Source organism: Scomber japonicus, chromosome 21, assembly GCF_027409825.1.
Source record: "Scomber japonicus isolate fScoJap1 chromosome 21, fScoJap1.pri, whole genome shotgun sequence".
Classification (NCBI taxonomy): domain Eukaryota; kingdom Metazoa; phylum Chordata; class Actinopteri; order Scombriformes; family Scombridae; genus Scomber; species Scomber japonicus.
In genome coordinates, this window is record NC_070598.1 from 18,545,321 (window position 1) to 18,617,409 (window position 72,089).

The 72,089-nt window shown below is 40.3% G+C and overlaps 1 protein-coding gene across 1 annotated transcript; it reads right to left on the reverse strand.

Annotated features, from left to right (window-relative positions):
• Window positions 1-23,804: 23,804 nt before the first annotated feature.
• On the reverse strand, window positions 23,805-24,959 carry prmt6 (protein arginine methyltransferase 6). Its single transcript, XM_053342475.1, has one exon. The coding sequence runs from the start codon at window positions 24,944-24,946 to the stop codon at window positions 23,894-23,896; it is 1,053 nt and encodes a 350-aa protein (XP_053198450.1). The 5' UTR covers window positions 24,947-24,959; the 3' UTR covers window positions 23,805-23,893.
• Window positions 24,960-72,089: the final 47,130 nt, after the last annotated feature.

Below are 72,089 nucleotides of genomic sequence, written 5' to 3' on the forward strand. Positions count from 1 at the left end.
CTGTACATGTGTTCAGACCAGGACACTGAACAAGCATATGAAATTTGGAAAAGCTCAGACCATGTGGAGTCAAGTTATGAGGGTTTGAAATTTCATGGCGAAGCATCGAAATTCGCCGCGTCACCACGGCAACCAGGAATGACGTGGGAAAAATCTTTTGATAACTTTTCATCTCCAATGTCTCAAGATGACTCTGTGTGAATTTGAAGTAGATGGGATGAAAACTCTAGGACTAGTTCGCTCAAATATGATGCCACAATCGGCATTAAAATCAATACTTTGATTCAAAATGGCCGACTTCCTGTTGGAGTGACGTCATCGGCCCCACTGACTTTTTTGTGCGTCTTGACATGATGAACATGTGTACCAAGTTTCGTTTCTCTATGTCAATCTGGGGCGAGGGGATCGATGTTCTTGATTTTGCAGGTGGCGCTAGAGAGCCATTTTGGCACGCCCATTTATGCAAACCATAAAATATCAAATTTTTCGCCAGGTCTGGCTTGCGTGCAAACTTTGGTGACTTTTCATGCACGTTCAGGGGGGCAAAAAGCCCGTTGTTGTGGGAGAAAAAGGTAGAAGAATAATCCGGACAGATACAATAGGGCTTCGCGCTGGTCAGCGCTCGGGCCCTAATAATCTTGACAGATACAATAGGGCTTCGCGCTGGTCAGCGCTCGGGCCCTAATAATAATCATGGCAAAAACAATAGGGCTTCGCGCTGGTCAGCGCTCGGGCCCTAATTAAAACTGCAAGCAGTGATGAACGGGCCCTCGCGCCCCATGCACCGCCTTGTACGCGCATGTCGGTGCGTGCTGCAGTCACACGGCAGACACAGCGGGCACGTAGGCGTCTTGGCACCCGTGCTCGTAATGAACGTTGTGTGATGGGGCTAAGTCACATTGCATGTGTCCACTAGGTGGCGCTAGAGATCACCCACCAATTACATGTCATGTTGCAGTGTGTGATGTGGAGAACACATCCTGTAAATTTCAAGTAAATAGGATAATGTTTGTCATGTGAGGCTGACTTCCTGTGTCCAGTAGGTGGCGCTGTGTATTTGACGCAGTATTGATGCATAGATGTGTTCAGGGCGGGACCCTCTACATGCGTGATCAATTTGGTGTAGGTGGGACAATGTCTGTAGGAGTTATAAGGACTTCCTGCTTCATGGCGAAGCATCGAAATTGTTTGCACAGCCACGCCCAACAGGAAGAAGTCATAAAAAAGCTTTTGATAACTTGTCATCTCCAATGTCTCAAGCTGACTCTGTGTGAATTTGAAGTGGATGGGATGAAATCTCTAGGAGTAGTTCGTTCAAATATGAGGCGTGGAAATGACCAAAACACTCACCAAAATTGAGCATTTTTCCCAAGATGGCCGACTTCCTGTTGGACTTAGGGTATAGGTCCAAATGGCGTTTTTGTGCGTCTGGAAATGATACATAAACCTACCGAATTGCATTCTTCTACGTCAATCGGGAAGTCTGAGGTTCAATTTTGAAATATTCAAGGGGGCGCTATTGAGCCATTTAGTCACACCCATCCCATTGAAGTATATAGGATGTTAAATGACCCCACTCCAGACGTGTGTGTTGAGTTTCGTTACCGTGGAGGCATCCTTTGCCCCTTAAAAGTGTAATCGTATTTCATGGCGTTGAATGCGTTGTCATGGCAACAGTATTTGATGATGGGTCACGAGTTGCAGAATGTAGCATCACCAAGGTCTCATGTCTCAGCTGAGTCAATTTCAGGTGTAAATACTTAAGATTATGGGAGTAATTAGTGAAAGAATGAAGCAAGTGACTTCCTGTTGCCAGTAGGGGGCGCTATGACTGTAACAAAATATGAGACTGTACATTTTTTCAGACTGGGACACTGAACAAGCATATTAAATTTGGAAAAGCTCAGACCATGTGGAGTCAAGTTATGAGGGTTTGAATTTTCATGGCGAAGGATCGAAATTCGCCACGTCACCACGGCAACCAGGAATGACGAGGGAAAAACCTTTTGATTACTTTTCATCTCCAATGTCTCAAGATGATCCTGTGTGAATTTGAAGTGGATGGGATGAAGATTATGGGAGTAATTAGTGAAAGAATGAAGCAAGTGACTTCCTGTTGCCAGTAGGGGGCGCTATGACTGTCACTAAATATGAGACTGTACATGTGTTCAGAGCAGGACCCTGAACAAGCATCTGAAAATTGATAAAGCTCAGACAATGTGGAGTCAAGTTATGAGGGTTTGAAATTTCATGGCGAAGCATCGAAATTCGCCGCGTCACCACGGCAACCAGGAATGACGGGGGAAAAACCTTTTGATAACTTGTCATCTCCAATGTCTCAAGATGACTCTGTGTGAATTTGAAGTGGATGGGAAGAAAACTCTAGGAGTAGTGCATTCAAATATGATGCCACAATTTGCATTAAAATCAATATTTTGATTCAAAATGGCCGACTTCCTGTTGGTGTTAGGGTATGTGTCCAAGAGACTTTTTTGTGCGTCTTGACATGTTGAACATGTGTACCAAGTTTCGTTTCTCTATGTCAATCTGTCACGAGGGGCTCGCTTTTATTGATTTTGCAGGTGGCGCTAGAGAGCCATTTTGCCTCGCCCATTTATGCAAACCATAAAATATCAAATTTTTCGCCGGGTCTGACTTGCATGCAAACTTTGGTGAGTTTCGGGGCACGTTTAGTGGGGGAAAAAGGCAGTTACTTTGTCAGAAGAAAAATAAAGAGAATTAAAACTGCAAGCAGTGATGAACGGGCCCTCGCGCCCCCACGCATGTCGGGCTGTGTCTCGGTCGGAGAATGTAGCATCACCAAGGTCTTATGTCTCAGCTTTGTCAATTTCAGGTGTAAATACTTATGATTATGGGAGTAATTAGTGAAAGAATGAAGCAAGTCACTTCCTGTTGCTAGTAGGTGGCGCTATGACTGTCAGTAAATATCAGACTGTACATGTGTTCAGACTAGGACGCTGAACAAGCATATTAAATTTGGAAAAGCTCAGACCATGTGGAGTCAAGTTATGAGGGTTTGAAATTTCATGGCGAAGCATCGAAATTCGCCGTTTCACCACGGCAACCAGGAATGGCGGGGCAAAAAGCTTTTGATAACTTGTCATCTCCAATGTCTCAAGATGATTCTGTGTGAATTTGAAGAGGATGGGATGAAATCCCTAGGACTAGTTCGTTCAAATATGATGCGTGGAAATGACCAAAAAATGCACCAAAATTGAGCATTTTTCCCAAGATGACCGACTTCCTGTTGGACTTAGGGTATTGGTCCAAATAGCGTTTTTGTGCGTCTGGAAATGATACATAAACCTACCGAATTTCATTCTTCTATGTCAATCAGGAAGGCTGAGGTTCAATTTTGAAATATTCAAGGGGGCGCTATTGAGCCATTTAGTCACGCCCATCCCATTGAAGTATATAGGATGTTAAATGACCCCACTCCAGACGTGTGTGTTGAGTTTCGTTACCGTGGAGGCATCCTTTGCCTCTGAAAACTGTAATCGTATTTTCATGACGTTGAATGCGTTGTCATGGCAACAGTATTTGATGATGGGTCATGAGTTGCAGAATGTAGCATCACCAAGGTCTTATGTCTCAGCTGTGTCAATTTCAGGTGGAAATACTTATGATTATGGGAGTAATTAGTGAAAGAATGAAGCAAGTCACTTCCTGTTGCCAGTAGGTGGCGCTATGACTGTCACTAAATATGAGACTGTACATGTGTTCAGACCAGGACGCTGAACAAGCATATTAAATTTGGTAAAGCTCAGACCATGTTGAGTCAAGTTATGAGGGTTTGAAATTTCATGGCGAAGCATGGAAATTCGCCGCGTCACCACGGCAACCAGGAATGACGGGTGAAAAAGCTTTTGATAACTTTTCATCTCCAATGTCTGAAGATGACTCTGTGTGAATTTGAAATGGATGGGATGAAATCTCTAGGACTAGTTCGTTCAAATATGATGCCACGATCGACATGAAAATCAATACTTTGATTCAAAATGGCCGACTTCCTGTTGGAGTGACGTCATGGGCACCTGGACGTTTTTTGTGCGTCTTGACATGATGAACATGTGTACCAAGTTTCGTTTCTCTATGTCAATCTGTGGCGAGGGGATGGATGTTTTTCATTTCTCAAGGGGGCGCTACAGAGCCATTTTGCCACGCCCATTTACAAATACCATAAAATATCAAATTTTTCGCCAAGGCTGGCTTGCTTTGGTGAATTTGGAAAAACTCAGACCATGTGGAGTCAAGTTATGAAGGTTTGAAATTTCATGGCGAGGCATCGAAATTCGCCGCGTCACCACGGCAACCAGGAATGACGGGCGAAAAAGCTTTTGATAACTTTTCATCTCCAATGTCTCAAGATGATTCTGTGTGAATTTGAAGTGGATGGGATGGAATCTCTAGGACTAGTTCGTTAAAATATGTGGCCTTGAAATCATCAAAAAATTGACCAAAATTGAGCATTTTTCCAAGATGGCCGACTTCCTGTTGGACTTAGGGTATGGGTCCAAATGGAGTTTTTGTGCGCCTGGAGATGATACATAAACGTACCGAGTTTCATTCTTCTATGTCAATCGGGAAGGCAGAGGTTCAATTTTTAAATATTCAAGGGGGCGCTATTGAGCCGTTTAGCCACTCCCATCCCATTGAAGTATATAGGATGTTAAATGAATGCACTCCAGACATGTGTGTTGAGTTTTGTTACCGTGGAGGCATCCTTTGCCCCTAAAAAATGTAATCGTATTATCATGGCGTTGAATGGGTTGTCATGGCAACGGTATTTGATGATGGGTCATGAGTTGCAGAATGTAGCATCACCAAGTCTTATGTCTCAGCTGAGTCAATTTCAGGTGTAAATACTTAAGATTATGGGAGTAATCAGTGACAGACTGAAACAAGTGACTTCCTGTCGCCACTAGGTGGCGCTATGACTGTCACTAAATATGAGACTGTACATGTGTTCAGACCAGGACGCTGAATAAGCATATGAAATTTGGAAAAGCTCAGACCATGTGGAGTCAAGTTATGAGGGTTTGAAATTTCATGGCGAAGCATCGAAATTCGCCGCATCACCACGGCAACCAGGAATGACGGGGGGAAAAGCTTTTGATAACTTTTCATCTCCAATGTCTCAAGATGACTCTGTGTGAATTTGAAGGGGATGGGATGAAATCTCTAGGACTAGTTCGCTCAAATATGATGCCAAATTCGGCATTAAAATCAATAATTTGATTCAAAATGGCCGACTTCCTGTTGGAGTGACGTCATGGGCCCCACTGACTTTTTTGTGCGTCTTGACGTGATGAACATGTATACCAAGTTTCGTTTCTCTATGTCAATCTGTCGCGACGGGATCGATGTTCTTAATTTTGCAGGTGGCGCTAGAGAGCCATTTTAGCACGCCCGTTTATGCAAACCATAAAATATCAAATTTTTCGCCAGGTCTGGTTTGCATGCAAACTTTGGTGACTTTTAAGGCACGTTCAGGGGGGCAAAAAGGCCGTTACTTTGTCAGAAGAAAAATAAAGGGGAATAATCATGGCAAAAACAATAGGGCTTCGCGCTGGTCAGCGCTCGGGCCCTAATTAAAACTGCAAGCAGTGATGAACGGGCCCTCGCGCCCCCACCCATGTCGGGCTGTGGCTCAGTCGGAGGATGTAGCATCACCAAGGTCTTATGTCTCAGCTGAGTTAATTTCAGGTGTAAATACTTAAGATTATGGGAGTAATTACTCCAAGAATGACGCAAGTGACTTCCTGTTGCCAGTAGGTGGCGCTATGACTGTCACTAAATATGAGACTATACATGTGTTCAGACCAGGACGCTGAACAAGCATATTAAATTTGGAAAAGCTCAGAGCATGTGGAGTCAAGTTATGAGGGTTTGAAATTTCATGGCGAGACATCGAAATGCGCCACATCACCACGGCAACCAGGAATGATGGACGAAAAAGCTTTTGATAACTTGTCATCTCCAATGTCTCAAGATGTTTCTGAGCGAATTTGAAGTGGATGGGATGAAATCTCTAGGACTAGTTCATTCAACTATGAGACCTGGAAATGACCAAAAACTTCACCAAAATTGAGCATTTTTCCCAAGAAGGCCGACTTCCTGTTGGACTTAGGGTATAGGTCCAAATGGCATTTTTGTGCGTCTTGAGATGATACATAAACCTACCGAATTTCATTCTTCTATGTCAATCGGGAAGGCTGAGGTTCAATTTTGAAATATTCAAGGGGGCGCTATTGAGCCGTTTAGTCACGCCCATCCCATTGAAATATATATGATGTTAAATGACCCCACTCCAGACGTGTGTGTTGAGTTTCGTTACCGTGAAGGCATCCTTTGCCTCTGAAAACTGTAATCGTATTTTCATGGCGTTGAATGCGTTGTCATGGCAACAGTATTTGATGATGGGTCATGAGTTGCAGAATGTAGCATCACCAAGGTCTTATGTCTCAGCTAAGTCAATTTCAGGTGGAAATACTTAAGATTATGGGAATAATTAATGAACAAATGACGCAAGTGACTTCCTGTTGCCAGTAGGTGGCGCTATGGCTGTCACTAAATATGAGACTGTACATGTGTTCAGTCCAGGACCCTGAACAAGCATCTGAAATTTGGAAAAGCTGAGACCATGTGGAGTCAAGTTATGAGGGTTTGAAATTTCATGGCGAAGCATCGAAATTCGCCGCGTCACCACGGCAACCAGGAATGACGGGGGAAAAAGCTTTTGATAAATTTTCATCTCCAATGTCTCAAGATTACTCTGTGTGAATTTGAAGTGGATGGGATGAAATCTCTAGGACTAGTTCGCTCAAATATGATGCCAGATTCAGCATTAAAATCAATATTTTGATTCAAAATGGCCGACTTCCTGTTGGTGTTAGGGTATGTGTCCAAGAGACTTTTTGGTGCGTCTTGACATGTTGAACATGTGTACCAAGTTTCGTTTCTCTATGTCAATCTGTCACGAGGGGCTCGCTTTTATTGATTTTGTAGGGGGCGCTAGAGAGCCATTTTGCCACGCCCATTTCTGCAAACCATAAAATATCAAAATTTTCGCCGGGTCTGGCTTGCGTGCAAACTTTGGTGACTTTTAAGGCACGTTCAGGGGGGCAAAAAGGCCGTCATCGGGAGAGAAAAAAAATAATAATAATAATTAAAACTGCAAGCAGTGATGAACGGGCCCTCGCGCCCCCATGCACCGCCTTGTACGCGCATGTCGGTGCATGCTGCAGTCACACGGCAGACACAGCGGGCACGTAGACGTCTTGGCACCGGGGCTTGTAATGAACACTGTGTGATGGGGCTAAGTCACATTGCATGTGTCCACTAGGTGGGGCTAGAGATCACCCACTAATTACATGTCATGTTGCAGTGTGTGATGTGGAGAACACATCCTGTAAATTTCATGTAAATAGGATAATGTTTGTCATGTGAGGCTGACTTCCTGTGTCCAGTAGGTGGCGCTGTGTATTTGACACAGTATTGATGCATAGATGTGTTCAGGGCGGGACCCTCTACATGCATGATGAATTTGGTGTAGATCAGACAATGCCTGTAGGAGTTATAAGGACTTCCTGCCTAATGGCGAAGCATCGAAATTGTTTGCACAGCCACGCCCAACAGGAAGAAGTCATAAAAAAGCTTTTGATAACTTGTCATCTCCAATGTCTCAAGCTGACTCTGTGTGAATTTGAAGTGGATGGGATGAAATCTCTAGGAGTAGTTCGTTCAAATATGAGGCGTGGAAATGACCAAAACACTCACCAAAATTGAGCATTTTTCCCAAGATGGCCGACTTCCTGTTGGACTTAGGGTATGGGTCCAAATGGCGTTTTTGTGCGTCTGGAGATGATACATAAACCTACCGAATTTCATTCTTCTATGTCAATCGGGAAGTCTGAGGTTCAATTTTGAAATATTCAAGGGGGCGCTATTGAGCCATTTAGTCACGGCCATCCCATTGAAGTATATAGGATGTTAAATGACCCCACTCCAGACGTGTGTGTTGAGTTTCGTTACCATGGAGGCATCCTTTGCCCCTGAAAAGTGTAATCGTATTTCATGGCGTTGAATGCGTTGTCATGGCAACAGTATTTGATGATGGGTCACGAGTTGCAGAATGTAGCATCACCAAGGTCTTATGTCTCAGCTGAGTCAATTTCAGGTGTAAATACTTAAGATTATGGGAGTAATTAGTGAAAGAATGAAGCAAGTGACTTCCTGTTGCCAGTAGGGGGCGCTATGACTGTCACTAAATATGAGACTGTACATATGTTCAGACGGGGACACTGTACAAGCATATTAAATTTGGAAAAGCTCAGACCATGTGGAGTCAAGTTATGAGGGTTTGAATTTTCATGGCGAAGGATCGAAATTCGCCACGTCACCACGGCAACCAGGAATGACGAGGGAAAAAGCTTTTGATAACTTTTCATCTCCAATGTCTCAAGATGACTCTGTGTGAATTTGAAGTGGATGGGATGAAGATTATGGGAGTAATTAGTGAAAGAATGAAGCAAGTGACTTCCTGTCGCCAGTAGGTGGCGCTATGACTGTCACTAAATATGAGACTGTACATGTGTTCAGACGGGGACACTGTACAAGCATCTGAAATTTGGAAAAGCTCAGACAATGTGGAGTCAAGTTATGAGGGTTTGAAATTTCATGGCGAAGCATCGAAATTCGCCGCGTCACCACGGCAACCAGGAATGACGTGGGAAAAAGCTTTTGATAACTTTTCATCTCCAATGTCTCAAGATGACTCTGTGTGAATTTGAAGTGGATGGGATGAAATCTCTAGGAGTAGTGCGTTCAAATATGATGCCACAATTTGCATTAAAATCAATATTTGATTCAAAATGGCTGACTTCCTGTTGGTGTTAGGGTATGTGTCCAAGAGACTTTTTGGTGCGTCTTGACATGATGAACATGTGTACCAAGTTTCGTTTCTCTATGTCAATCTGTCACGAGGGGCTCGCTTTTATTGATTTTGTAGGGGGCGCTAGAGAGCCATTTTGACACGCCCATTTGTGCAGACCATAAAATATCGAAATTTTCGCCGGGTCTGGCTTGCGTGCAAACTTTGGTGACTTTTAAGGCACGTTCAGGGGGGCAAAAAGGCCGTCGTTGTGAGAGAAGAAAAATAATAATAATAATCTGGACGATTACAATAGGGCTTCGCGCTGGTCAGCGCTCGGGCCCTAATGATCATGGCAAAAACAATAGGGCTTCGCGCTGGTCAGCGCTCGGGCCCTAATTAAAACTGCAAGCAGTGATGAACGGGCCCTCGCGCCCCCATGCACCGCCTTGTACGCGCATGTCGGTGCATGCTGCAGTCACACGGCAGACACAGCGGGCACGTAGACGTCTTGGCACCGGGGCTTGTAATGAACACTGTGTGATGGGGCTAAGTCATATTGCATGTGTCCACTAGGTGGGGCTAGAGATCACCCACTAATTACATGTCATGTTGCAGTGTGTGATGTGGAGAACACATCCTGTAAATGTCATGTAAATAGGATAATGTTTGTCATGTGAGGCTGACTTCCTGTGTCCAGTAGGTGGCGCTGTGTATTTGACACAGTATTGATGCGTAGATGTGTTCAGGGCGGGACCCTCTACATGCATGATGAATTTGGTGTAGATCAGACAATGCCTGTAGGAGTTATAAGGACTTCCTGCCTAATGGCGAAGCATCGAAATTGTTTGCACAGCCACGCCCAACAGGAAGAAGTCATAAAAAAGCTTTTGATAACTTGTCATCTCCAATGTCTCAAGCTGACTCTGTGTGAATTTGAAGTGGATGGGATGAAATCTCTAGGAGTAGTTCGTTCAAATATGAGGCATGGAAATGACCAAAACACTCACCAAAATTGAGCATTTTTCCCAAGATGGCCGACTTCCTGTTGGACTTAGGGTATGGGTCCAAATGGCGTTTTTGTGCGTCTGGAGATGATACATAAACCTACCGAATTTCATTCTTCTATGTCAATCGGGAAGTCTGAGGTTCAATTTTGAAATATTCAAGGGGGCGCTATTGAGCCATTTAGTCACGCCCATCCCATTGAAGTATATAGGATGTTAAATGACCCCACTCCAGACGTGTGTGTTGAGTTTCGTTACCATGGAGGCATCCTTTGCCCCTGAAAAGTGTAATCGTATTTCATGGCGTTGAATGCGTTGTCATGGCAACAGTATTTGATGATGGGTCACGAGTTGCAGAATGTAGCATCACCAAGGTCTTATGTCTCAGCTGAGTCAATTTCAGGTGTAAATACTTAAGATTATGGGAGTAATTAGTGAAAGAATGAAGCAAGTGACTTCCTGTTGCCAGTAGGGGGCGCTATGACTGTCACTAAATATGAGACTGTACATATGTTCAGACGGGGACACTGTACAAGCATATTAAATTTGGAAAAGCTCAGACCATGTGGAGTCAAGTTATGAGGGTTTGAATTTTCATGGCGAAGGATCGAAATTCGCCACGTCACCACGGCAACCAGGAATGACGAGGGAAAAAGCTTTTGATAACTTTTCATCTCCAATGTCTCAAGATGACTCTGTGTGAATTTGAAGTGGATGGGATGAAAACTGTAGGACTAGTTCGCTCAAATATGATGCCAATATCGGCAGTAAAATCAATACTTTGATTCAAAATGGCCGACTTCCTGTTGGAGTGACGTCATGGTACCCGCAGACTTTTTTGTGCGTCTTGACATGATGAACATGTGTACCAAGTTTCGTTTCTCTATGTCAATCTGGGGCGAGGGGATCGATGTTCTTGATTTTGCAGGTGGCGCTAGAGAGCCATTTTGGCACGCCCATTTATGCAAACCATAAAATATCAAATTTTTCGCCGGGTCTGACTAGCATGCAAACTTTGGTGAGTTTCAGGGCACGTTCAGGGGGGCAAAAAGCCCGTTGTTTTGGGAGAAAAATAAAAAGCGGAATAATAATAATCCGGGCAATTACAATAGGGCTTCGCGCTGGTCAGCGCTCGGGCCCTAATAATCCGGGCAATTACAATAGGGCTTCGCGCTGGTCAGTGCTCGGGCCCTAATAATCATGGCAAAAACAATAGGGCTTCGCGCTGGTCAGCGCTCGGGCCCTAATAATAATCATGGCAAAAACAATAGGGCTTCGCGCTGGTCAGCGCTCGGGCCCTAATTAAAACTGCAAGCAGTGATGAACGGGCCCTCGCGTCCCCACGCATGTCGGGCTGCGGCTCGGTCGCAGAATGTAGCATCACCAAGGTCTTATGTCTCAGCTGAGTTAATTTCAGGTGTAAATACTTAAGATTATGGGAGTAATTAGTCAACGAATGAAGCAAGTGACTTCCTGTTGCCAGTAGGTGGCGCTATGACTGTCAGTAAATATGAGACTGTACATGTGTTCAGACCAGGACGCTGAACGAGCATATTAAATTTGGAAAAGCTCAGAGCATGTGGAGTGAAGTTATAAGGGTTTGAAATTTCATGGCGAGACATCGAAATTCGCCACTTCACCACTGCAACCAGGAATGACGGACGAAAAAGCTTTTGATAACTTTTCATCTCCAATGTCTCAAGATGACTCTGTGTGAATATGAAGTGGATGGGATGAAATCTCTAGGACTAGTTGGTTCAAATATGATGCGTGGAAATGACCAAAAAATGCACCAAAATATAGCATTTTTCCCAAGATGGCCGACTTCCTGTTGGACTTAGGGTATGGGTCCAAATGGCGTTTTTGTGCGTCTGGAGATGATACATAAACCTACCGAATTTCATTCTTCTATGTCAATCGGGAAGGCTGAGGTTCAATTTTGAAATATTCAAGGGGGCGCTATTGAGCCATTTTGTCACGCCCATCCCATTGAAGTATATAGGATGTTAAATTAACCCACTCCAGACGTGTGTGTTGAGTTTCGTTACCGTGGAGGCATCTTTTGTTTCAGACAACTGTAATCGTATTTTCATGGCGTTGAATGCGTTGTCATGGCAACAGTATTTGATGATGGGTCACGAGTTGCAGAATGTGGCATCACCAAGGTCTTATGTCTCAGCTGAGTCAATTTCAGGTGTAAATACTTAAGATTATGGGAGTAATTAGTGAAAGAATGAAGCAAGTGACTTCCTGTTGCCAGTAGGGGGCGCTATGACTGTCACAAAATATGAGACTGCACATGTGTTCAGACTGGGACACTGAACGAGCAAAGTAAATTTGGAAAAGCTCAGACCATGTGGAGTCAAGTTATGAGGGTTTGAAATTTAATGGCGAAGGATCGAAATTCGCCGCGTCACCACGGCAACCAGGAATGACGGGGGAAAAAGCTTTTGATAACTTTTCATCTCCAATGTCTCAAGATGACTCTGTGTGAATTTGAAGTGGATGGGATGAAAACTCTAGGACTAGTTCGCACAAATATGATGGCACAATCTGCATTAAAATCAATAATTTGATTCAAAATGGCCGACTTCCTGTTGGTGTTAGGTTATGGGTCCAAGAGACTTTTTGGTGCGTCTTGACATGATGAACATGTGTACCGAATTTCGTTTCTCTATGTCAATCTGTAGCGAGGGGCTCGATTTTCTTGATTTTGCAGGGGGCGCTAGAGAGCCATTTTGCCACGCCCATTTATGCAAACCATAAAATATCAAATTTTTCGCCGGGTCTGGCTTGCGTGGAAACTTTGGTGACTTTTCAGGCACGTTCAGGGGGGCAAAAAGGCCGTTACTTTGTCAGAAGAAAAATAAAGGGGAATTAAAACTGCAAGCAGTGATGAACGGGCCCTCGCGCCCCCATGCACCGCCTTGTACGCGCATGCCGGTGCATGCTGCAGTCACATGCAGACACAGCGGGTACGTAGACGTCTTGGCACCCGGGCTTGTAATGAATGTTGTGTGATGGGGCTAAGTCACATTGCATGTGTCCACTAGGTGGCGCTAGAGATCACCCACCAATTACATGTCATGTTGCAGTGTGTGATGTGGAGAACACATCCTGTAAATTTCATGTAAATCGGATAATGTTTGTCATGTGAGGCTGACTTCCTGTGTCCAGTAGGTGGCGCTGTGTATTTGACACAGTATTGATGCATAGATGTGTTTAGGGCGGGACCCTCTACATGTGTGATCAATTTGGTGTAGACGGGACAATGTCTGTAGGAGTTATAAGGACTTCCTGCTTCATGGCGAAGCATCGAAATTGTCTGCACAGCCACGCCCAACAGGAAGAAGTCATAAAAAAGCTTTTGATAACTTGTCATCTCCAATGTCTCAAGATGACTCTGTGTGAATTTGAAGTGGATGGGATTAAATCTCTAGGAGTAGTTCGTTCAAATATGAGGCGTGGAAATGACCAAAACATTCACCAAAATTGAGCATTTTTCCCAAGATGGCCGACTTCCTGTTGGACTTAGGGTATGGGTCCAAATGGCGTTTTTGTGCGTCTGGAGATGATACATAAACCTACTGAATTTCATTCTTCTATGTCAATCGGGAAGGCTGAGGTTCAATTTTGAAATATTCAAGGGGGCGCTATTGAGCCATTTAGTCACGCCCATCCCATTTAAGTATATAGGATGTTAAATGACCGCACTCCAGACGTGTGTGTTGAGTTTCGTTACCGTGGAGGCATCCTTTGCCTCTGAAAACTGTAATCGTATTTTCATGGCGTTGAATGCGTTGTCATGGCAACAGTATTTGATGATGGGTCATGAGTTGCAGAATGTAGTATCACCAAGGTCTTATGTCTCAGCTGAGTAAATTTCAGGTGGAAATACTTAAGATTATGGGAGTAATTAATGAACAAATGAAGCAAGTCACTTCCTGTCGCCACTAGGTGGCGCTATGTCTGTCACTAAATATGAGACTGTACATGTGTTCAGACCAGGACGCTGAACAAGCATATTAAATTTGTAAAAGCTCAGACCATGTGGAGTCAAGTTATGAGAGTTTGAAATTTCATGGCGAAGCATCGAAATTCGCCGCGTCACCACGGCAACCAGGAACGACGTGGGAAAAAGCTTTTGATAACTTTTCATCTCCAATGTCTCAAGATGACTCTGTGTGAATTTGAAGTGGATGGGATGAAATCTCTAGGAGTAGTGCGTTCAAATATGATGCCACAATTTGCATTAAAATCAATATTTGATTCAAAATGGCCGACTTCCTGTTGGTGTTAGGGTATGTGTCCAAGAGACTTTTTGGTGCGTCTTGACATGATGAACATGTGTACCAAGTTTCGTTTCTCTATGTCAATCTGTCACGAGGGGCTCGCTTTTATTGATTTTGTAGGGGGCGCTAGAGAGCCATTTTGACACGCCCATTTGTGCAGACCATAAAATATCGAAATTTTCGCTGGGTCTGGCTTGCGTGCAAACTTTGGTGACTTTTACGGCACGTTCAGGGGGGCAAAAAGGCCGTCGTTGTGAGAGAAGAAAAATAATAATAACTAGAACTGTTCGTCCCGAACAGTTATGAACGGGGGCCAAGCCTCCCTGCGTGACTCGCCCCCCCCGCGACTCGTCCCCCGCGAAGCCCACGCAATATGGCCTAAAAGGATGACAAGGCTCTGGGCGTGCATCAGGACACAGGCCAATGTCTGAGCCTCAGTATTCACTGTAATGGGAAGTGCGAAAGGCCGAATGTGTGGCGATTTGGATTTGTCGTAATAAGTCCCGCCCACTTTCACCGATTGTTACGTAATTTTGCAGCTGGCCTCTGGAGTGATGTCTCATCATGCTCACCAAATTATGTGTGAATGCGATCATCTTTTAGGAGACTTGATATTTGTGGGTTTATAACGCCCCCTGTTGATTGATTTGCACCATATTTGGCACAGAGCCTCTGGATGACTTCCTGAACAAGTGACTTAAGTTTGAAGTTAAAAGCATTTACTTTGACGAAAATATGAAACAATGTGTTTTTTTAAGCTAGCAAAAAAGATTGTTTGGCTATAAATAGAGCATTTTTTGGAGTGCCAAAATTCTTTTGATAACTTTTCACCAGACTCATCTGGAGATTATATGTGCAAAGTTTCATGCAGATAGCTCTTAAACTGTAGGAGGAGTTCAAAAAAGTAGGTTTTGCATATGCGGTGACTTAGCAAAGGAAATCTGCAGCATAAGTGGGCGGGGCCTATGTCAGACAATCCAGCTCTATTCAGGGAATACATGGATATGATGTATATGAATGTGTCATTTAAAATGTGGAAGTTACAGGCAAAAACGCGTTTGTAGCCGTTATAGCGCCACCTAGTGGTGTAGATGTGCTATTTTTGTTGTGGAAGATCTGTGTCCTATTCTATATCTACCCTATAAATTTCACAACCCTCATCATGAAAGTTCAGCTAAAATAAATGCTTGTTGTTTATGTACTTATAAGCCACGCCCACATTTACCAGTCATGACCACCTTCAATATATGGCCTCAGCAATGGGTGTGCATCATACCTACCGAATTTGGTAGAAATCCGTAAAGCCGTTCAAGAGATATAAATTTCCTAGATTTGTAGCGCCCCCTAGTGGTCAACATTCACAAAACTTGGCTCATACCCTCACAGTCACATGCCAACCAAGGATCTGAGATTTGGTGTTAATAGCATTTAGTTGGACCGAGATATCCAACAGTTAGCATTTTCATAGCTAGCTACAGAAATTAATTTGTTAATAATTTGCGCGTACCTTGGCCGAGCAAAATTCTTTTGATAACTTAAGATCAGGTTGAGCTGGGCAGTGTACGTGCCAAGTTTCACGCAGATCGGACAAAACCCCGAGGAGGAGTTCGAAAAAGTAGGTTTTGCAGTTTTTGCGATTTAGCGCAAAAATTTTCTAGGCGGAAGTGGGCGTGGCCAATGGCAAAGTGATTCAGCTCTATTCAGGGAATATGGGGATAAAAGGTTTTTGAATGTGCGACATACGGTGTGAGAGTTATAGGCCAAAACGCGTTGTCCTTACTTATAGCGCCCCCTGCAGGCGGACATATGTAGTTTTTTGCGTCTGAGGTACGTGCAGGGGTCTGGACCAACCCTCCAAATTGCGCCGCCCTCCCTTGCACGGTGTAGCCTGCAGCACCAGTTTTATCAACGGAAAAATAAAAATAATAATAATAATAAAAATCAACACAAAAACAATAGGGTTCCTAGCACCGCTGGTACTAGGAAACGCGTCTGCTTGCATACGCGTTTCCTCGTCCCCTCGGGCTTGGCCCCCTAATAATCTGGACGATTACAATAGGGCTTCGCGCTGGTCAGCGCTCGGGCCCTAATAATCATGGCAAAAACAATAGGGCTTCGCGCTGGTCAAGCATATTAAATTTGGAAAAGCTCAGAGCATGTGGAGTCAAGTTATGAGGGTTTGAAATTTCATGGCGAGACATCGAAATGCGCCACATCACCACGGCAACCAGGAATGATGGACGAAAAAGCTTTTGATAACTTGTCATCTCCAATGTCTCAAGATGTTTCTGAGCGAATTTGAAGTGGATGGGATGAAATCTCTAGGACTAGTTCATTCAACTATGAGACCTGGAAATGACCAAAAACTTCACCAAAATTGAGCATTTTTCCCAAGAAGGCCGACTTCCTGTTGGACTTAGGGTATAGGTCCAAATGGCATTTTTGTGCGTCTTGAGATGATACATAAACCTACCGAATTTCATTCTTCTATGTCAATCGGGAAGGCTGAGGTTCAATTTTGAAATATTCAAGGGGGCGCTATTGAGCCGTTTAGTCACGCCCATCCCATTGAAATATATATGATGTTAAATGACCCCACTCCAGACGTGTGTGTTGAGTTTCGTTACCGTGAAGGCATCCTTTGCCTCTGAAAACTGTAATCGTATTTTCATGGCGTTGAATGCGTTGTCATGGCAACAGTATTTGATGATGGGTCATGAGTTGCAGAATGTAGCATCACCAAGGTCTTATGTCTCAGCTAAGTCAATTTCAGGTGGAAATACTTAAGATTATGGGAATAATTAATGAACAAATGACGCAAGTGACTTCCTGTTGCCAGTAGGTGGCGCTATGGCTGTCACTAAATATGAGACTGTACATGTGTTCAGTCCAGGACCCTGAACAAGCATCTGAAATTTGGAAAAGCTGAGACCATGTGGAGTCAAGTTATGAGGGTTTGAAATTTCATGGCGAAGCATCGAAATTCGCCGCGTCACCACGGCAACCAGGAATGACGGGGGAAAAAGCTTTTGATAAATTTTCATCTCCAATGTCTCAAGATTACTCTGTGTGAATTTGAAGTGGATGGGATGAAATCTCTAGGACTAGTTCGCTCAAATATGATGCCAGATTCAGCATTAAAATCAATATTTTGATTCAAAATGGCCGACTTCCTGTTGGTGTTAGGGTATGTGTCCAAGAGACTTTTTGGTGCGTCTTGACATGTTGAACATGTGTACCAAGTTTCGTTTCTCTATGTCAATCTGTCACGAGGGGCTCGCTTTTATTGATTTTGTAGGGGGCGCTAGAGAGCCATTTTGCCACGCCCATTTCTGCAAACCATAAAATATCAAAATTTTCGCCGGGTCTGGCTTGCGTGCAAACTTTGGTGACTTTTAAGGCACGTTCAGGGGGGCAAAAAGGCCGTCATCGGGAGAGAAAAAAAATAATAATAATAATCATGGCAAAAACAATAGGGCTTCGCGCTGGTCAGCGCTCGGGCCCTAATTAAAACTGCAAGCAGTGATGAACGGGCCCTCGCGCCCCCACGCACCGCGCCGTACGCGCATGCCGGTGCGTGCTGCAGTCACACGGCAGACACAGCGGGCACGTAGACGTCTTGGCACCCGGGCTCGTAATGAACGTAGTGTGATGGGGCTAAGTCACATTGCATGTGTCCACTAGGTGGCGCTAGAGATCACCCACCAATTACATGTCATGTTGCAGTGTGTGATGTGGAGAAGACATCCTGTAAATTTCATATAAATCGGATAATGTTTGTCATATGAGGCTGACTTCCTGTGTCCAGTAGGTGGCGCTGTGTATTTGACACAGTATTGATGCATAGATGTGTTCAGGGCGGGACCCTCTACATGCGTGATGAATTTGGTGTAGACAGGACAATGTCTGTAGGAGTTATAAGGACTTCCTGCCTCATGGCGAAGCATCGAAATTGTACGCACAGCCACGCCCAACAGGAAGAAGTCATAAAAAAGCTTTTGATAACTTTTCATCTCCAATGTCTCAAGATGACTCTGTGTGAATTTGAAGTGGATGGGATGAAAACTCTAGGACTAGTTAGTTCAAATATGATGCCTGGAAATGACCAAAAAATTCACCAAAATTGAGCATTTTCCCAAGATGGCCGACTTCCTGTTGGACTTAGGGTATGGGTCCAAATGGCATTTTTGTGCGTCTGGAGATGATACATAAACCTACCGAATTTCATTCTTCTATGTCAATCGGGAAGGCTGAGGTTCAATTTTGAAATATTCAAGGGGGCGCTATTGAGCCGTTTAGTCACGCCCATCCCATTGAAGTATATAGGATGGTAAATGACCCCACTCCAGACGTGTGTGTTGAGTTTCGTTACAGTGGAGGCATCTTTTGCCCCTGAAAACTGTAATCGTATTTTCATGGCGTTGAATGCGTTGTCATGGCAACAGTATTTGATGATGGGTCACGAGTTGCAGATTGTGGCATCAACAAGGTCTTATGTCTCAGCTGAGTCAATTTCAGGTGGAAATACTTAAGATTATGGGAGTAATTAATGAACAAATGACGCAAGTGACTTCCTGTTGCCAGTAGGTGGCGCTATGACTGTCACTAAATATGAGACTGTACATGTGTTCAGACCAGGACGCTGAACAAGCATATTAAATTTGGAAAAGCTCAGACCATGTGGAGTCAAGTTATGAGGGTTTGAAATTTGATGGCGAAGCATCGAAATTCGCCACGTCACCACGGCAACCAGGAATCATGGGCGAAAAAGCTTTTGATAACTTTTCATCCCCAATATCTCAAGATGACTCTGTGTGAATTTGAAGTGGATGGGATGAAAACTCTAGGACTAGTTGGTTAAAGTACGAGGAGTGGAAAACGCCAAAATCGCACATATTTTTCAAAATGGCCGACTTCCTGTTGGAGTGACGTCATGGGCCCCACTGACTTTTTTGTGCGTCTGGACATGATACATATATATACCAAATTTCGTTCATGTACGTCAATCTCTCACATTTTTATATTCAATAGGGGGCGCTATTGAGCCATTTTGCCACGCCCATTTCTGCAAACCATAAAATATCAAAATTTTCGCCGGGCCTGGCTTGCGTGCAAACTTTGGTGACTTTTCGAGCACGTTTAGGGGGGCAAAAAGGCCGTCGTTGTGCAAGAAAAAGAAAAATAATCTTGACAGATACAATAGGGCTTCGCGCTGGTCAGCGCTCGGGCCCTAATAATAATCATGGCAAAAACAATAGGGCTTCGCGCTGGTCAGCGCTCGGGCCCTAATTAAAACTGCAAGCAGTGATGAACGGGCCCTCGCGCCCCCATGCACCGCCCCGTACGTGTATGTCAGTGCATGCTGGTACGTGCATGTTGGTGCATGCTGCAGTCACACGGCAGACACAGCGGGCACGTAGAAGTCTTGGCACCGGGGCTTGTAATGAACACTGTGTGATGGGGCTAAGTCACATTGCATGTGTCCACTAGGTGGCGCTAGAGATCACCCACCAATTATATGTCATGTTGCAGTGTATGATGTAGAGAACACATCCTGTAAATTTCATGTAAATCGGATAATGTTTGTCATATGAGGCTGACTTCCTGTGTCCAGTAGGTGGCGCTGTGTATTTGACACAGTATTGATGCATAGATGTGTTCAGGGCGGGACCCTCTACATGCATGATGAATTTGGAGTGGACAGGACAATGTCTGTAGGAGTTATAAGGACTTCCTGCCTAATGGCGAAGCATCGAAATTGTCTGCACAGCCACGCCCAACAGGAAGAAGTCATAAAAAAGCTTTTGATAACTGGTGTTATGTCTTAGCTGAGTCAATTTCAGGTGTAAATACTTAAGATTATGAGAGTAATGAGTGAAAGAATGAAGCAAGTGACTTCCTGTTGCCAGTAGGTGGCGCTATGACTGTCACTAAATATGAGACTGTACATGTGTTCAGAGCAGGACACTGAACAAGCATCTGAAATTTGGAAAAGCTCAGACCATGTGGAGTCAAGTTATGAGGGTTTGGAATTTCATGGCGAGACATCGAAATTCGCCATGTCACCATGGCAACCAGGAATGACGGAAGAAAAAGATTTTGATAACTTTTCATCTCCAATGTCTCAAGATGATTGTGTGTGAATTTGAAGAGGATGGGATGAAATCCCTAGGACTAGTTTGTTCAAATATGATGCCTGGAAATGACCAAAAAATGCACCAAAATTGAGCATTTTTCCCAAGATGGCTGACTTCCTGTTGGACTTAGGGTATGGGTCCAAATGGCGTTTTTGTGCGTCTGGAGATGATACATAAACCTAGCGAGTTTCATTCTTCTATGTCAATCAGGAAGGCTGAGGTTCAATTTTGAAATATTCAAGGGGGCGCTATTGAGCGATTTAGCCACGCCCATCCCTTTGAAGTATATAGGATGTTTAATGAACCCACTCCAGACGTGTGTGTTGAGTTTCGTTACCGTGGAGGCATCCTTTGCCCCTGAAAACTGTAATCGTATTTTCATGGCGTTGAATGTGTTGTCATGGCAACGGTATTTGATGATGGGTCATGAGTTGCAGACTGTAGCATCACCAAGGTCTTATGTCTCAGCTGAGTTAATTTCAGGTAGAAATACTTAAGATTATGGGAGTAATTAATGAACAAATGACGCAAGTGACTTCCTGTTGCCAGTAGGTGGCGCTATGACTGTCAGGAAATATGAGACTGTACATGTGTTCAGACCAGGACGCTGAACAAGCATATTAAATTTGGGAAAGCTCAGACCATGTGGAGTCAAGTTATGAGGGTTTGAAATTTCATGGCGAAGGATCGAAAATCGCCGCGTCACCACGGCAACCAGGAATGAGGGACGAAAAAGCTTTTGATAACTTTTCATCTCCAATGTCTCAAGATGACTCTGTGTGAATTTGAAGTGGATGGGATGAAAACTGTAGGAGTAGTTCGCTCAAATATGATGCCAAAATCGGCATTAAAATCAATACTTTGATTCAAAATGGCCGACTTCCTGTTGGAGTGACGTCATGGTACCCACAGACTTTTTTGTGCGTCTTGACATGATGAACATGTGTACCAAGTTTCGTTTCTCTATGTCAATCTGGGGCGAGGGGATCGATGTTCTTGATTTTGCAGGTGGCGCTAGAGAGCCATTTTGGCACGCCCATTTATGCAAACCATAAAATATCAAATTTTTCGCCGGGTCTGACTTGTGCGCAAACTTTGGTGAGTTTCGGGGCACGTTCAGGGGGGCAAAAAGCCCGTTGTTTTGGGAGAAAAATAAAAAGCGGAATAATAATAATCCGGGCAATTACAATAGGGCTTCGCGCTGGTCAGCGCTCGGGCCCTAATAATCATGGCAAAAACAATAGGGCTTCGCGCTGGTCAGCGCTCGGGCCCTAATTAAAACTGCAAGCAGTGATGAACGGGCCCTCGCGCCCCCATGCACCGCCCCGTACTCGCATGTCGGTGCGTGCTGCAGTCACACGGCAGACACAGCGGGCACGTAGACGTCTTGGCACCTGGGCTTGTAATGAATGTTGTGTGATGGGGCTAAGTCACATTGCATGTGTCCACTAGGTGGCGCTAGAGATCACCCACCAATTACATGTCATGTTGCAGTGTGTGCTGTGGAGAACACATCCTGTAAATTTCATGTAAATCGGATAATGTTTGTCATATGAGGCTGACTTCCTGTGTCCAGTAGGTGGCGCTGTGTATTTGACGCAGTATTGATGCATAGATGTGTTCAGGGCAGGACCCTCTACATGTGTGATCAATTTGGTGTAGATCAGACAATGCCTGTAGGAGTTATAAGGACTTCCTGCTTTATGGCGAAGCATCGAAATTGTTTGCACAGCCACGCCCAACAGGAAGAAGTCATAAAAAAGCTTTTGATAACTTTTCATCTCCAATGTCTCAAGATGATTCTGTGTCAATTTGAAGTGGATGGGATGGAATCCCTAGGACTAGTGCGTTCAAATATGAGGCCTGGAAATGACCAAAAAACTCAGCAAAATATAGCATTTTTCCCAAGATGGCCGACTTCCTGTTGGACTTAGGGTATGGGTCCAAATGGCGTTTTTGTGCGTCTGGAGATGATACATAAACCTACCGAGTTTCATTCTTCTACGTCAATCGGGAAGGCTGAGGTTCAATTTTGAAATATTCAAGGGGGCGCTATTGAGCCATTTAGTCACGCCCATTCCATTGAAGTATATAGGATGTTAAATGAACCCACTCCAGACGTGTGTGTTGAGTTTCGTTACCGTGGAGGCATCCTTTGCCCCTGAAAACTGTAATCGTATTTTCATGGCGTTGAATGCGTTGCCATGGCAACGGTATTTGATGATGGGTCACGAGTTGCAGAATGTAGCATCACCAAGGTCTTATGTTTCAGCTGAGTCAATTTCAGGTGGAAATACTTAAGATTATGGGAATAATTCATGAACAAATGATGCAAGTGACTTCCTGTTGCCAGTAGGTGGCGCTATGACTGTCACTAAATATGAGACTGTACATGTGTTCAGACTGGGACACTGAACAAGCATATTAAATTTGGGAAAGCTCAGACCATGTGGAGTCAAGTTATGAGGGTTTGAATTTTCATGGCGAAGGATCGAAATTCGCCACGTCACCACGGCAACCAGGAATGACGAGGGAAAAAGCTTTTGATAACTTTTCATCTCCAATGTCTCAAGATGATCCTGTGTGAATTTGAAGTGGATGGGATGAAGATTATGGGAGTAATTAGTGAAAGAATGAAGCAAGTGACTTCCTGTTGCCAGTAGGGGGCGCTATGACTGTCACTAAATATGAGACTGTACATGTGTTCAGATCAGGACGCTGAACAAGCATATTAAATTTGGGAAAGCTCAGACCATGTGGAGTCAAGTTATGAGGGTTTGAAATTTCATGGCGAAGGATCGAAATTCGCCGCGTCACCACGGCAACCAGGAATGACGGGGGAAAAACCTTTTGATAACTTTTCATCTCCAATGTCTCAAGATGACTCTGTGTGAATTTGAAGTGGATGGGATGAAATCTCTAGGACTAGTTCGCTCAAATATGATGCCACAATCTGCATTAAAATCAATATTTTGATTCAAAATGGCCGACTTCCTGTTGGTGTTAGGGTATGTGTCCAAGAGACTTTTTGGTGCATCTTGACATGATGAACATGTGTACCAAGTTTCGTTTCTCTATGTCAATCTGTCACGAGGGGCTCGCTTTCATTGATTTTGTAGGGGGCGCTAGAGAGCCATTTTGGCACGCCCATTTGTGCAAACCATAAAATATCGAAATTTTCGCCGGGTCTGGCTTGCATGCAAACTTTGGTGAGTTTAGGGGCACGTTCAGGGGGGCAAAAAGGCCGTCGTCGTGCAAGAAGAAGAAGAAGAATAATAATCATGGCAAAAACAATAGGGCTTCGCGCTGGTCAGCGCTCGGGCCCTAATAAGGCTAAGCATGACAGTGGCTTCAAATTGGATTTTTATTGTTTTAAAATATGATAATAATATTCACACGGCAAAAATAGCAGCGACTGCCCCTCTTTGTACCCATACACTTGTACAGTGAGAAACTTTAGGTCTAATTGGCAGATAATATTAGATGAAGTTTAAGGATGTGGGCATTTCAGTGTGCTGCCCGATCAACTGACTCTCACACAGTGGTGCGTTCACAGTCACCACACTATGTCTGGGCTTCAGAGCTCCAGTCAGGGATAGAAAAAGTCTTGGACAGTTTTTTCTGCTCTCCTATAGTGTAGTCCACATGGATGCATATATGTCTGGCGCTGTCCTCAGATGGATACATGCTGACCTCTCCAGTAACCAGCGTGTCTTGTACCACATCTACCGGAACGTCTAGATACAGCACGGCCTGCTTCCAATGCGTCTCCGGTTTAAACGGAGATGTGGAAAGCACGAGCGCCGGTTTGTCCGGGCAGGGGAAAGTGACCGTGAAGTAAACACAGAAAGCGTTCACAGCTGCTGAGCCGAAACACTCGCACGTGAAGTGGCCCTTCACAGACCTCAACTCCTCTACGGTGACTGTGTTCAGATCCAGCTCTGCGAAGCGTGCCGGATGCGAAAGCACGTCCTCCACGGTCACAGAGTTCACAGTGATGTCCGAGTTCATGATGCATTTAGTGGCAAAGTCAGACATGCAGGACATATCGACACCGTACTGATCTTTAACGGTGTACCAGAAATGTAAGCGATCCTCCACCACCGGGTCGCAGATGGGTGCTATGTAAAGTTCGGCTTTATTAGGTAGGATGACCCCACCCGGCTGTAGCCACTTGTCCCGCGCATAAAGCACCGAGTTGAGCATGGATTCGTGCAGGAGCGCGTAACCCATCCACTCACTCACTATCACATCCACTTTCTCCGGTAGATCCACCGTCTCCACCGTACCTCGTATCACCTGGATCTTCTCCTCCATGTTGTTCTGCTTCACTATCTTCTCCGCCTGCTCGGCTATGGAGCAAGCTTCCACCGCGTACACTTTCCTGGCACCGGCTTGCGCGCAGAAGATGCTCAACACGCCGGTTCCTGCCCCGACATCCAGCACAACTTTACCCCGAATACACTCACTGTTCCTCTGTATAGCCATGCGGTACGTGTTGGTTCGCACGTGGTCCGCTATCATTTCCTCGTGAATAGTCACATCGGAGTAGCTGTCAAAGTACAAGCTGTCCTGTCGGCTTTTATCTAATTTTCTCTTCTTTACAACATGAGACATCTTCTCGCTTTGTGCTGCAGCAACCTCCGGAGTGTCCTGTCACGCTACTTCCTCATTGCAATATATGGGATTTGTAGTTTTCAGCAGCTGGTGATAAGATGTATCCAAATGTTTAATAGACTACAAATCCCATAAACACACAACGGTGACGCTAAAGTCAGATTGTTGCATTCATGGTCAGGGAGAAAGCGGTTCAAATAAGGTCCAATTTGTCTTTTATTGAAACAATTAAAGGATACAAGAAGTTTACATCAACTTCACAAACACGCCAAGGGGGACTAGATTGTATAAATGATTGAAAGAATGGATAAATAAATATTTTGTACAGCTTACAATGGTTGCAGGTGTTTCTTTTGTACATTCACATATTGAAGATATTGTTTGATACGGACAGTCAGCTCTGAAAAGTGTCTTTTTGCTTAAAAATGTGAATTTCCGAATGTAAGATAAAGTAAAGCTACAAGTGAGATTCTCCTCCTATGTAAAGTAGTGAGTAATGACAGAGAAAAGTCTCCCTCTCTATACCAGGTAGTTTCTTATGGAGTGCCCAAGCTCTAATAAAAGCATGTATTAGTTTAATATAAGCATAATATAGGCATTATTGCATCTAAGCAGTTTTTTATTACACTGTACCTCAGTTTGTGTTCTTGAGGTTACTGTTTATGATGAATGAAATGATTATTATAAGATTAGATTAGATATAGAAACTATATTTGTTGAAAATGGTTTTGCCTCTCTGACATAGGAAGACAAAGATGAAGAGAATGACTTGATTCCCTATAGCTATCAGGCTCAGGTGATACTCCAATAAATCCAAATGTATTCATTTAAAATGACATTTACCTTCACCTCTAGTTTTACTGTTGATATGTAGATTTCATTATTGATAGATTATACTATCTTTTCCTAATTCTTTTTATGTTTACTTTCTACAATGATACACTACACACTGATTTATGGGATTGTGTTTGGAAAGTAAGTAGAGTATTTTAGATGGCATGATGTAATATATAAACATGTAAAGTGTCTTTTTATTTCTCATTACCGTCACTGTATAATATTTGGTTGTGCAGTAACAGTATGAGCATATTGCTTTTGATCATTTTCAGCATAGATCAGAGGAAAAGCTACAGACACCATATTGGTATATTCATTCATTTGTGTATGCTTTTAAACATACAGGCTGCTTTAGAAACAGATCAATAAATGTAAAATAACACATGACTTCATGTTGTGCTTATTACTAGCAGCTGCAATCTCCTCAATTTCTTCATTACTGCCACCTCGCACAGCATATGCTAAAAAATACATAATCTCTCACTGCCATTTGGGGTTGTCAATGTCAAAAAAAAAGATTAATGCACCACATGAAGCATGATCAGATTCATTATAGTGTATCATCTCATGTTTATATTGCCATTTTTTATATTTCAGGGATTATCCATCATCAACTAAAGCTGTAAAATACCCATAGTATCTCTTTCTCTATAATTAATACAGATTTCAATCATTTATGGTACGCATATAGTGTCCATCTCATGACAAGCTGCACAACATAGCATGGCCATTAACAGTTGAGCTTTCCCCAAAAGTTATGGGAGGCAGAACATAGCTGCTTGTGGCTGAGCTCCACTCTCTTCTAGACAGTCCTATGGGACCTTCTCCACTCTGTTTCTGAGGTCTTTGGCAAAAGATACTGGACAAATGAGCAGGAGCTGTATCGTGTTTCATAAAGAGGAAAAAAAAAACAAAAAACAGGAAAAGAGAAGCAGTGGTTTGAAAAGACAAACACAGCAAGATGCTAGATAGTTTGTTGTTTTCAAACTACCTTTTGAAGCAAGAAGACAGAACAGTGTGATGTTGGAAATATGAAATAATTGCATTGCACAAATAAGAAGAAAATATTGTTGTGTGTGTGTGCGTTTGTGTTTGGGTGGGTGGGCGGATAGGTGGGTGTGTGTGCATGCATGCACATTTACAAGCTTTTTCTAAATTTGTATCCGATGCTGCCTTTCATGCACAATACTCTTGGGAAACTGCACAGAGTTCATAATTCAGTCTTTTCAAAATACATAGAGAGTAAAGCAGAATAAATAATTCTGCATGAACTGATATGTTTTCAGCTTGAGTAATGGAAAGAGCAACCATCAAGGGAAAATGAGCCATACCTTTGTAGTAAATACTCACTTTATATTCAAAGCTCCAGTTTTCCCTTTTGGACATATTCTATTTATGTTGAACTAGAGGCACAATAAACTCAAACATTATCTAATGATGCAGTGTGATCCTTAAAAGAGCCAAATATCAAAGCTGGACACCCACAGCTGACAAAACTGGACTAAGTGCAGCGCAGGAATGACAATGTATAATAGGATAGATTATTCGGCTGTGAAACACTGAGTGGAATTCAAATTGTGATTGTATGCATTTGGCAGGAGGGTTTCGCAGGCGTTGTACCTGGTACAGAACAGACTGACAAGCAGCTGTTGGCTATGTTGTCCTCTCCTCCTCCTCCTCCTCTCAAGCTTCAGGTAGAACTGCTGCCAGGCCTAGACATAGCCAAGCCTCAGCTCCCAATGTGACGGCTGGCCAGCTTTATCTTTATCCTTAAAGTAAGTAAATAACAAGGAGGTTGTATTCATGTATTCATGCACAGAGACGTCTGCTTTTCAGTAAGTTGACGAAGGTTTGAGTTATAACATGGAAGTGTCAAAAGTGAGTTGGAATAACCAGGTTAAGATGTCTTTCCCATATTAAACATTTTACAATGGCACAAAAAAGGCTGCAAAGCACTAACCCATCAGTGCATCTATATGAGGTAAACTTGCTGTCTTCAACTAATAATATACTTCCCCTTTATTATTCTTTTATCCCACTTTGCCCTATTAGCCTTTTTATATTTTATTGTCAAACTCAACATAGAGCTTAGTTAATTGCTTCAATTCCAAGTACTCACACAGTTTCTAAAAGTCCCATCATGGGTACTGACACCAGGGCTGTGTCCTGCTTTAATTATATTCCCCACAGTCACAATTGTAAAAAGAAATACATATATACATACTGACCTGGAGGAGTGGGGTAATCTCAGAGAAAACAATTTGTGAGATTAAAGTCATGAATTTACGTGAAAAAAAACCCAACTTGGATATTCTGACTTTATAAAGTTGCACAAATTAATGAGAAACACAATGTCTCTTCAAAGTCAGGATGCTTAGGATGATATAATGATTCTGGGCTAAGATAACAAGTATCTCCTTATTGCTAAACCTAACTGAAAAGTACAATTTGATCAGTTCTTCCACGGCAGGCGTAATGCACAATGAGTGACGTCTCTCAACTGTTGCAAAGTGAGAATAAAATACCTTTTTTTAAAGTTGTTTTCTCGCATATTTGTGAGTTTATTACCTCCCCTCTCCTCCAGGTCAGTATTTATTTTGTTTTTTACATCTATGGCCCTAATGTGCCGTCGTAGAGTGACAATGAGCAATGCACATATATAACTGGAGTTATATCCTGCTAACTTTTATTTCACCATGTCTCATTACTGAATATGAGACTACTCCCCTGCAATGGTTGTATTCATGTTTGCAGTGGTGACCACAGTGAAGTTGAAGGTTTGCAGGGGAGATGGCTATGCTAGATGTGTGGGACTGAAAAAAGGTCTGTTTTTAACTTTCTTCATGTTGTCTTCTTCATTGACTTGCAGGACAAAACACAGACAGCCAATCACAATTCTTTTAGTTTTTGAGGAGTTTCTGAAACTGACAATCCACCAACTGGCACCACTGGAGGCAACAATTAATTCAGCTATAAACACTTTGCTGTTTGAGACATACTCTAGCCTTAACTCTAACAGTCTAACCCTCAAACTGTCAAAAACAAACGCACCTGCACACAACAAAGAAACTGTGATAAACAAATGGGAGAGCGGGTGAGAAAGTGAATAAATATCTAAAGAGGGATGGAGAAATAAAGAGGAAGCAGTGTGTGCTCTTTGTACTGGAAGCCCATCAGCAGCTGTTCTTCTTCTTGGCCAGCGGCTGTCAACATGCACAGCCTCATGGGAACTGCCTGCGTCCTGTCAGTATTACTGGACCTGTCAGCTGCTGCAACAAACACACACACACACACACACACACACACACACACAATAAAAACAACCTCACATAGACATGCATAAGAACCTGCACAAACGTCATCCAGAGGCCACTTCAACACACTTCAGCCCATAGTCGCCTGAAACATATGCACACACGGATAATGTACAGATTGTATTCGTGCACATGCTCGTGCACACAGAGCCATCAGTTTTGGTGTCATGATCGCCTATTTCAGAGGAAGGCAGACTGCTGAGCAACAAATACTAAGGTGCAATGGCTTCATATTGATTGTTCTCAGGATCAATACCAAGCTACTTTGATATCTCACTCCCAGAGAAAGGACCCACATCTGTGAAAGCTGGTGTGTCATAACACACTTTCCACCCGTTACTCACCTTCTTATTCGCCTATTTTATATAGCAAACATAATTCATCTTACCCAAAAGACTGTTTCACGCATGGATCCATTTGGATGCCTTTTCCAAGTGTGTGTTATCTAGTTTCATGCTTTGACATCTCCCTATATGGACACAGTGTGTGCTAGTACTTATCAGTGGAAAAGTTATAACAACGGCCAGAGTGAAATTTCCTGCCCCAGGCATTTTCATTCTCCTTGTTTGTAGAGTCCACAATCAACCAACCACACACACACACATACACACACACACACACACACACACACACACACACACAGTGCTCCCAACCCTACCTCTTCTCAATTGCCCCAACCAATCACTTTACAGGATCTTGGCCTGTCAATCCAGAGCCCCGGTAATCAATTCATTAATTACATCCCTTTCCCTGCAGACTCACTTCCCTCACGCCAGCCCAGTATCAGTTACATTACACTGCAATTAGATTAAATTACTAAATACAACCTGCATATGACAGCCGTTATGGCGGCATCAGCGGGGGTATTATGCTGACTCCATAAGAATCCCACTGCGCAATTTGTAAAATGGAAATATTGTCTATTTGTTAATGGAGGTTATTTGATAAGTACCTAAATGAGGAGATACTGTATTAGTCCCACCAGGGTTCCATAAATGAAAAATCCCAAAGTCTGAGGTAATTATGCTGCTTGACAATTATGCTTTGCAATATTGTACAACATAAAATGAGGTCCACAATGGCCCTCTTATTATATAAAATGTGTTAATTTATTCTTCAATCAAATATAAAAGTCTGTTAGATGCATTGCATCCTAATAGCAATATGATGATGTCTTAGTTAAACAAAAGTCTACCAGAATGTCTTCAGAATGTATATTTATTTATACAAAACGTTTTAAGTTGATTTATCATCATCTGTGTCTCTGAATCATTGAAAAAAGTGAAAATGCCCAAACTTCCACCTCAATAGACAATGATCTTAAATATTCTCTATTATTAGCTATCAATATATACTATACCAATACCAAAACCTAGCATGATCTGATTTTTCTCTGATATTGGTGTTGACATCATAATTAATGATGTTTCAGGGTTAGGCATTAGGCATTAAACACAAAGTATAGTTCAGGCATTGAGTCATTAATTTTGCTTAGTATTTTGTATTAAGTTTTTAGCTATCAATCAAAGTATTGAACAAAATGTTGACCTGATAATGGCGCTAAATGAAAAGTCAGGGGATCATAAAAGTCATTAGGGTTCATCTGCTACCCTGAATGTCTGTAGAATGGCAACCATTAAAATTGTTGAGGTCTGGATGAATGGTGGACCAACAGAGCAACACTGCCTTCCATAGAGTCACACCACTAGCATGGCTACAAATATACACTATGTAGGAAACAATTCTGCATATTTCTATGACTTTTTCATTTGAGATAAATCATATCACAGAGGAGCCAGACAGTCAATCATAGATTAGTGAATACTTGGTAGGACTAATATATGCAGTTTGTAACTGGGAGTCTGGGAGCTGCTGCCCAGCAACCAGTTGCTCTCTGTACAAGCCAGGATTATCTGATAATCCTCCTCTTGTACGTGAGACTTCAGCTTTTCTTCTACTTCTTCCACAATAACATCAGGATGAGAACTATAGATCACCGGCGAACCACACCAATTGCAGACCACTAACAGATCAATTGTGCTACCATTCTTCTTCTATGAGTAGCAAGTAATGCACTTGTGTTGCATAGGAAGCACGCATCGTGAGGTAAAGGGCAGAAGAATAGTTGAAAATTCAGTTAACTTCATGCAAATGCATGAGAGGATCAATCCTTTTGGTCAAAGACGATGACATTTTGTACAATTCTGCTAGCAGCTTTCACACACAGTTGAAAAAGCCCTTTCTCTCAACCTGTGACAAAAGTGAATGTAGAAGTTAATATGAAAAATGTGCTTATTTGTATTCTTGCTAAGCATAGATGAAAAGAGTGATGTCACTGTCATCATCAAGACTGGAAACTGATAGCTAAGATGGTTCTATAGAAATATAAAGTCCATCTACCAGTGCCTCTAAAGCTCATTCATTAGCATGTTGAATCAGGTTTGTTTTATCATCACGGTCTGGTTTTATGGGGAATTATGTGCTTGACTATTTCTTATCTTGGTGCAGTGACTTTTTGGAACCTATGTCAGTTGCCTGGCAACCTCAAAGTTACAACAAGACTTTAGGGGTTGCTGGTAGATGGGTTTTTCTAACCTTTGGACAGAGTGAAGCTAGTTGTTTCTCTCTGTTTCCAGTCTTTATGCTAATTTAAGCTAATTGGCTGCTGGCTGTAGCTTCATATTTATTGTACAAACATGAGAGAGTATTGCAGCATCTTCTCCTCTAACTCTCTGCTAGAAAATAAAACAAGTTCATTTCCAAAATTACTGAACTATTCCTTCAAGTTGGACAATTTGTACTGAATAAAGTTGATTTGTTCTTGTTTTCTAACATGAGTGGACACATCCTGCAATGATCACTTTAAGGGGAGGTCAGAGCTCTAAAAGTAGTTTCACACTCTACTGTGTCCACCATCAAACTCTTGTTCATTCATTTTTACTTTTCATCTGTTATCTCACATACCAGTGATTCAATGTTAACAAAATCTTCTTTGTTTCCAGTTTTCTTTGCAGAGGCGGTATATATTCGTAAATACATGAAATAATACTATGTGCTGTATATTATGTGTTTACATGATGTAAATATAAAAGCAAAGTAGACAAACCACTACAGTCATTATGTTTGAAAAAATACAAAATGATTATTGTAATAATTTGTGAAATTAATCATGACCTTTGTTTATAATGTGCTAATTTCTCTCCGCAAAAGAAAAAAAAGGAATCCAGTGGTTTTCAAAATGTGAAGCATAATATCTCATGGTAGTGCTGTACGTGTCAGGGGAATTTCCATGACAACAACAATACAATCATGTAATAATGAGTAATGTTTGTGTTGGAAAAATTTGCATTCTCTTCATTCCTGCTTTGATGCAGTGTTACCGCCTGTGTTTTCCTGTCAGTTCTAATTCTGCTCATGTACTTTGGGCCAAGTTTTAGTCATTCACTGGGAAAGAATTAATTTGGAGGTGTTGTCACCTGCCATGATTTGGCCCGTTACTTGTTTACTGCCTCCAAGGCACCATGTATGTTGCTTTTTGTAGCCTTGGTATGATATCACAAACAACCGAGCGGGTGCTCAGTCTGGGGTTACAAGGTAAATTTAAACTGAGAAAGAGTAGATAAACAGGTGCGCAGCAATTTGAAAACACTGACACACATAGCTTAAGGCAGAAGCCATGAAATTATGAGATATGTAACATCATAATACATCGTTCAGTTTTCTTTTTTATGCAAAACACCTCAGTGTAAACATTTAGTTGTGTTGCACTGCCATTATGCAAGGTCACGATAAGTCAGACAGCTGTGTTTGCGACTTCATTTGTGTTTATTTTCCCTTCAATAAATAGACTGAGAGAAATGCCTGTACTTCTGAGGTGATAAGATCCTCCCTGCTTGTTCTTCCCGCTGACCTTGGGTGCTGCAAAGTAAAAATCGATGCTCTTTCAGAGGGACAGAAGGCAGTATTCACTTTCTGTTAAGGTACTGTGCATCTTTCACAGAAGGCAAGACAGGGGAAGAGAAAACCTCTGGTGTTAGTTAGTACATGTCAGTGGGAGGTTTATCTGAACAGATAGGCACAGACACATTCACACTGGTCAAGATATTAAGGGATAGGGTTAGAGTGTAGCTCACCATAACTGGCACAATGTTTAAATTCAGATATTAGCCAGTCAGCTTCATTTAACTCTATTCATACCTGTATTCCACGGCCTTTACAGCTGCTACTTACAAAAGACCTTCAACAGCCTGTCTTTAAGCAGCTATAATGAATATTTTTATAATGACAATGGATCGATGAAGTGGTTGCTCACAGTGAACTCAACAGCTGTGAGTGTGGTGCCAAAGTTTCGGGTTCATCCTGTAGGTAATGTGGGCTGCCACTGTTTAACTCCAACTGGTTTGAGCTGAGCCTTGCATATTTCTGCTCCTCAAATCTGGTATTTTAATGTCAAAGAGTGGGAAGAAAAACACATTTACAAGATGTATACAGGCTGTGGATGTATTAAAGGAGTAGTTTCCAGTGTTTCAGGCTTTCCTTCACATATCAGCACAGACATGAAAACTACAGAGAGCACAAAAGGCTCAAATTGTGCAGTTTTAATTATGACCTCTGTGTGTGCTCTCATAATTCCATGTAGTTTGCTTCTTTTACATAATCTACTGGAATGTTAGAATAGCCTACAGCTAATAATGTAACTCAGGAAGGTTTGAAACATATTAGATTAATGTCGTTCAGGTGTCACTGAATGTATCCGGGATTTTGCAGCAACATCAGTAATCGTGTTCTGTTTATTGCTCGCTGCTGGCTTTGTGTCAGATTCCTTTCCTTCAAGTTTATTAAATACCTGCAGCATCACACATCAGCTTAAATGATGAGAAGCTTGAAATTGAGTGATGTGGGCATTTATGCATGTGCAGCAGTAACTTCATCAACAGGATTGGTCAGGATCTGATAGTAATTAATGTTCTATCTTCTGCTACCAATTGACACCATTGACTGTATATAAAGAGGTCACCTGTTACACACAGATTCCTGGTTTATTCAATGGAATTATTTGTAATAAAGCAGCACTTATGGATGAATTCTGAACTCCATCAGAGCTGTCAGGACATGCTTATAGCCTGTTTCTGGTGCCCCCAAATATCCAAAAATCAGTTAACTCAAGTTTAAATGGAGACTTTTGGTGTCCCATTACACTGTAAACCCAGATTTTGTTTCTAATTAAACATCTGAGTGATCATTACTTATTCTTTTATGTTTTGTAAAAACCTGCTATCATTACTAAACAACATTAGTTGTTTGGACTATTTAGCTGAAAGATTCATTGCACTAATCATGTTTAGTAGAGATAACTTGGTATGTTAACTTTCATAAGAAAAGGGAGGGGCCTAATTCAAAAACCTGCCGGTTAGGGTTAGGGTTAGTTGTACCAGTTCGATCTGGTACGAGTTCACCGGTCGGAAGTTACGAGTGGCCGTTATAGTGACTTTCACCGGTAAAACAGGTCGGAAAAACACGAGTGGGTTGCCTGGAACGCTACAAAGTCAGCTTTTTTTTCTGTGTAAAGTTACTGTTCGAACCTGTGCATGGTGTAAATAGGCTAACACTGTCCACTCAAAATTGTGTTGGCTAAATGTTAAAGTCAGCTTAGTGTTAACAGTCTGAGGACAGCTCACACACGGCAGGTTTGCGCGACTGTATCATATTACCGTCATTTTACGCGGTAGAAAAGCCGTTCAATCGCTGTCGGGGTGACTTGTTGACGTAGCTTTTTTTTCTGTGTAAGGTTACTTTCCTGTGCATGGTGTAAATAGGCTAACACTAGCTAATGTCCACTCAAAATTGTGTCGGCTAAATGTTAAAGTTAGCTCAGTGTTAACAGTTTCATGTTAATACAACTTGACATATTTAGTTTTAGCTTGTGTAAAAAGTTAGAGTAACATGTTAAAACAACTCGACTTGTTTAGTTTTAGCTTGTGTAAAAAGTTAGCGTTCCATGTTAATACAACTCGACTTGTTTAGTTTCAGCTTGTGTCAAAAGTTAGCGTTCCATGTTAATACAACTCGACTTGTTTAGTTTCAGCTTGTGTCAAAAGTTAGAGTTCCATGTTAATACAACTTGACATATTTAGTTTTAGCTTGTGTAAAAAGTTAGAGTAACATGTTAAAACAACTCGACTTGTTTAGTTTTAGCTTGTGAAAAAACTAAAGTGGTATAGGGCAACGGGTTTCCACGCAATTTGCGAGTAAAGTCAACTAATTCGGGTTAAGAGTGTATGCTCTAAGTATCAAAAGGTATTAGTGCCAGCCTTAAAAAGTCATATCTGTTTAAACCAATGATTTGAGACCAACCATCATCCAGTAATATCAACTCTTGTCTTAAATGTGACATGATACTAAGTGGACATGTCAGTTTTAGCCACCAGTCTCTGCTCATACCTCATAGCATTACATCTGTTCATTCTTTCAGGTGCATATTTACTTGACCTATACTGTATTAGTCTAGATCATAATTTGGAGTGTCCTGTGTGTTCACCAGTGGAGATCTCAGTGATTCAGTTGACTGGTATTGTCACTGACTGCAGAAAGTGCTGAATCAAAACAAACTCCTCCTGCTCAGCAGTGTTTTTTTAATCTCTATTGTGCCTTTTGTGTCATTTGGAAATCCCAGTCTGGCAGCACTGGTAAACTGGCATGTGCTGTTGCTCCTTAATGACATCATCTTGTGTAATTATTTTTCAGTATTCAATGTTTTAATGCAATAAATGACTATTTTTTTTAAAGTTAATAATAGCAGAGACAAAGACAGATGGTCAATGCTAAAAAAAACTTCATTCAGCCTTCATTATCAAAATTATGTTTCCATTAAAAAGAAAAAGAAAACACCTAAAAGCTCTGGACAAAGGTGCAAATACTGAACATGACATATTAAATGTAAAATCATGCTTTGCCTCTGCAGGAATAATGTTGGATAAAGGTTTACTGCTGTAGCGTGTGGGAGAAGCAGAGGTGCCTTAGACATCTCTGGCTGTACCATCAGTGAGACGCTGACTGAGGACAGGTGGCGAGAGATTTAGCTGTACAGTATTGCTTTCCCCCAACCGAATAAGAAAATCCATTCAAGCACATTAGCACAACTGCTAATTGCTAGGCTCTGTGTGTCTAATTGCACACATTGATCTGTCCACAACCTCCTCCAGTTGAAATGGAATTGTGAAATTAAAGACCTTAAGTGGACAGATAAAGGATTTTATGCCACATGCAGCCGCATGATTCAGATATGAGGAGTACAAATGGTCATTGTATTGCCTGAATGTGTAGGGCAGATTTTGTTATGCTATAGTACCAGGTCTCTTAAGCTCAGAGTGACACGTGCTGCTTAAATTCTGCATGAATAATGCAGGAGTATGGACATGAATGTGCTCTCTCCACGAAAGTCAGCATAATCGAATCACTAGTGCACTATACATGTGTTATTTTAAACAACCTGGTCTCTAACCTGGTGGAAATAATACAGCCTAAAGCACTGTTCTCATTCAGCCAGAGTACATCTCGTTCTATGATGGGTTTTTTTTACATTGCATGTGCTCACCTTAGACTGTTCACAGCATTAGATAGAATCTAAGCTTCCCTACCTTTCCTTCTCTAGCTTAAATTGTGGCATCAGGTTTGGCAAAACCTTGACTGACACCACTGTTAGCATTTTTATCCTATTAACTAAATGCTTTATTTTAGATTGCTACCATAACACAGGGTCTTATATAAAGAAGTGTTTAATTTGTGCAGATGCAGAAAGGTATTGCTAAGTGGTTCAATTCTCTATGGTGCTTTCAAATATTAACTCCACCATATTTTCATTTTAAAGGATGACTGAAATAACTAAAACATCATATATCTCTTTACATATATTCTAAATAATTGCTCTAACTGGAGTGCATCACTCAGTTGAATCAAATGTTAGCATTATCAGTGACAAGTCCCATTAGTGGCTGAAACCTCCCTTTTATCTGCACTGTCATGATGTGTGCCTGGGTGTGATTAACTGAGCATGTGAGTAAGTGGTAGTGGTGGTGGTGGTGGGGAAGGGTTTCTTTATATTACACAAAGCTGACCGAAAATAAAATGTACGGTCTTGCCTTGAGGGGGGATTTGATGTCCTTTTTTGAACCTGTTGTGGCAACCATGTGGGCCCCAGGCAAATATAGCCAGTGTCCTCAGGCCGAGTAAACAAAATGTTACTGTCCACCTCAAAACACACTTGTTTTCACATATAAAATATGCCTCTCAACAGCCCAGTATTTGCTTTAAACCCTTATATTTAATGTTATTTTGTGGTATGTGAACCATAAGTGTGCTGTGTCCCACCAGGAGAATTGCCTGATTTGCTGATTTACCTGAAGCTCTTGCTGTCTTATTTAATGCATTACACAATATCCCCTCTTTGGATGTTTAGCAACTGCCTCTTGCTGAAAGTGAAGTACCTATTAGAAAAGCATTTGCCTTTATTTTGGGTTTTCTAAAAGTTGCACTTGGGGATCCAGTGAGCCATGACTCTTCATTCTGCTTTGTGTTTCATTCCCAAACAAACCTCTGCACAAGCACCTCCATTCTGACCTCTAATTGGCAAAGCAGTGTATGTCAGGGGGAACATTACACTGCATTTCTAAATGGCTTCTCTGGGCCACTGCGTAGGATATTTAGTTAAAGTTGGGTCATTCTCCAACCCGGGAGTCATTAAATGGAGCGCCACATCACCTAGAAGAAAGTGCAAACACCAACAATGGGTTGAAAATGACAGGATTCTGCTGTGAGGTCCCTGGATGCAGTCGAGATGGCAAGCTGCACCGCATGGAGCCAAGGAATGCCCCACTGCATCTGGTTAATAAGCTGTAAATAATCTTCTGGGCTTTATCCCCCTCTTTTTCTATCCTCTGTATTCTGTCTAGCATAATAAGAAAACATATTTTGTTAATAACATGTAGAATGGGTTCCTCCTGGAGCATCCTATGTTTTCCAGCATTACCTTAGCATAACATGGATAAAAATGACAGACAACCGGACTTCAGCGCACTCTCAGTGAACCTTTGTTTTTTGCAATAAATCAATGTGAACTCATGCTGGCATTTCCTTTTCAAAAGTATTGTAACTGTGGGTGGTGAACAGAAATGGGGTAAGTCAGAATTTCTTGGTGCAATAAATAAGTGGACATTGGAGCCCTGCAGTGTGCAAGCTGTTCACTTGTTCATTTCAAGGAGTCAGAATTCTACCTGATATTTTGAAGACAAGAGAGCATGTCACTCAGTCAGGACCTAAAGGTGAAAGGGACTGGCATGACTTATTGCATTCATGTTTTACACTCTATAGAGTATGTTTGCAGGTTGTTCCAGACTGAAATGTCTTAACAACTACTCAATGAATCACAAGACCGGTAATGTCTGAGTCAATGTTTCCTAAAGTCTTTACTGATTCGCTGACTTTTCATCTGGAGCTCCGGGGTTCACATTTGTGGCTTTGAGTGAAACGTCTCAACAACTATTTGATGGATTGCTATGAAATTTGATCAGTTCATTTCTCCCTCAGGATGAATTTTTAACAACTTTGATGTGATGTCTTAACATTTTATCTAGCACAAATTTCAATTCATAAGATTCTTGACGTAATACTTAGAAAAACCAACGTCATTTCCATCAGCCTCTACTGTTATTTTGTGTATATAATAGTTGCAGTTACAGATTTTAATTATCAGTTGGCTAAAAATGACTCATACATGAATATATATTCTGTGTTGTACTTTGAGACTAGAGACATACGTCACAGTTCTTCACAAGCCTGCTTCAGTCACGGTTAAGTGAACATAGTGTGTTGATGCCTTTTTTTTCCGAAGGCGACAACAACAGTATTTCTGTTCCACTGCCAACTATTTAGTGTGTATGAGTGTGAAAAATAAATCTGTTATGGTTGAATAGGTTAAGTTGTGGAATTAAAGCAGTGTTGAAATTCACACATCAAAATTGAATTTCTGGTTTATTAGATGTAATTTCAGCACCATGCACTACTCTAATAGCAGGGTGCAACCACAGTTTTACCGCCTCGCCTTCTGTGGGGTCAGTATAGAAGTAACATATTAATTATGTTTATTTTGTTAACTACAGTAGATTTGTGAGGAATTATGTTAGTTTTCCTTTAACTGCAGTTTCTTGTGTTCTTTTTTTTGTGGGCAAATGATTGAAGTAAGCCTTGTTTATCAGTTTTTTATTGTTATATGTGACTTTTGATTATCAGAGTTGAAGTGGTATGTACTGTGTTTGATTTCTGGCTTTGACATTTAATGCAGTTTCCTTATTTTGCCAGTTAGTGTTAAGTAAGATAGTTGCACATGCATTGCAAAGAGTTTTCAGAGCTAGACATTTTGAGCTTTAACTACAGTACATTAGGTATAGTTTATAATTATAGCTGGCAAAACGGTTACTGCTTTAATTTATATGATGTAATATGCAACTTTTTCAATTGTATGGTTTCTACTGCATCAGCTAACTTGGTGAAGTACGTATTAGCTTTTATCAAGGGCTGATAATGGTTTTAGTCCTTCCTCTGGACCTTCAAATTAAAAATAGTGGCACTGTGGGGCAGGTGTGGACAAATAGCAACATCCTCCTTTGACAGAGGCGATAGGGATGTAGTCTTCATTTTTAAGAAACACAAACTGCTGCAACCTGCACATTTAAATGTTTAAATTGTTATGTAAAAACTGGTTCAGACCAATTGAATTTCATATTCAGAGTGAGTCATATGCAGCTGTCAGCACCAGCATTCATAAAGACGCCATCGTATCCAACACCAGAACCGTCTGTAAATATATATTGATGATTATGCACTTGAAGGAATAATTTGTTTTCAAATAAGAAATGCTCTCTCCAATGCTTCTCTTCTATGCAGCAGATTTGCTAAAACCCAAATGTAAATGTGGTCCTTCATGTGAAATCATTAAAATCTAATTTAATCCTGAACACTGAACAAGGAAACAATGTAATCATTTTGTCCTCTTGCGTTTGCCATTAAAACTGAGTGACTGATTGTGCCCATAAATATAATATAAAATTCAAAAATTACATTATATTAAGCACAATCTCATTTCATTTGAAATCAATACAGCTTTAACTACAGTTTCTTGTGGGTTGAACAGTTTAGGATGTAGTGCATGAGAAACATCAGTGTTTAATATTTGGTAATCACATCAAAATTAAACTGGTGGAAATGTCAGCCTAGTTCCTGTGGTACAGTCAGAATGTATTGCTCTTAAAATTAAGATTTAATAGTAAAATCATTATTTTTATATTTAAACAGTAACATGAGCATGTGGGTATAAAAACTGGCAGGGGAAAATGGTTGCTTCCAAAAACATAGATATTATTTATCATTACTCATGATTATACTGTAGCTGTCAACAGGGTGAGTGATGTGCAGGCTTAATTAGTTTCATTTGGTTTAATAGGAAGGTTAGAAAGTTTAGGATAAAGGTTATTGTGAGCTTGAGACAGTCACTCAAACATAGTGTAATTACTGTAATTGCAAAGCAGTAATAAAGTAAGTCAATGGGATTTAAATACAGTAGCTGGTAATGAATATTTGGCCAACAGAGACTTTTACAAGCCTCTTGTTAATTTGTTTGAAATTTATTGTGCATCATTTTTAGTGTCCTGAATGTTTTACCAGGGCCACAAAAAAAGATTACAAGCCTTGAAAACCCTGAAATTTTTCAGTCAGCTTTTTAATCTGAGCAGTGATGTCCTACTTCAACATAAAATGTTTTGTCAATTTGGTTTTTCTCACAAATGAGATTTCTGGGTTTTTTGTTGTTGTTTTGTTTGTCCTCTGCCTGCTGGTTTAAAGGTCAGGATAACGTTGAAAAAAAAGGTGATGCCACAAATTTCTGTATACCAATTAGGATTTAACAGTAATGAAATTCAAGTCTGATCACATTTTACTGTTGTTGCCACTCTGTTATGAATCCAGCTGATCAAACAACACACACACACACACACACACACACACACACACACACACACACACACACACACGTACACACAGCCTTGAGTTAGTGTTTAACTCTTAATAAATAATAACTGATGATGTTGTATTCCAACCTTTAATTGTTGTGCATTTACTAATGAATATTTAATGTTGTAAGGCAGGGGTCTCCAAACTATTCCACAAAGGGCCATGTGGCTGCAGGTTTTAGTTCCAACCAATCAAGAGCACACCATTTGACCAATCAGCTGTCTGAAGACTGAGATCAGCTGATTAAATGAATCAAGTCTGGTGTGCTCCTGCTTGGTTGGAATCATAGACTGTATATAAGAGGTTGGAATGAAAACCTGCAGCCACATGGCCCTTTGTGGAATAGTTTGGAGACCCCTGTTGTAAGGCAATACTTAAGATTTGAACTGTGAATCCATTGCAGCAACAGGCAGTACCTCCAGGTGTAACTTATCTATCAATAACTACTTTTAAGCACTAAATCAGCTGAGAGACATATCTGATGCAAATAAAGCTACTGTACTTTTCTCACTGCTTTGTCAATGAAAACAAAATAAAACTTCAATGACAGAAAACTTAAATATAAGGGATATTCTGCATGTTCAAATTCTCTGGTGTGTTTCACTGTGGCGTATTATTCCATAAATCCTAAGGTGTATGACAAGTACAAACATGCTGGATGACTCTATGAATACAGCCGCAGCCTTTGTGTATCAGCCATAATGAGACCTCGCTAACAACCAAATTGCTCGTCTAATGAATCCCCTCGCTGAAAAGATCCAGCAGCTCCTCTGTGTCTCCTACAATAGGAACAAATTTGCCAGTCGTGACCTTTTCAACCTTTCCTCATATTTTCCTGTGATAGCGTGAAGAAAAAGACCTTTTTCTGCAAGATGAGATTGCACACTGTATGTAAATTAAATTCAACTGCTATTAAAAGATACTCCTATGTTCAAAATGTTCTGATCATCAGCTCCAAACTACTTATATTGCCTCACTTTCTCTTTGGAGTCAGTGCGGTAAAGGTAAAGCTATGCTGGAAAAGGCTGGCAGAGCAATTTCCCTCTAATAATGTTGAAATTCCTGCAGTGCTCAATAGACTAAAGGTGGGATTTTTCATTTTAGTTCCCCGCTGCTATTTTGTCGACTTCCAAATGTAAGCTTTCAACTGAATTTGATTATTTTAATCCTTTTGTATTGTTAATTAGGAAATGGACCAACTACACACCTTAATGATCAAGCACACAATACACACTAAACCACAAACAAATCTATTCCATCATGTGGCGTTTACCAAGTGTTGCTGCCTTCTGTTGATACATTTGTTATAGGGTCTCTGTTTTTCTTCAAGGTGCCTAATTTAATTTTCCCGATTTGACTGACCTTTGCCAGAGTTGTTTTGATGGCAATGATTTCCTGTCCCATTGCCTCAGCAGTCAGAGCTAACAGAGCAAGTGTAGCGGTCTGGTTTATGTTCCCGGCTCTCACATGAAATGTGAAGTGAGCTGTAAAGAGATCCTTGTGTGACTGAGGTTTGCTATACACAGAAATAGGTGAAGCCTAATAGGTTTCTAGGAAGTATATTGAAGTTTTGTAAGATGTGTGTATGTGTGTATGTGTGTGTGTGTGTGTGTGTGTGCGTGTTGATGGGTTTGGGAATCGCCTGAAATTTTAAGCAGATTTCAACTACTGCGCAACAACTGAGCAATATGAAGAAGGAGTTTGTGATTTCCTTCTTGTGTGACTGAAAAATAAAATCGGACCTGAAGAAATTGCACTGCTCTAATAAAAATGTAACATTAAAGTAGTACATGTACTGTACTGTAGTGCATCTCTCCTATATGCTTTCTAAGATCATTACATTCCTAGCATTATCTGTTGATGCCAGACAAGGCAGTTGATAAAAATAAAAAAGACAACAGCAACAAAAAAAACTGATGTCATAGAAAAGTGTGTTGTACAGTTTCACTTTGTTCTTAAACTGAAATGTAACAAGCAATCTGTTAATGATATATATGATTTAGTAGTAGTGCTGGGCAGATGTTCAAAGTCACACTGAGATTTCGATTCTCTATTTTTTGTGTAAGGAAATGTAAATAATAATGATGCTTTAGCTATTGTGCATATTTTCACACTTGTAAAGAGGATGAAAGTGTTTTTTGGATTTAATTGTGGAAAAGTTCAAGCATCTAGGTAGTGACTTCTTATGGCAGAGGTTAACTGACATGTGCCAAAAGATGCACTGTCAATACCCGTGGTGCACAACTGGCATGATATATCCTACCTACGTAACTGTATTACAGATGGGAAGCCCTATTTTGTGATTTTAAGAGTAAAATTGGTGCTTGCAACTTTAATATTTCATTCATTTCAAGCTGCCACTAAGCATGACAGCACAATATGTCTTCAATACACAGTCAATTCACAGTTATGTGCACAGACATATTGAACATAATTAATGAAGGTAAAACTTAATGACACTGATACTGTCATAACTTTCAACCTTCTGCTACAGTGAGCACATAATCACCCACAAATGTAATCTTAGATTTCCCAAAGTAGTACATTTTTGCTGCGTCTACCCAAAAAATAGGCTTATTAATGAAGGAAAATGCCAGCTTACATTTCTTTGTTCCAGTCTCCTCTGCATGCAGGGAGACTCCTGTGGGCTGCACATATTGTACTTCTCATGGGAAGTATGCCTTTAACAAAGGGCCTGTCTAACAATGACCTGGTAGGAAAGCTAATTCGTTGCATTTAAATAGCACTAGGAGTTTCATGTCTAGCAGCTTTCATTCTAAGTGCTGAACCACATCCGTATTTCATTAATCTGTCAGTTTTACATAGATTATTTTACAACAATAAAAGTACGACTGGAGTAACTCAGTCCTGACATACAATTATATTATCAAGGATAAAAACACAATAATGCAAAAAGGTTATTTCCATTATGGTCCTCTAAGGTAAACTGGGGCAAGATGGCATATATTCAAGTTTGGCAAAACAGGATAAAACACATGTAATAACAGTACATACCCAATCAAACCAACAGACAAACAAAGACAATAACAGACTATTCATACAGCAAGCAACTCAAAGTCATGATTTTTTTTTATCAATCATTTCTTTACCAAGAGTTTTAAAAACCTCTCTGTCTGCTTTTGTTTCAGATTACTTAGAGAACCAGTCCAGAGAACTGCAGCAATGTATAAAAATATGTTTTGCCTGCAGAATTCCCAAATCTAAAATTAATGATGATGTTGTCCTGACCAAGAATAAAATCAATTACATCAGAGGTACATAAATAATTTTAACACACATCTTTCCAGATGTCTTGGTAATCACCAGGACATCTGAGTAAAATAACTATGCATATTAGATTTATTGTGAGAGTAGAAGTTGGCTTCTTTTGGAGAACCACAGCTGCAGAAGCTATCCTGAGCTAATAGTAATTGAGGTTTGTAATTGGTATATCTACGGGTCATACTGCATAGGAAAAGCCACTTGACTAGGCCAGTTAAAGGTCATTCTTCTCATGCAAAATAATTGCCTAGCACCATTCAACAATGTATGCTAAAGTGTGAAAGGAACTCACACTTTATTGACGTTGGTGTTTTGACCAAAATTGGAGCTCTGATATCAGGGTGTGGGTACCTCTCCCCCAAAGAAAGAACATTTCATCCTTACTGTATACATGTATATGAATGGGCTAACAATGAAGTTTCTTGAGTGCATCACGTGCCCATGGTCCATCCACACTGGTGTTTTTACCTTTGACGCCTGTTTAGACTAGTGTGGGTGTGTGCTTGAAGTTCCGATTACTATTAGTATGGTGGTATCACGTAATTCTAAACATGGCTATACCCAACTTCAACTTGAGGTCGAATGAGCCAGAGGAATTGAAAACACAGATATAGGCAAACAAGACCTTAAATTGCACTTTCAAACCTATCATTTGTTTGCTTTGGCCTGATTCAGTGGATGAGTTGGTTTACTTGATGCATTTTCCACTTGGTTTGATCTAATGCATCACTACAAGCTACATGAGAGTGTGTTGCTAGTCACTGGTGAGTTTGCTCATCCACACCAAATTACTACTAGGCTAGTTAAAGGTCATCCTTTTCAATTGCCTAGCACCATTTTGCTCATTCACACTGGACTAAACAGCACACGTTTGAAATCACCCTAAGATATGACAGTGAAGTACCAAGGTTAACTCTCTGCCATGGCCACATGATCTCTCATGATTCTCTTATCTCCCCTTGAGATTTAAAGAAGTAATTTGCTTTACTTTATCTGTAGTTTGGTGTTCAGTCCAGTCAGATCATGTACAACAGTAGATACATTATTCCAACACAAGACACAGGTTCGCCACACATTTTTCAGCACCTGGCACTGAAGGGGGCCACACCTACAATATTACAACTGCTTATCTTTCTGCTTTTAAACTGCCAGTTTCTTATTCTTTTAGCAGGAAATAACCTGTGAGTGACAGCCAGGTATATTACATTTTATTGCCCTGCAATGGAAACGCAGTGCGATAGCACTCTAATCAGGGGACAGGCAGGGGCATTCTTTTACATGGCAAAGAGCTCAGTCAGTCAATCCATGGACGGCTGATAGGAATAATCATTTAACAGGATGCATTTATTTCCTAGCCCCACTGGCTAAAACTGCAACAGTTGTTCATCTGAATGGGGATAAAGAGGCAGCAGTCAGGGGCAGTGAATCAATTTTAGAGGGTCGGGTAGAGGCAACTTTTTAGACACCAAGTTGAAGAAATGGAAACCGGATTTGTGCTCCAGTTGCAGTTTGCAGACCATTAGGTCACTGTGCATGACAGGACAGGAAGTCTCAGGACACTGTTTGCCTGGAGACCCAGCATATCAGACTGCTTACCAGCATATTTAAAATTTGATGCAGTAGCACTTGCATTTTTCATTGACAGTAGATTCACTCTTGCATTCTGGAAGATGGCCTTTAGCAAGAGCCTCTGTAATAAGAGCCTCCACAATTTAGAATAGAAATATGTTGTAAAAGCCTTATGAATAAAACCAGTTGTTGATAAACCTCAGATCATTGAAACAACTCTCTACAGGAGAAGATGTTAAATATGTCCTGCTCATGAGATGCATAAAGCCAAGTCATTTCCTTGCAGGATTTGCAGTCCTTGCTCCTAAACAGGCACGCAGCCCATCTCTGCAAGCAATTAGGTAAGCCTCGGCTTGACTTGTTCCATTTCTCTTAATGTTAGTTGCAGTGCCTTTAATAGTTCTGCTACATTCTTATTGCCCTGGCTCAAGTAATAAAGGGCTTTCTGATACTTTCAGGTGACTTGAATGCAGATTTACTATTTTATTCTTCCACCCATCATGAGATTGGTTTTGCTTCAGGCTGTGATCAAATGTAAAAGTGGGAGGCGCTACTTCTCTCAAATAAACTAGTTTAAGATTTATCACACAGGCTGACCATTCACAACATCACATAATTGTTATTCCAGCTTCTACAATTATTATCTATCAATTACTATCATACCACAGAGCTCCGGATCCATTTCCAAACTCAGCTGTCACTGGCATGAATCTTGACATCTCATTTAAAATCTTATGATTTCACTTCAGCCGGGATGTTTCTGCAGCCCTTTTCATAACTACGCCGCACGCTCACCCGTCAGGGAAAAGCGAGGTGTCTTTCCCAAAGAGAGCGCTGGAGTTCCTCTGCCTCAGTCTAAGTGTCAGCCTGCAGCTTATTAAAGCAGGCTGACAGACTGGAGGTTTCAGCCAGAGAGCTCGTACCATTATGAGTTGCCAGCGGCCCTGTGAAGGGGGCTTCAACCACTGGCTACAGAACGCCAGGTGATTTAATATGGCCTGAAGAAAGTGGCTCCATTCGGATAATCCTCCCTTGCTCACATACATCCATGGCCTCTCAGTATTCTTTATGCTCCTGTTCTCTATTCACTCAGCCGTTAAGGGAAGGATGTCTACTGGAATCAGTGGAGTAGAAGGAACTGAAAAAGTGTGTTTATTGTGAATATTTCTCTATTAATGATGTGGTGTTGTATACTCAATACCCCAAACTACACTACTGATAGATGGTTTAGTGTTGCAGGAAATAGAGTGGAAATTTGTTTACTCATGTTGACATTTCAGTAAAAAATGGATATCAGTCAGTGATCGGCCAATGTGATGAAGGGTGAGATTCTGATTTTCCTTAATAGCTCCGGGGTTGACAATGGTAAACATGTCGATCCCCTCAGGTAATGCTGTGATCACAGGCAAGAAGTTTGAGCCACAGCATGATCGCAGCATCCAGCTGGGTCGGGTCACATGGACAGCATGGGAAGCTAAGTTGCTGCTCTGATGCTCTTTAAAGGGAAGCATGTGAGAGCTGATTTGAGAATGAGAGCAGAGCAAAACCTAATCTGTGTCTTCAGTTTTATGACTCAAATAAATATGTGCTTATGTTACATGCTTATATTTCTGTATCAATAGCAATTATGCCTTTCAAAGACCATGATTATTCTCAATTTAGTAAATACCTCAATGCCATCCTGTGTGCAGACAGTTCATGACGCTCTTACCCTCAACAACATCTGTTTTTTTTTTCTTTTGACATAATTAGACAGTGAGATTCTCCCTCTGCCTTAGACGTTTGATATACTGAGATTTTTCTCTACCTTCCATGTTGTGGGAGTAGAAATGAAACACCTACAAAGAACAAAAGCATTGCTGCATCTTCACACTTGCGATTAAATTCGGGGACAATTCGTAAAAAAAGTAATTTTGCTATAGAATTAGCAGCTTAGACGCCAACAGCCTCCAACAAGGAACATGTCAAATTAGTGTCCAAGGCACCTAAGCTGCTATTGTGATCTGATCCTGCTGGGCTTGGCAATTCTGGCTCTGGGGCTGAGTGAAGCTTTTGGCCTTTGATCACAGCTCTCCCTGAAGGGGCACAGGAAGATAGATTTTATTATTGAATATGAGCAAAATTATCCCTTAAGGAGTATCCAAAGCAGAACTTAATTACTTTTAATGGAGGATTTGACTGTCACATCTACACATGTCTCTGAGGCTTTTTCATGCTCACATGGATAGAAGTCTAGGAGAAAGAATCCTTGAAAATATTTGTCTTTTTTACCCACTTGAAATAGTTTACATTCAAATGAAACAAAATATATAAACACTTTCAGTCCAGGAACTCAGACATCATATCATATTAAGTATATTGGTTAACCAAGGGATTTTAAAATGGATCTCAGTTATAAAAATCCTAAATTACCCATCATCTGTAATGTGAACAGACGACTGAGAAATCAATAGAGACTCCTACCTGAACTGGTACAATGCAATTGTTCTGTTTTTTGTGCACAAAACTGTTGATACTTCCCTACAAATGGGACTCTCCCTCTCTTAGCCACAGTAATTACTGTTGCTTATACTGTCAAGTGCAACGTAAGAGGAGATGGATGCAAGGAAGCGAGCCGTTGTAAGAAAGTCCTCGTTAGAGTTCTTTGCACCCGGAGTCTCGAGACGGGCTCTCTGTTGTTTTCTCATCTAATCTGCTAAGAATAAAGCTGTTACTTTACTGAAACAATCTGTTTGTCCTTATTTAGAAACCTTTATGAATATGGATCGCTTTGCTTATGTGTGTGTAGGCTGTTGAGCGACACATTTTTGCATTTGAAGATTGTCGGGATTGTTAAGTGTCTCTGAGGCTTCTAGTTGAACCGTCTGCATGATTAGAGTATAAGGAGCTGATGACTACAAATATCAACCATGACATATGTAGGATTTTAATATTAATTTATTATTTATTAATTTATTAATTTGAACTGCTGTATAAAATTATAATGAAAAAGACCTCTAATATTTGCATTCCAGGCATTTTTCAGACAAAGTGACACACAGTGAATAGTCAATAATAAACAGGCAGAGACACTCGCTGGTAAAGAGATCAAAGCTGTGACCTGTTGGCCACATGACGCCCTCCCTAACCACTGGTTCACACTGCTAACCCATTTGACCAAAATTATAGAAAAGCCTGTGGGCCTGAGTGTGACTGTGAATATAAATCATGAACATGCTTACATGTAGTCAGTCTCATGCTGCTGAATAATAGCAGGCTGTTTATGCGTGCCTTATTAGATTGACGTGCTGCATGGACATGGGCAGGTGCTGCCAGCGGGGCGGCTGTGTATAATAAGGAGGAGAAGCCATTTAGAATAGCAAAAAGGTCTCAGAACCATGACTTGGCATCACATTAAATTCCCCTGTTAGGAATCTCCATCTTATAAAAGGTAGTAGGATATAGCAGCAGGGGATGTGAGTCATTGGAGCGAGCATAGGCATGCAAACGCACAGGGATTCATACAAGTGCACACAGAAGTAGAACCTTGAAGCACTGACAGACATGTGAGGGAGGTTTGTTTAAACCTTGCAGGGATGTTTTTTATATTTCTATATACCTCAGATGTTTAGAGCAACCAACTTTTCAGAGCATAAAAACAGAAACAAGTGTAGATAGAAGCTTATAACCTATAACAAACATTATCCCCTAGTGGTATGCCACAGGAGAAAAATTATAATACTTATACAGTAACTTTATAAACATTGGAAAAAATAAATAAGAAATAAAAATTGATTTTCTGACATCAGAAAATTGTTTAAATGAGATAGTTGAAGCAATAGTTGGGGTATGTTGGTTTAACCGAGATGGCCCCTTGTCTTTGGACTGGAGGTATTTCCCTTTCCTTGATGAAAGAGAATAAAAAATATTATTCATAATCATTGCAGCAGAGACTGAGATATGCTGATATTTTTTTAGCCTCTTATATGAGTGGATCTTCAAAGACGCTACAATTTACCATAATACAACTCAATTGTGCCTTTCATTAGAACTGTCTTGCCTGTTAAACATCTCCATATTTCAAACCCCCATGCCCTCTAGTTCATAATGCAGCATTTACGTCAAATATTTGAAACCTCAAGCCTAATTCAAGATGACCCTGAGGATTTTTCTGACTTTGGGGAGCTCCTTCAGAGCCACAGAAGACATAATACAGCCATTTTCACAGACTGAGAACAACTCCTGACAACTTAACTGACCATTATGTGGGGACGCACAGCTTAAATTCTTTTAAGAATATCTTCATTTCCTGACCCTTCCTTTTCTGTGGAAAAGTGAGGTTGCACCCTGTTTTATACTGAACATAGTACAGTATAAAACTGCTTCTCAGACAGATAGGTAAATGAAAACACATAGACCCACATTTCACCCATAAATTAAGGATAAACATGTCACCTACCACCTCCGCAGAGCAATCTCATCTGAGGAAACATGCTGCCTGCGTTCTCATTTTGTCTGGCTTTTACATGGCCTGTATTTGACAGCTGTGACAGAACTGTCACATAAACAACTGAATATAATACAGCATATCCAATGTGGGTGATTGCTTCAGTCTTAATAAGGACAGGTAAATTGTTTCTTTTTTCTCTACACACCCCTCCCCAAAATGTCAAACTGTCTCGTTGTATCAAATAAGACTCAAGCAAATGTTTGGTGAACTGCTATTGTAAGTAAATGAACATAATATGGTAACTGCAAAGTGAATTAATAGCTGCTTTGAATGCAGTAAAAGGGATGATTTTTTATGTAGCGCCTGTTCGGAAGCATCATAAAGATCTAAAGCTTGACAGGCGACAGGTTCCACATGGTTTGTGGTGGCCTGTATGTCAGATAAGACTCAAAACACAAATCACAGCAAGGTCCTATTTGCACTCATGACACTTTGAACTCGTGCACAAGGTTTCAACTAGGACCAAACCGATAATGGATTTTTGGGGCTGATAACGATACCGATATTAGGGAGTAAAACAATTCAGATACCGACATATTGGCCGATATATACTAATAGAATATATATATATGAAAACACATTCTTTCTCACATACAGTGATCCATCACATGTGAGAATCACTTGTGATAAGGATATGTAATGAAAACATATTGTACAGTTTAGGAATAAACCTCATTGTACTAAGTGGCATCAGTAAACAAAAAGAGTAAACTTTACTTATTAGTAACTATAAACAAAAAACAGCAAAAATCATGTATGTATATCAAACTTAAATTAAGAAGAAAAATCTAATAAATATAAAATGCTGCCTATATAACCTAGAATAAGATAAGAATTGTAAAAAATATTAACAAATATCGGACCATATACATATACACCTAGCCCTAACCCTAACACGATACATCTGTGATAGGCCAATATCAACCGATAATATTGGTGGACCAATATATCAGTCGGGCTCTAGTTTCAACCACAACAATTGAATGCAACGTTTACTGGATGTTCTCTTGTTTTGACAGGGGTTAAAAACTCTTCATGGTCAAACACACCATTGATTTTGGATTGAATGGTCAAAGTGAACAGAAGGGCGAAGGGAGCAACTGGAAACATGTTCATTTTGTAAAACCACATGAAAAACGCTGCAGGCATTAGTGGCCCGATTACAAGCTCACATGTAGTTAAATAGAAGTGGTTAGGGGGTGTTCTAACGCAACTATTTGAGACCTTTAATTACTTCTGTTCTTTCAGCCATCCTCATATCATCCTCGCAAAACCTCATAAAACACTTTGTGCTTCAGGAGTAATATTTGAACTACGTGATCTACTCATTTTGTTCTACTAAAAATAAATGAGGCTTCCATTTATGAGATTTCCTTTCGTACTGAAATTGATCACCTGCAAGATTACTGTGTTTCTTGATGTTCTTTGTAGTGTTAAGTTCTTGCTGTGTACAATACAGAGTTGTGTGTTTCTTCTACTTTGGATATTTACTCTGAACTGATGCTGTTGCTTTCCTAAATGTTGTATACCTCACATTTGTTGCAGCATAGGTTTAGAAGAGCTAAAGTGCAACCTTTCATGAAGTGGCTACACCTTGAATCACTTGTATGTCAATCAGCAACAAACAGCAGCATAAGTAACAATTTTATGGATAAAAAAGGGAAAAAATCTGACACCTGTTCTTAAAGCAGAACCACTTTCATACCCTGTCATAAAACTGAAGATTGCAGCTATAAAAGAGAAACCTTGATTGAATCTTCAAAACCATACATTTACCACCTTTATATGTTGTATTGTGACATTTCTTGTAGAGTGTCATCACGCCTGCAGCAATCAAGCGCATTCTAGCAAGTAGGGAGAGAGCTTTGGATGTGACTCCAAGGAAGGTCGTCTCTATCTCCCCCTTCTGTATAAGCCACATAAATCATGTATGCACACACCCAGTTGAGCCCTAGCTTGCCCGCTCTGCACCCTAACACCCACCCCCATGCCGCGGCCCAGATAAACACGGGCACAGATGAACTCTTCAGGTTATCCCCCTGATCCCCTTGGGTACACGTCAAGGAGATTACACCGACAATGAATATGCAAAAAAGGGGGCCAGGGAGAAGTGACAGGAATGTGGGTCTGGGCAGATAGCGCTTGGCTCGGCTAATATTCCAGCGCATAATGATGTCATCTCGATGCTTGATCACTGAACAATTGACTGACTGTGGCTGGTGATCTAGCAGCTGCTTATCTTGTCATTGAGGTCACAGGAAGTAAACTATTGTTGGGAGTGAGAGTGGAATAAAAGAATTGAACAAACAGCTAAAAAAACAAACAATGAAAAACCCACCGTTATCAGGAAACAGTGAGTCTTTTAACTAACTCTCTTTTTAAAGGGTCTCCAAAGTGTGATTGAACGGGTGGAGGTTGGGGAGGGCTGGAGGGTAGTCTACACAAACGAGTGCAGTGACGCCTAGGAACACCAGTCCCAGTCCATACAGAGCCACAGCATTGATCAAGCTCACGTCTGAATGAACTGAGGGGAAGGCGACAGAAGTATCACCTTTCTCCTCCAGAGTTTTTCACAGACTCACTGCATGTCTGCTGCAGGGACGGCTCAACAGCAAACCAGTTGGGCTGATGATAAAGACAACTCATTACAAAAAGTACAAGAAATAACTAAATGAAACTGAAGAGATGAGTAGAATCCAAAACCAAATAATCAAGTCTGATTCATTACAAGAGGAAATGAGAAAAAATCTTGAATTTTTGCGTTGCATGCACAGTACTGTCCACAAGTTTTAATTGTTAATTGTTCTTCTTGGTCTGAACCCAGCACTATGGCTTATTCACAATATAATACTGTCAGGAAAAATTGAATACTTTTACTTTACATCTTACTTGACAATCAAACGATAACATAACATATAATTAAATGTTAAAGATGCAACTATAAGTCAGTTGAAAAAATGTTTAAATGGGTTATGCACATTTCCAGGTCTAAATCTTTATTTTGGGGATGAAATATCTGAAATATCTTTATTTAACTCATGCTTAAATAACCTTCACACAGCCTCTCTGTCTGAAACAGGCTGCCCCTTTAAGGCCCACTCTGTTCTGATTGGCCAACTCTCAGAAGCTGCCCATTAGCAGACATGTGCCAGCTGCGGAGGTGATGCCACCAAACCACAAAACAAACTATAGTAAAGGTATAAGATTTCACTACCTTCTGTTGTTCTTTACCTGCAATGTCATCAATTTGAAGCCAAAATCTGATCCAAAATATGAGTGCACAACACTAACAATCCATGGAACAACCTACACAGGCTATGGAAATGATAGAATTCCTCATATTTGAGGCTCATCCAAAAGGCCAGCTACCATCTCAGCTCATTAAAAACAAGACACCATATTAATCCCATTCTTGCAGCGATATATTGGCTAACTGTTAGGTAAAGAATTGATTTGAACCTTTTATTAATTACTTTTTTAAAGTCCAAGCTGACTTTGTCCCTTCCAACATCACAGATTTACTCACTTCCTGTAAGCCTGTTCCCACAGCCCGCCTCATTACAAAAGGTAAAGGGGCATTTTCTGTTAGACCCCTGCAGTGTGGGACCTTAGCAACTAAAGTTAACAACTCACTTTTTAAATCACTTCTCAAAACTTACATTTACAGGAAGAATTTTTTTATATTTGTCAAGTTTCTATTCATCTTTTATCATTTTTATGATACATGTTGTTTTATCAGGTCTTATGCTCTATGTTTTATTTATGTTTTTATTGTTTTTATCCTGACTGTTTGTACTCTTTTATCTTTTTCTGTAAAGCACTTTGTAACTGTCTTTTGAAAAGTGTTGTACAAGTAAAGCTTATTATTATTATACAAGTAATAGAAAACCAGGAAAAGCATAGGTCCCTTTTTAACCACTTGTGCTATAACATGTGCACAATTTGCCATCACTATAGGACCCTTGGGTGTCCTTGTTATCCCTCTGTCCACTGTCTTAGGTGGCATGGCAACCAAGCCAATCGACATCTCATTGTCCTCCCCCTTAAAGTTCCATCAAGGCTTGTTTTGGTTCAGGTACTGTGTATAGCATGAACACATGACATGGCTGTAGTCCTTTGCAAACATGAAATATGTCTCTACAAATACACATTTATCAGGATATGACTAAAAAAAGGGTTTCTGGAGATTTTTCCAACTTTTAAGCCATGACTACTTAAATAAGATTTGTATTACGCCCACAACAAAGTAAGATATTTTATATACATGATCAATAACATGTATGTTACCATCATTGCAATTTTCAACTTGATAATTAAATATCAGTTTTGATTACCAACAAATATTCATTGGCTTTTGGCATTTCTTATAGTTTAAGGCACATGACATTTAATGGTAGCTACTGTGTTTCCTTTTCTGCTCCATCTTTCTCCCATTGTTTCCAGTCTACTTCCAGTACACAATATCCCATAAACACTTTAAAATGCCTTGCTTAACTACATGCCCATGAAAATCTATTCAAAGCATTTAAAAAATGTCTCACACTCTGTTAAAGTGATCACATCGGTAGCTTCTGCAACCTTGAGTATTAACCCTCTGCCCCCTGCTAATGCCTATCAAACATACTTGACCTGTCGCTAAAATAGATTTCCTCCATGATTAATCCATGCCTCTTGTCCTCTGGATTAAGAATTCAAAGGCCCCAGTGCTAACTATTATCCCCAGGTCATGTTCTAATATTGGAGACTGGAGCATTGTCTCGCTCACATAACGTGCCTCTCTCTTTCCCTCACACACACACAGGGAGTTTTCTGTTTTTTTTTTACTATAGTCATTACGCAAGAGAAACTCTGACTGTCAGGTATCATCTTTCTGTATTGCAGACACATCCACATACAAGAAATAACTTTTAAAATCCTTAATTGAAAGCAAAAAGAACAAGATAATGTGTCAGACAAATAAATAGGGATTTTTACAGTAGCCCTATGATAAGACAAGCTGATGGGAGATAATGATGTAAAAAGTAAATACCCTCTTTAGTCACGGTGTTTATTCATCCATTGTAGATTTCTGTTATCAGGAGTTTACTCAAGGAGATTTAACCACATTAAGCTCAAAGATGCCTCAGATAAGACCTTGATAAATATTCATTTGGCAGTATAATTGGCATCAATTCAAGGATATGTGAAATGTTTGCAGTAGTTCGGTTTCATTTTTTTTGGCAGTGGAAGAGAAAACTGGTCTAATGGGCCTCTCTGCTATTGAACTCCTGCCTTTTGAGAGTATTTGCAACAAATTACAACTTAACACTTGGGGATATTTTGATTATGTTTCATTAGGCTTTATATTTATGCAACTTTTATTTGCTGTCATGCTGCTTACTAAGTCAATCTCAGTGGAAATCCTGGTTATAGAAGATGATATAAGATATACTTGTGCTGTTTGGCTGTCAACTCATTATGCAGATGATTTGATTGCATTTTGCTGTAGTTATTTCTACTTCATTCATTTTTGTACAGAAGGTGGTTTGTTGTAAGCTTTTTGTAAGAAATTTGGTCTTCACATCAAATCTACCGCGTCAAATTACAACACTTACTCAGCCCTAAAGTGCTCAGAGGTCATTTGAGCTGTTACATTTTTAAACAAACACTATATATTTAAAACATTTCCTCATTGCCTCTCCTCACAGGCATTCTGGAAAATGACTCAGTTATGAGTGAACAAGGGTGATCCATCTCTCTTCTATATTGTCTATGTTAATTACTGGTTGTGGTTTGTTTGCTTCACCTTTTGTCATGACTGAGACCCAATGAGAAAGCCAGAGACAGAGAGAACAGGCTTTCCCCAGGGTCCTACACCACCCTGCATTGGCATTTTATTGAAATATTAAAGGTGAGGTAGATCCACAGCGACATATTGTAAAGCCTGTCACTCCGATCACAAAGGCACTGGAGTGAGTGGAGGATGGAGAGGAAGAGCAAGATGAAGCAGAGAATTGAGGGGGTTGGGAGTGGGGGGTGTGGTGTGTAGATGGAGTTCGAGGGCAGCAAGGGACCTGAGGCTACAATAGAGGAAGTAAGGTGACTGAGAGGCAGTGGCTGGGAAAGTCACAGTACAACAAGCAATCATAATTTCTAAGCCACCGCTGAGAGAAGTTGGCGAGCAGGACAAGTGGAAGGGAATCTTATTGACACAGGGATGAGGGGAACTCACGTGTTGAGAGAGGCTAGGAAACCAACAGGGATGTTAAAACATTGGCAGGATATACTTAGGGGCAAGCATTGATTTTTTAATTTATTTTTTCTTTATTTTTTGTGGCAGCTTGAAGGGCATGTGTGCACAGTGGAACGTGTTGGCTAACCTTATGCCTATCATGCTTGTTTGTCATGAAAATTAAATGTGATTGGCACTGAACCTACTGGAGGTAACATACCATATCTTCTCCAAAATTGAGAATGCACTGTTCAGTCTACACAGAAGTCCTTGTCATTGCTAATTCTGCTATTGTCTTAAGGAGCATATAGGTAGCCACATGCTACCATGACATCCCTTCTCAACTACCAGCTGACAGCTTCACTTGGGAGGGAATGACACTAAGGAGGTTGTCACTACCCCCCTAGTTCCACACTCCACTGTGCAGGCGGCCCAACCAACCAGTAGGATTTGGATGTGGTCCAGTGACCTGCCCTCAAACATGGCTAAGTGCGCTTTTAGAACCAGAGGTAATGCTATTGGGAATCCAACTGTGGGTCTCTGGGGTTGTGGATGAGAATTTTGCTCAAGTGCCATCCATGTATCCCATAATGTTGTAAGTTAGATACAGTATATGCCAAGACACTACAAAAAACAAATGAGAGCGAAAGTACTCAAAAACAGCCTTTGAATCTATCATCATGCACAATTAATATCATTGGGATTGTTAAACAAATGTGGCACCATACTTCACGGTGAAATTTAAAAGAGATCATAAGAGTGTACGACTTAAACTTTTACTTCTTGAAATAACACTTCTTGGCTTGACAATATTTAACTTAATTGAAAAGTCAAGCAACAAGAATTTAGTTGAGAAAAACATTTATTTACCGAATTATTAAATCAACAACATATTGTTGCTATATTACAGTCAGATCTCCAAAGTCAGTAAGATTTATCCTCTTGTGACCATGGATATCTGTATAAAATATCATTGTCAAACCATCACATAGTTGTTGAGATACTTTTTCAAAGTCTGAGACTAGGGACCTCCAGTAAAAATTGGAAATAGATGCCCCCCCCATCACCTCCTCTCAGTTTACTTGCTTAGTTTCACTCAATTCCTGGATGCCTATGGGATCATAATTATGTTATGCGATCCAATAGACCCTCAATAATTGAGCCAAGACAGCCTGATGTTGCTGTTTGGTATAACTTCAGACTACACCAAATACATAAAAAGGTTATCTGAAGGCATTTATTTGTGTTCAACTCTGGGAAAATGGGAAAAACATTAAAACTCCCCAAAATTACTGTATCCCTTTAACCTAATAACATTCAGGATGTTCTCTGCAATCTCCCTTTGATAACTAATGTATTTTTTTTTTTTCATTTATATTCACTGAGCCTCCCCTGATATTGTTTGGAACCCCACTGGGGAGGCTCCCACTTTGAAAACCTAGACTTTTTCAGCCTGGACAAAACCAACTAACCAACTGATTGACTCCATCAACAGTGCCATCCTTTGCCATTCCACAAGCAAGGCTTAAAAAAGCATTTATGATTGCTGGCTTAAAAAAGGTCAACTACAATATAATCTGTATAAATCAGGAAGTAGTTGATGTTTAGGACATTAAGCAAAAATATTGTCAAAATATAATAATAAATTAGCACATGGGACATTTATTGTCTAATTTTAGCCTACTTTAAATTCCTTTTCTACACCTAAAGCAAATTTATACCAAAGAATCTTTTTAGAAAAAAATAAAGAAAATAGCAACAGTTGGACATTTCAGCTTTTTTTTATACTCTACACAGGTCTTGCTGGTTTCCATCTCAACCATTGCAACCAACCACTGAGAGACAATTTTCCTGTACTTGTTTCCTCATGGCTGAAGCAGATGGCCGCCCATCCAGAGCCCGATTCTACTCGACCTTTCTTCCCATTAAAATGGAGTTTTTCCCTGCTACTGTCACCAAGTGCTTGCCCATGGTGGAATGTTGTGTCTCGGGTAAATAATATTGTAAAGAGTACTGTCTAGACCCGCTCTATATGAAAAGTGGCCCGAGATAACTTCTGTTGTGTTTTGGCACTAAATAAACAAAACTGCCTTGACATGACCAGATATCATGACCTGTGTCAGGCAGCAGACAGGAAACTACTGTAACTAAACCTCTGTTCACTGGGATTTGTTATGACATGCAGTGTACGTTTTTGAAACAGAGTACATGAGAGATGAAGGGACTGTCACTACCAGTATAATCTGCTTTTTACATTTTCATCTGATTTACTTTGGCAGCTGATTAGTACGGTAGTCCCTCTTTGTCCAGATCATACTGTAACATGAAAAAAAAGTTTCTTCTTATAAAAAGGAACTCACTGACCTCTGCATAGTTACTGCCTTTGTCCTCTCCACTTACATAGTTGTATACACAGTATATAACCCACAGGTGATGCAACAAGTTCATGCCTATTGTTCACAGCATGTCAAAAGGCATTCTGAGAAAAGAAAGACATCAAAAGCTGAGAAAAAATATCTTCATCACGAAAGCTCCCAGACACAAGCTGGTAGGATCTGCAGCAATTTGACATTTATGCCACATTCAATTTAGCCAATCATGTCATGATGACTTTTGTCATAGAAAATGGCAATAATTGATACAACATCACAACTCTGATTGGGCTCCATGGACCCTTGTAGGGTTGATCTTTGAAAATGTGCTCATCACAATAATGGAACATACTGTGAATGGCTGTAGGGATTCCCCCAAAGGAGAATGCCATGGGTTAATGATTAATGAAACAGGGCTTCTAATTCTGGTAATTAGAATAACAATCACACAGGCGCATTACATAAAATGGAAGGAAAAGAACAGCATACATTATGTGAACATGGTGTTTGTAATGTTGGTTGTCTAGTTACCTGCTTCAGCATGAGTTATTCATCAGTGCTAGATTGCCCTTTAGAAGCAGAATATTATTGCTTCCAGTGGCAGCTAACATTGCATTGTTCTCACATTCAAGCACAACAATAAGACCCTGTGGCAGAGATCCAGCTGGCATGGTTATATTAAAAGAATGAGGGATATGAGACAAGACAGCGTTGAAGATATTGAAGCACGGTTTAAACTGCAGAGCAAATACTGATCTGGTGACAGTTTCCAGACTAACAGACACAAAGAGCCATCGAGGGGAAGTTAAACAGCCTCTGTGGTCTCTGCAAAGTCTTGATAAAGGTTTGGTGTCTGGTATCTGGTGTCTTGAATCTCAATCCATTCTTCTGGTCACTGATGTTAAGTACCAGATTTTTCCTGATTAAGTTGATCTCATAAGCAGTTCAATCAGCCAGAGGAGAACAGATTATACAGAGAGTATGTGTGGAGTTGGTATTTGGTGAGTAGGCTCTGATCTGGTCACTCCTCTAATAATAAACCTGATTTTCAGACAGGTTTCCCCATCTCTAGTAAATTGTCTCCATCTAATGGCATTCAATGTAATATTATGATTGTGCAGCCATACCTGTAACATAACCATAGTATGGTCTTTACAAGGGATCTCAAACAGACTTACACAGATTCCATGCAATATATCTCAATGACGTTTGTGATCCCCTGACTTTGCTCTAGCATCCCCATGAGGTTGATTTGTGTTGCTTTGAGTAAAATATATTCCCAATTGTTGAATGGATTGTCTCAAAATTTGGTGCAGGAATCCATGGACCACATAAGCATGATACCATGCTCAATTAAAAGTGGGGAACTTGGTAAACATTTACCTTCTATACATTAGCATTTTATCATTGTCATTAACAGCAAGATAGATAGATAGATAGATAGATAGATAGATAGATAGATAGATAGATAGATAGATAGATAGATAGATAGATAGATAGATAGATAGATAGATAGATAGATAGATAGATAGATAGATAGATAGATAGATAGATAGATAGATAGATAGATAGATAGATAGATAGAACCTTGACTTACATAGGAGAAGCCTAAGCTCTCATTTACAATGATGTCCTGTACATACATAACCAAACAAGTCATATAACAAAGAGTGTAAAACCAACAATCTTATACCAAACATAAAGACACCACAAGCTCAATACTTTTATATGTACAATACAAAAGAACAACGCTTAAGCTTATTTGAAGCTTATTTCCTGGTGGGGATATGCATAATACATTTTTGTGAATGGGTAAGGTATCCCATATTTCTAAGTCTTAAAAGTGATGATAAATAATATGGTAGTTTTTTGATTATGGCTTTATGAATAAAAACAAGACAGTCTTATTCCCTTTGAGTGGTAAGTGATAGCCACCCTACCTTCTCAAAGACGATACAATGATGGGTTCTAAAACTGTCACCTCTAATAAATCTTTGAGAACTGTGATACACAGCATCAAGTGGTCTGAGGGTATGGACAGCAGCATGCATGTAAATTACATCTGCATAGTCAGACAGTGATAAAAATGTTGCCTGTACAATAAGCAATCTACAGAGAGGTGGTGCTTCTTTCTATATTTAAAATTCAGCTTTTTAGTCATTTCCTCAGCATGAGTTTAAAATGATATGTTTTCCTCTAACTAGATACTCAGGTATTGATAACATGAGACCTTTTAACTTTGAGACCCAGATACTAATACTTTGTGGACCTGAGATCTGGTGAAGAGCATATAATTAGATATTCTGGATTGTGATATCAGGATTTACTAAACACTTCAGTCAGGGCCCTTAAAATTAGACAATGCTTTGTCAATTGAGGGCACAGATGAGTAAATTACTGTATTGTCAGCATAATATCGAATAGAGCTCTTACTAGCAAATGAGCCCATGTCATTTATGTACAGTATGAACAGAATAGGATCTAGTATTGAGCCCTTTGGCACCCCTTTCGTAACTTCTTGGTAGTCACATTGATGACCGTCCACAACTATTGCTTAAGTTTGAGAGAAGATAATTGTGGAACCAGTTACATGCATTTGTGTCAAAACCAATTGATCACCATTTTATACAAGAGAAAAGTATGATCCACCGTGCCAAATGCTTTAGATAATCAAAATCAATGAACAGGACAATACATCAGTCTTTATCCAGAACACAGATTTTTATCATTTACTAACATGCTGCTGCCAAACTGCTATGTTAAGGTCTGAAACCAGACTAATGGGGGTTTAAAATGCAATGCTCAGTTAGAAAAGGACATAAACTATTATTGAAGCGCTTGTTAAAAACAGCCAAACATGACAGTTTGTAGATTGGGCGGTAGTTATTTGGATCACTAGTGTCACTACCTTTATGCAGAGTCAGTACATGTGCTCATACGCAAAAGGTCTTCTCCAATAGCCTTTTTTTGGGGTCAGTTGGGGCAATGTATCCAAAACCGCCATAGAAGAGAACTTTCGAAGGATCTTTCGTCAAAAGGGGTATTGCTATTAAAACTAAGCCCATCTTCGATTGAGGTACGTGTAGATAGATTTGGATTAAGAAACATGTGACTAGAAGAAATAAATCCACTATTAAAAATATCACGGATTTGTTCTTTTTCTATGACAAGGACAGAATCTAGAGAAAGGTGCTTGGATAGGGATTAGGCATGACTATGACTAAATAATAAAACAAGACTGTTTAGACAAAGTACTGAATAGAGTGTCTCTATAATGTATTTTTTGTATGTTATTTCTAAGAAGTCCAATATTGAAACACTAAAGGCCACTGGAGACAGTGGGGATTGTGAGTATGGCATCTCACTGCACTTTGTTCATGTTGAATGTAAAGTACCATTGCTTAAATAGCCATTCAGCCCCTCTCAGCAGGACAAAGTCCCTCTTTATGGTCTGTCCAGCAGGCTAGGTCGTTCAAACTGGGGCTGTACCAGCAAACAAAAAGATGGGCACACACAGACAATCACATTACCTTCACATGTTCGATGATTAAAAAATATTGTAATACATGACAAAATCTTGTAATATATAAAGAGTCAAAAAAATGTATTACTAGATATTTTCAACACAATTTTAAAATGAAGCAGCTTCAACACTTCGATTTAAAGCTGCTTGTGTTGTTTCATCTAATGAGCTGTATTTCAATATTGTTGGCTATTCCTCATGCCAGAAACAGATCATTCATAATTTAACAAGTGCAAATGAGCTTTTATTGATTATGGTTGTATACATCTTGGACGCATTAGTAAATCAATATTTTAATACTGTTGTGAATAATAGTTTGGAATGTGCCTAATTAGGTTCATTAAATGTGAGTAGCTAATTTGCTCTCTGAGAGAAAATCTTGCTGTGTTTGAGAGAAATATGACCGTCCTCTGGTTTAGTTTTAATTGCTTTGGGAACTTGGTCTCTTTAACCAAGGTAGTCACATATTTACAGCTTGAATTATTGTCATTATTATTTAGTTGAGTGACTGAGCTCAATCATAAGGTGCATAGGTGTGCAGGTACATACTGTAGGTAAAGTCACATATTCAATAAATTCTTAGTACTGCTCAATAAAAAGACATGTACATTTTATTACACACTGAGGTTTGACACCTATAGAGTAGTAAGGGTCTTTGCAGAGTTGCCATAGCAGAATTTGGCTGTAGTAGACCATGACAATATGGTAGAAACATGTGATTACCCCACCTTGAGTGCTTTGATATGTAAGCTAGACTGACTGGAATATATTTGCTTTTATGATTCAACCTGCAATACTTCTTTGAATTGAGCTCTTTAATACATGCCATTTTTGGTTTACTTTAATCATGTTGTGGTAAACCATCTAAGGTGCCACATGTGGGGACTACAAAATCTCACACATGAAACAAATATATTTTTACTTTTTCCAGCTTTTTACTTTTCTACTTTTATTTTTTTATTTTTGCCTTTGTAGGCACCTCACAACAGCAGTATTATCAACACGGCTGTACCTCTGCAGCTTAAATAACACAAGCCAGATCATCACGGCTCGGATGGATTGTAAATAGTCGAGGGGGCGATAAATTTGTCACCGCTTGGACAGAGATAGGGCACATTACCTTCAGAGGAAGCATATTTCACCCTTCCCTGGGGCTGATGAAATGCGGAGCACAGGGGCAACACAGCATCTATAAGTGAGGCCTTCTTTATGGCCTGATTAAGTCATCTGATGCTAGCTGTGGAACCAGCCGTACAGCTTTATTTCACCTCCCGCTGTGCCGCTGTTGTAATCATCCTGGAGACTATGAAGGTAAAACAGCATCGGAATAGCCCTTGTAATATGATGGGGACAGTCATTCTCCTTCCATTTTTATTTCAGCCATTGTAACTTCTTAAAAACTACTGCTACTGCTGAGTAAGGGCCTTTTCCTTAAACATTCAAAGTCTTACATATTTGTTATGTTAGATGCTAAAAACTAAGCATATCCTTTTTTGTTGAATTGCAGCACTGCTAGAATGTAACCTCCTATCATGTTTTGGACAATGTGTGACATAATAGTCTAATTATATGTTTCTGTGTTTCTTTTTCATTTTAGTTGCATTAAAAATAATGTTAATCAGGAAATACAACAGACAATGATAAGACACAGAGTCATTTAAATTCTGCATTTCTTCCTCACTATAGCAGAACTGTTGTAGAGGTAGAAGTAATCTGATTGGTAGAGTAACACTTCAGCAAGTGTAGCATAAGAAATGCAGACTTTATCTGACTGTACATGATGCATGTGTAACCCAGATTTAGCCCTAAAATGATGAGAAGAAGGTTGCTATCTCAGTGCTGGTGATTTTGTTGTTTGTTTGTCTTTTAAATTGTTGACATGTTTTTTGAGATATTTCAGTCAGTCTTTTACTTCTTATCTGCCAGTGCCAGCAACCCTCTATTCCCTTTTCCTGTAAAGCTGTTGCGCATATTTCCTTCCAAATCTGACCTAGTGTCACACAATGAGTAATGAGTCTGACTCATGGTGCCTTTTTTTAAACTGATGGATCACAATAACTATAGGAATAATTCATTGATGTTAAAATCCTACATGTGGAGCCTTAAATAAACACATTTTCACATAATTACCGTTGAAGATATGCACATTAAGTGTAAGCAGACGCTTAAATGATTGAGGACTTATCCACAGCCATTCATCACAGTGCAGAAATGAGCAAGCATCATATTACTATAATGCACCTTCCTCTTATGAAAAGTTAAAAATCAATCGTTTTTGAATGATACTGTGAGGTGATACCGGGTTCTCCTCTTGTTCTGTGTACAGTATATGTGATCAAACCCAGTGCACTTTACATGCCAGGGGTTTTGCAAAAGAAATATCCCTCTTTGTGTGTAAGTGTGTGTGTGTGTGTGTGTGTGTCAATGCAGCATTAGCGAACCAGGAGCACTCTGGCCCTCAGTCTGTGTGTCCAGACTCACAGGCTCCGGACAAGAAGGGGCCAGAGGCTCCATGAAGCAAAAATACCAGCAGAGTATTTACAGCATGTACACTGTTAACCCTTAACTGCATGATGGTGTTATAGGAAAACAGTCACCTCACAACCTTACAAAACAATATAAACCTTTGTCTCTTGCATGATGATATGCTGAATGCAAAATATCAGGGAATAAACATTTAGAATATGATAGTATTGAATTTAATAAGTATTTTTTTTAATATGAGATTTAATATAATACATGGAAATAAATATCAGGCCACTTTAACTGTATATCCCCCACATATTGACTGTATTGTTTGCATATGTGCAAATATGACCTAACTTTCTAAGTCCAAACTATTATGCCAGTAATACTGGATCACAGAGCTATTTACGTTTAGTTTAAAACGGGGAAGCATCGCAAATCTTTCCCCGCTGTACATTTTGGCAGCAGAGAACAGATGGTGAGGCAGAGCCATCTGACAGACCTGTTTGTGTTTTTCAAATCGTGAAATTCTATATAGCATGCCCCTTAATCATTTTATAACCACCCCCTCTCTGTTTTCATCTGTTTGTGTCTCTCCCTGTCTTTCTCTCTCTCTCCATTTCCCTCTCTTTCTCTTCACTTTCCTGCCTTGCTTATTATCGTCTCAGTGTGTGCCAGACTTTATCTAATCCTCATGCCTCTATTCCCTCTCCTTGTTTTAGCCCTCAATGAGCTCCGCTGCTTTCCCAAGATACTTCAAATAAGGAGAAAGAGAATTTGGTTTCATATGCAATAACTGACTACATTTTACCCCAAACCACTCATGATGTTGATGACACTGTGAGGAGGTTTTAACGACTGCACAGCAGCGTAACAAAAGGTTTCAGAAACAGTTTGGGTTGGCAGTGGCAGTGCTTCAGCAATGACAGAGCATGTGGCGTATCTCAACATGGTAATCAATAGCACCACTCTGTCTGTGTCTATAAGTATGGAAACGCTACGCTTTATATGTCAGCTGAGGACTTTCTTTGGAAAATTCAACTGATGTGAAGCTCACTAGTCATCCCCCTCCTCTTCACCAAATGGTGTTGATAAGACATCCCCACCACCTGGTCCCCCTGAGCTGCTTCTTGATTAAAAAAAATTTGAATGGATAGATAAGTCAAAATCAGTTCCATCAACTCTGCAGATTGGCTGGCTTTTTTTTCATCTAGCTGATGTCATTCTTGCCAGTTAACACATCAGAACAGGCACAGTTCAGTAGTGGGATTTCTATGAGGTCAATACATACTTTGGCCGCAGTTTACATCAACTGTTAGGCTATTATTCAAAATATTTCATTAAATATTATTATATATAATCTTTAGTATATATCTGAATATTGATTCATGGGGAGGTAGAAACTGGTTAATGGGAAGCACAAAGGAGATGGATATAATAAGACAAGTGAAAGACGCAAAAGATATGCACAACCCACTACAAGTGGTAGAGAGAGAGGGGGGGGGTAGTGGGTGGCAGGTGCATGTGGAGGTAGGAGGCAATTAGCAGCACTGCTAGTTTAACTACATTTCTCAGTACCTGAGGCACTTCCATACGAAGGTGACATCACATAAGCATACCAATCCTTAGACTGGTGCTGATGACGTCTGTGGTGTAAGGGAATACGGACACGCAAGCTTGGGTTTACATGATGGAAAGATGGCAGAGGGGACCTGTAACGTTGAGGACAGAGGAGAATTGATCCCAAAGGAGTTGCCATGTCTGTACCTTCACAAATACATGAGTTTAATTGAATCAATATGTTTAGGTGCTAACTGTGTAATCCAGAGAGGAGGCTGCTCTCAGCTTGCAAAAGACAAACTAAAAATAAATCAACAAATACATACAGGAGGGAAGACATGCAGGAAAAAATGAGGGAATAGAGGAAAAGTTTAGATTACTCTGAAATATTGCTAGTTTTTAACATGGAGCAGCAGAGGGTAACAAAATGCAAGTCTCTACAAAACAAAAGTACGGTGGCTAGTCAAATGAGAAAAATACCACTTTCTAAACTGCCAATCATGTGTAGTGATAATAATTACAATGTATCTGTAGATTGCTACATTTCTCCAGGTGGTAGTTTCAATGTAGTGCAGCTTTATTTAATGTAGAGTAACTTGTAGCTCAGCTCACTACACTACCGCCATTTAGTTTGATCTTCAGTGGATTGACGTTACACCAGAAACATACGTGCTACTAAAACGTCTATTTTCATCACAAAATCTAATACCAAATTTCAACCAAAAAACAACACATGGGTTTGTGCTGCCTCATTTGAATGGACATGCCACCTGTTTGCACTTCCCCTCCCACCCTTCCACCTGAGCTCTCTGCACTGGTCACCAAAATACCACACAATATGAGCAAAGCGAGTTCCAAGGTCAGGAAATAATACAAATGATGATAAAACATATGCAATAATAATGCTTGGTATAGGTTTCACACCAAAGAGTCGGTGCTGGTCGTTGTGCCTCCATGTAAAAAAGGATGGCAGACTTCGACTGTAGGCACGTGTTTGAAAAACAAGACCATTAATACATCTGGCCCTGGGTGTTTTTTAGTACTTTGCACAATGTTGGACTACTTGGAGTCTCCCTCCACTCAAAAATATGTTTTTCCTCTTGAGCTTCACGGTGCAAAATGATGCATGTGCAGAGTTTGATACTAGAAGGCCACTTTCACATTCATCTGCTGAAAGTGAAGTGAAGTTTCTCTGTACTCATTGGAAATTAAATTATAAGGGTTACACATAGTTTGGAGCCAATTGTGGTCCAATGTTCAACTTAGACAAGAGTGATGTGGAAACTTGAAGCCTCCAGTGCACAAACACTGAGAGCTGATTTAACAGTGAAGCAGGAGACATCTTGTGAGAAATAGTTAAAACTTTTAAAATGAAAAATATTTGCATATTCATAGCTTCTAGAATTTTTAATGAGAGAGGAGTAGATGTCATTTTAAGAATTCTTATGTGGTAATTATACTTTTTTTGTGGAAGAACTATGTCAGACACATAGTATTTTTTCTAAGCAGAGTATTTTTTAAATTTGTCTTAATACATGTCTGTTTTCCAGTTTCATATTAACCTTATTTATTAGAATATTTTATTTATATAGCTCTCTATTCGTGCCCTTGACAGGTTAACAGTAATGCCACCAATCTGCTTATTGTTTTCATGTGACACCAGTAATAACAGTAGATAAAAGAAGCGAAAGGGAAATGGGAAAATGATGACAGTCCTTTCATACAAAGAAACTCACTGAAGGTCAATATTGCTCAAATCATAATCTTTAGAAAATATTTTTTAAATCCCATCCCTTGTTTGGTGCTAATACGACAGCACAGAGACACCTGCAAATTTCACCTGCATTCTTATCACACAGCCACCATTCAGTGTATTTTGGGTGTTCTGTTGTTGGAGTGTGAGTTTCTGTAGGTGGTGCTTTTTTCTTTGTCTGTTCAGTCCTACGACCTCTAGGTGGTGACTTGGTCAGAAATAATAAAGAACGATAAATGAGAAAGTGGTCTGTATGCAAATTCACAAATATCTAGGAACTAGCAATTAGATTCTGGTTTATTAACATAATATCAAGCAGCCTGTTAATTTCTATCATTATCTACAATATAGTTCATTCAGACTTATCATTTTACCAATTTCAACTACTTGTTGTTCATTAATTAGCTCAATTGGTCTATAAGCTTCTTCCTTGGTATGGAGAATTCATTCAAGATTACTTTTATCTGATTACATTAACTACTAACTGAGGTTTAGAAATGTCTTCCGTTGCCAACACACACGTGCAAGGGGGTTCACTGAAATGTCATGATTTGTGGGATTTAAAGTGCCAAATTATTCTATTTGAAGAACTCAAAAGCAGAAGGTTCTCAGTTAAACTCCTCACACGAAGTTACTGAGTTGTGGCCTCTGCAGAGACTGTGCCTTTTTGAAAATTAGTGCAACAAATCAAGCTGGATAGAGCAATAACAGATTAAGCAATAAAGCTCAACAAATCACTTCAGCTGTCTGGATAGATAGCAGTTAACTGAAAAAAAGTTGTATTGTACTTTGGGTGAACTGAGCCTTTAAGAGGAAAGCAGGAATAGAATAGTTCCAGATTTGTATGCTTTGCAGTGCTTATTTCTTGCAGATGCACAGCCATATTAATGTCTGTGGCCTCTGTTGCCATATCACGGTGAGCAGGAAATCTTTCCCTATTGCTTCTCCCCCGGTGGCCTGGTTGGCGGTTTAATTTTGTTGAAGTCTTGGCAGATTACCGCTACCTCAGTGCTGCTGTCATGGAGAATGCGGCCAAGGCAGGCAGTGAGCGGGGAGCCGGCACATTGATAAGGACAGCTGCTCTTGGGAGATTTCCCTGGAGAAAACCGTGAGACAGGGCCGGCAAAGACATGTTGAACGTCAGGTGAAAACACCAGGACCACCTTCACTGTAGCACACCGGCTGGTATTCAAGTCCCCCTTATTATCTGATAGGCAGCTTACAAGCTGGAAGACCATCAACTTTTGTTAGGGGAATCAAAGGGCTTAAGGTTGTATTCTGATTGGATTCACTGGCCCAGACACAAAAAGATCAGCAGGTAGATTGATAAACGAAAAATAAGTTCCCACCCTCACTGGATTTATTACAGAAGAAACCCCACAAAAAATAGTTCCCATTTCCCAGCAGGACTTTTGAACTTCAAAAGGAAGACAACAGAGACAACAGAACAAAAAGGTATTGACAACAATGAGCCTTTATATTCCTCAACACTAACATGGGGAAAGAGGACTACAAAAAAATGATTTAGTTCAACTTTACATGAGGAAATACACACATTAATAAGCTCATCAGGGAACAGTTTGTTCTACTATAAAAGCAGTAAAATGACATTTATCTCAATGAGTTCACGTTTGAAAACACTCCCTGAGGCATAGCGACTAGGCTTCACCATTTATCTTAAACTCTCATTTCCATCTAGTCTTTTTGTTTATGCAAAACAAAGAACAAAACGGCCTTCCATAAAACGGTGAGAAAAGCACCGTCCAGAAAGTCTGAACACTTTGCTTTTCATTGTCAAAGCAAGGCAGCAGCATGGGCCTTCACTAGAGAGCACCACCATTGCTCTTTCCCAGGATCCCACTGGGTTTCCTTGACAGAAGTGGAGAGAGGAGTGACTTTGATGAGGAAACGTGTTCCCCCTCCGCGCGAGTGTTCAGAGGCAGCCGAACCTCGACAGAATGTTTGTGTGCATGCGTGAACAGTGCTTGAGTGTGAGGATGCACATTTTTGAACAGACTGTCTTTGAAAAATTGCTCCTGTCATGAATTATAACCATCTGTTTATCTGTATTTTCTGACGCTTGTATAGAAACGGGCAACCCTGGTTAGTTGAATCTTTACGAAAATGTTTTGTTGTGATTAGTTGTAATAGAAATGTTGAAAAAAAGAAAAACTTGAACTCATGAACATGAACTCAGATATTTGATGTCCATAAAGAATAACAGTCCATAGAAAAGGGTCCTTATGATCACAGTCATCCAATTTAAAGCAGTCAGGTGAGTGTTATTTGTGTAGTACAAACTTCTCAAAATGTTAACAAATGTAAAAATGACAGTAAAAACTATAGTCTAACAAATTTAAGAGCCTCCTAACACTTCTATTTGGCGTTAAAATTTGGGGTTTGGGGTAAAAACACTGCCGATTCAGAGAACAATTAATACTGTGGATGTGCGGTGTGAATGACCACATGAAATAAAATACCGGTCTGTAATATTGTATATTATAAATAATAAAAACTCAGATAGCAAATAAATGTTCTTTCTCATTTCAAATAAAATGAGGGCTGCATCTAAAAATAAAACACATAACAGAGAGCTTTTGAAAAGATGTGCATCTTAAAATAAAGTGGATCAATTATATTGGGCTCTTAGATTGTTTATTTACCGTGCCTTCAGTTCAGATTTGAGTGTTTGCTCAAAAGATTTGTGCTTTGTCTCATAGTGGCGCTTCACAATCCCCACAGTCTTGGAACATATGAGACAAACTGGTTTTGAACTGGCCCTGTGAAGAATGAACATCTAAGTCTGTCCATTCTTGATTAAAAGCTCCGTTTTCACTTTCTACTTTTCTCTTTTTAGAGCATGCCATGTGAAACTACTTTTCTCTGACTCACTTATTTTGTGTGCACATCTAACTCACTGAATCCAGTCGAATTGGCTGAGTGGCATCACATGAGATGATTTACAATGCATGCAATGGGCTACAAAAAAGTGAGAAACGCAACGTCAAAATTTAACAATTCTCACTACTTTATGGGTTACAATGAGTATAATGAGCTCTTACTCAACACTGCACTTCCTTGGGTCCTTGGTAATGAAGTACAACAGAATGGTTGTTGAGATAAAGCAAAGAACAGGCATAGAAAGAAACATTTAGTTTGAGACTTAAAGTGAGAAAATTGAAAGACACACAGACAAAGATTTCGTTCTTTTCAGCTAGATGCTCACTATAGCATGCTACCATGCTAACAACATCCAATGACAATGCTAACAGCTATAATATATATATCTACCATCTTAACTTAGCATGTTATTATGTTAATGTGTGTTAAATGGCAGCAACAAAGGACATCTGAGGTTATTAAGAATGTCATTAGTTTTACAGATATTTAGTCATAAACCAAAGAACAGAAATTATGACCTGACTATGACTCTGGATGAGGTCAGGGGATCAAAGTTTTTAATAATTCAACCTCCATGGACCACGAACACATTAACGTAAATAACTTGCCAATACCGAATGTCACAGTAATCCATCCTTGGTACCATGAATTTCAGTGCAAGATTTAATGTCAGTATTTGTGGAGATATTTCAGTCTGGAAGTGGTAGACCAACAGACCGACCCACTCACTTTGCCTTCCCTAATGAAATGCTACTAGCATAACTAATAACACAGAGTTGTTAATAGATTTAAGGTCAATATCAGAG

Bases quoted from the DNA above. Each gene is read 5' to 3' on its own strand.
- prmt6 (XM_053342475.1), bottom strand. From the start codon at position 24,946: ATGTCTCATGTTGTAAAGAAGAGAAAATTAGATAAAAGCCGACAGGAC.